The sequence below is a fragment of the Zingiber officinale genome, chromosome 9A (assembly GCF_018446385.1).
Source record: "Zingiber officinale cultivar Zhangliang chromosome 9A, Zo_v1.1, whole genome shotgun sequence".
NCBI lineage: Eukaryota > Viridiplantae > Streptophyta > Magnoliopsida > Zingiberales > Zingiberaceae > Zingiber > Zingiber officinale.
This window is the reverse complement of record NC_056002.1, coordinates 90,864,303-90,934,927: the sequence shown is the minus strand read 5'-3', so window position 1 is coordinate 90,934,927 and position 70,625 is coordinate 90,864,303. Positions and strand designations below refer to the sequence as shown.

Here is a 70,625-nt window from a genome sequence, read left to right as displayed (position 1 = left end):
TATAATCATCCAAAAAGGGGGTTTGATCTAGTGATCCGCAAACAAACTCATCCGATGTGGAGGAAGGCACTCAAAGCCAACGCGCAAGTTTGAATGCATCACTTACAAACCAGTAATGGAGACCGTGGAATTTAAATAATTCCTCTCCCACTTAGTTATTTAAAACGAGGAATTTTAACATGCACACACACATAGCACATATAAACAGCATAAAAGGTAATAAATATGAAAAATAATTTTTCAACTATTATGGCCTCATCCATAGTTGTCCTCCGTGTGCCACCAACCCTAGCCGCCATCAACGTGTCATGTCATCGCATCTATCTTGTTTCCTTTTCCACTGCACCTTTGGTCCTCAAATAGCACCACGCCTCGCAAGGATACGATCTACGACAAAAATAAAATTTTACATTTATCGATCCTATATTCCACAAGGGAATGTACATGTAATCTAGATCGAACAGAATGTAAAATCCTAAAACTAATACAGCTCTTGCTGTATTTAATAATTGCAATCATGCACACACATAAAATGCCCTCGACATGCCCGAGGGTCCAAATCACACACAAACACAATAGGGTCATAATAGTTGGAACTAGGATGCCTGCAACCATAGAGTTAATCTATTTGCACATTATACTATTATCCTGCCTAATTTATGTATGAAAAATGCATAATTTAACTGAAAACCCAACACACAGAGGCAGAAAACTAGCTCTGATACCAATTGTTGGTGCTACTCGAAATTTCGTTCTGTTTCCCCTGTACAAAATTTGTACAAGTACAGAACTTTTCCTAGCAACCCATGTGCTTTTCAGAAGTTAAACTTGGATTGTAAACAAAACTTAACATTATTAATCCAAGTTCAATCCATGTATTCATCAGAAGTTAAACCATATTACAGAAGTTGATTAAATATCTATTTCAAGGATTGGCTTCCAGGTTGTTGGCGAAGCACTCGGCCTTCTTGGGTATGGGATCATCCATCACTTCCTAGTCAAAGTCTTTCAAAGAAATTGAATATTTAAACTCCTTACAGTAAACCCTAGGTTAAACTACAGAGACCTCAATCAAAGCACAAGATCGCTAGCCTCTTGTGTTGGTATTTTAGGATCCATACAAAGGAAAAATAAACTAGTACACATCAGAAACAATTAACTAGTTATACCTTCCATTGTAGCTTAAAGACCTCTTGATCTTGTGTTGTATTCCTCTCCTCCTCTTGGGCGTCGTGTGGGCGACGATCTACCAAGACGCAAAAACCACCCAAGTCCTTCTTTCTTCCAAGACTTTCAGCCACCAAGGGATCAAAGCTAGGAACACCACCTCTTGTACTTCTTTCTTCCTTGCAACCCACTGGCCACAAGATGGTTGAAGCCTCTTGATGCCGCCGACCTTAGGTGAGAAAGCAAGGGGAGAATAAGAATATGATGGGGCCCGCCACAAGGAGAATAGAAGAGGAATAGAAATTGTGTAGATGATTATTTCCTCTAAGACACCATCTATCCTCTTTTATAATCCTTGGTAATGGCTAAAAAGGAAATATTTTAACAACAATTAAAATATCTCTTTTAAATTTCCTATTGTGGATGGCTACAAAAGGAAAATTTTAAAATTAAAAATTCCTCTTTTAAACATTGTAGATGGCTACAAAAAGAAAAGATTTTAAAATTAAAACCTCTCTTTTAAATCATGATTACAAAAAAGGAAAGCTTTAATAAAAATAAAATCTCTCTTTTAAACCATTGTAGATGGCTACAAAAGGAAAGATTTTTTAAATTTAATATTCTCTTTTAAAACCATGTGGATGGCTTCAAAAAATGAAAGTTTTTAAAAATTAAAATCTCTCTTTTAAAACATTGTAAATGACTACAAAAAGAAAGATTTAAAATAAATAAAAAAACTCACTTTTAAACCCATCTTGGTCGGCCCCTTGCTTGGGCACCAAGCAAGGATGTGGCCAGCCATAAGGATGACTTGGGTGGATGTGAGGCTTTATACATAGATGTTACAACAGGGACTTAGAGGAGGAATTGGTTTTGGCCTCTTGATGAGTTTGAGCTTCCTGTGTTCGACCCGAACACCCAACTCAAATTCATCAATAATAACTCATACCACTAAAGAGTTATTATTGAACTACCGCACCAATCCCATATTACATTATGGGCTCCTTCTTATCATTAGTACGTTAATCTCCGTGTGTTTAAGATATCGAATGCTCATTAATTAAATGAGTTACTGACAACTCACTTAATTAACATATAGCTCCAAGAGTAGTACCACTCAACTTCATTGTCATGTCGGAACTAAGTCCACCTGCAGGGTTGACATGACAATCCTTATGTGCTCCTCAAGGGGACATCATCATCCTAATAAATAGGGCACAGTTTCCTTCTATAATCAACAACACACCATATAAATAATATTATTTCCCAACTTATCGGACCTATTGATTTAACGAATAAATCTCACCCTTTGATAAATTAAAGAAATAAATACTAAGTACATGTGCTTGTTATTATATCGAGATTAAGAGTATGCACAACCATAACAACAGAGGTTCTGTTCTTATATGCAGTCAGTATAAAAGGAACAACCTCAAATGGTCTTGCTCTATACACACATAGTGTACTAGTGTAATTTTATAGTCAAGATAAACTAGTACCAAATTACACTACAACCATTCCAATGGTTTGTCCCAATCCATCTTGGTTGTGAGCTTCTATTTATAATCTATAAGGAACTGATAACATGATCTTCTGTGTGACACCACACACCATGTTATCTACAATATAAATTAAATGGACAACTGCATTTAACTAAATGCAAACATTTGATCAATGTGATTCACACTTCAAAATAAATGTTTATACAAAAAGCTAGACTTTTAGTATACAATATAACATTATCTTTTGAATTTTAATCTTTTCAATTCAAATTATCATCCAATTCAGAATTGAAATCAGAATAATTCAACACCTAAGTATCCATTCAAATTCAGCAGTCAAGCAAAAAGTATTAGCATCGGGATTTCAATGTCAATTGCAGATACACAAACTTTAATTAACACTCCAATCACAACAGAACAATTGCATAGAACAAGGGTTTACTGAAATGACAATTGAAACTAAGTAAAAATTGCAAGAAACTAAATGGCAAATTCAAAACAGAAATAACAATTACAAACTAAACTAATCAGATCATTAGTTCTGAGCAAAGATAATGTGAATCAAAGTACAATAAAAACTAACACGATCCACATCCCAAACCTTTGATCCAATCCACTTACTCTACCTTGACACAGAGATGCTCCTGGGTACCTCACATCAAGCATCCGACGAAGAATGTCCAAGCTCCTAGCTATTATCAGATGACGCTCATAGCTCCTGGGTACCTCCCTTCAAGCTCACAATCGGCTAGTAATCTCATCGCCCGAAGAACAGAGGCTGAATTCTAGAAATTGATTAACCCAATTGATTGATCGAATCGATCTAGGTATCGCTATGGAATGAAGATTAGAATGGCATCAGAAACTCCTAGGCACCTCCCTTCAAGCTTCGTTGATTGGTGAAGATCGCAGATCGAGAACCTCCCTCTATCTGGAACGCGGCAATGAACATAATCCAAACTCGCATACTTGGGTACCTCCCTCTGCCGCACTCTGACCTCGGATGATGAACGTTGGTAGCTCATAGATCACCGTCTGTGAAGAAGACTATCTCTTCAATTTGGAATGTGGATGGGAGCAACGAGGAAGAAGGTTGAATAGTAGCAAAATCACGAGCGAAGAGAAAACGCCCGAGCTCCCATTGCACTGTAGCTTCTCATGACTTTTAAATCAACTCCCAATCTGATCGGACGATCTAAAATTCTTCCATCTTGATCAACGATCCAAGCATCTCAAATTGGGATCAAAAACTCTGGATCTTCATCAACGGTTGTGATCTACTTCCACTTGGCTCGGATGGAGTAGATCTTCGATGTATAGCTCATATCTTCCTTGATCTTGGATAGATAGTCCAAATTGCTCCAAGGTTTGATTATCTTGTTTGAACTCTCATTCGAGCATAATTTTGGTTCAAATTAATCTAAGTACAAGATCCTTTGATGCCTACAAAATAACAATCAAATATTAGCATCAAATATCACATTAATAAGATAATTTATAATTAAGTCCAAGAATAAATACAATGCATGAAATATGACGTAAATATGAGTTTCAACTATGAATAAGACATCAAATCATGCATGTATGAATCAAAATAGTGTAATAAAATCATGGTTATCAAAGGGTATCAGAGAGAGTTTCAATTGTTACTATCTCTCCAAGGTTGGTGATTCCGGTGATCAGTTCTATCATGTAGCTGAGCAACCGTTTCCTTTTCTTCAAGTCAGAGGTTGTTGAATTGGTTCCAGAGTAGATCTCTTCTTGCTAGCTTCACCTTCTAAGTTCCTTCATGGCAATATTAGAAACTTCTCCTAGTGATCTTTGGTTGACTCGTAGGCTCCGATCTGTTTAACTTCTTGGGGCGGTAAAACACTGAACAGATGAAATTTTGCTTTATAGTTGGCAATGAAGTCCACTTGCAACTTCTTTGTCTAGTAGTGTTCTTCCTTTTTATCTCCATGCTAATCTATGGGTGATACAAAATCATATTTGATAGTTAATAAAATATTAAAGTCAGTTTTAAAAATTCCTCCATTTTTATTTTTCAGTTGGTGAAGTCCCCTTCGAACTTTCGTGGATGAATGTGTTGGTGCGGTTCCAACTAATGGTCTAACCTAAGTTTTGATGAATTACAAGTAAGTTAAGTTAGGTTTTGTCATGATTTAACCACTTGATTGAGTGTACAGGAAATCTATCTAGGTCAACGGGTCGATCGGATAGCTGGTACGAAATCCAGCTAGGTCGATGGGTCGACCGGATAGCTGGTATGAAATCCAACTAGGTCAACGGGCCGACCGGATAGCTGGTATGAAATCAGCTAGGTCAATGGGCCAATCAGATAGCTGGTATGAAATTTAGATAGGTCGATGGGCCGACCGGATAGTTGGTATGAAGTCCAGCTAGGTCAACGGGCCGACCAGATAGCTGGTACGAAGTCCAGACAGGTCAACGGGCTGATCGGATGTCTGGCAAACTGGTAAGTTAAGGTAAGTCACTGGAGGAGAATGACCAAGTGAGGACGCGTCCTGATTGAAGGGACAGTAGGTGTCGGTCCAATTTATGTCCATTTGGGATCCCTAAGCTAAGACCTTGACTAGTTCCTGGTCCTGAAATGATAGGAACTAATTACTATTTTGTATTATTATTAAATTACCCTAATGCTTATTTTACAAGATATTTTTTGACTAACATTATTTTGCAGGGCAAAAGAAGAAAATTACCTTCGGATAAATAGTGTCCAAAGGCGCCTTCAAGCAGTGAAGGCGCCTTCGTACTGTTCATAGAAGGCGCCTTCTATGGCTATGGAAGGCGCCTTCCATAGGATAAAATTTTGGCGTCGTAGTGGATAAGTCCCGGACTGTTCGGGATCACACTTGCCTCATTGGAGGCACCTTCCATGGCTATGGAAGGCGTCTTTCATGCTCTATTTAAGGTTGCTCGCCCAAAGCTTCTTCAACAACTCCTATACAAGCTACCGTGCATCCGATTAAACTTCTGGCTGCTCCAAGCTACTGCTATGACTCTGCTGCAAAGTTGTTGTGCCCGACGACTACTCTGAGGACTTCTGATCGTCGCTGGCAGACCGACATCAACACGAGCGCTCTCACTTCGATCTCTAAAGTGTCGGTAAATTTTTTTGTGTATAATTAAATACTGCAAAAGGACAAGTGCAGGGTGTTGCACTTGTTCTAACTTTACTTGTACTTCGATTCCCTCTCCTGGAGGTACTAGAAGAGATTTATAGTGAATTGCCCATCGATAGATCCACGGGACCTGGGTCTTGGAGTAGGAGTCGCTGAAGGCTTTGAACCACTTGTGTTCCTCTCGTGCCTGCTTTGCGTGTTTTTCTTTTTCGCTGCATTTGCACTCTGATTTTAAAATGACGAAAAGAGAATTTTTGAAAATCACGTGATTCACTCCCCCCCCCTCTCACATGCTACTCGATCCAACAGAATACTCGCTCTATCCATTTGTACTTTAGATGATGATTAGTCTTTCTAAAGTGTCCTTGCTCTGATACCAATTGTTGGTCCCAATTTGGCTGGCAAGAGGAGGTGAATTATCTGTAAGTTAAAATTTAAAGATTTTATTGCTTTTCAGCTTAGCAATGAACACACGTTAGTTAAACAAGTAATAAAAGTATAAAAAGGAAGTAAGAGACACAAGGAATTTACTTGGTTTGCAACCTGAATGGTTGCTAATCCAAGGAAGAATTGAACTCACTAATAATCTCCTTTCCTGGAGGCAGAGAAGCTCCTTACAACGTTGAAAGCATGAATAATTAAAAATGAAGATTACAAAAGTCAAAGAAAGTGTTATTTGAACTCCTAGGATCATGACTCTATTTATATACCACTGGTCGAAATAGCATTTTGATGACATGGCACTCCCAGGTGCATGGACCCGATCTAGACGCCTCCAACGATGCAAGTGATCTATCATCTTCACAATGACTTGGAGATAAAATTTTATCCCCACCTGAGCGGTTGGACTCGTCCGAGTGCTTGGACTGGTCCGAGCACTTGGAGTGTTGCTGACATTGACCCAAGACCTATCCACATTGCAACAAATTGAAGAGGTGCCCTGATCAGTACCAGGGTGGTCTGGGCGCCTGGACAAGTCAACTTCGCATTGACTTTGTAAGTCCTGGATAGCCGGCTAGAGGGGGTGAATAGCCTACAATCGGAATTAGAAAAATATCTCTTGCTCTTTGCTTAGCATGGATGCATAATTTAATTAAGCAAAATAAATTACATAAAATAAAAATAAACAACTCATAAAAAGAAAAGAGGTACAAGAATTACTTAGTTACAACCTAGGTAGTTGTTAATCCAAGGCATATGAAAGCGCACTAAAATTCTCCTTTGTTGAAGATGGAAAAGTCTCTTACACACTTTGAAAGCTCAGAAAAGACTAGGAAATTAATACAAGGGTTGTTGTTGAAGTTGTTGATCATTTCCTAGCTCTAGAGAACTTTTTATAGCCCCTAGAACAATGTTATCATTGCTTAGAGGCACCTCCAAAGAGGTCCAAGACGCCTCCAAGAAGATAAACTTTATCCTATGAAGATTAAGTTTTATCTTCTTCTAACGGCTATTGAAGGCTCCTTTAAGGGACTTGAAGGTGCCTTTCATCAGACTTTGAAGGTGCCTCTAGCAAACTTGGAGGTGCCTTCCACACACAGGTGCAAGGGCGTCTTCAAGCTCGTTAGAGGCGCCTTCCACAAGGCAAATCAACCTCTAGCTGGTCTTCTTCTCGTGGGTGATGCTCTAGTTATCCGGAGTTGAGCTCACCTGAACCCAACTTCGACCTTCTCCTCGAGCATACTTCCTTCCCAGCTTCTTATCCCTCAAACCGCCTCCATAGGTGTATTCTTCCGCAACATCTCGTCCCTTGGATGCACTGAGTCTGTCGTATCCCTTCCCGTGCTATCCTTCTTGTTAGTTGCGCCATCTGCTTGACTTCTTGTGTTCCTCAACTCTTGCACATTTATGAAAAGATATTTTTTTTATTTTAACATAAATAAATTATTTTATGCCAGAATTCTATTTTTAGGGAAATAAATTTTTAAACCTAGATTTTCATCTCTAAAAATTCCTTAAAATTTTCTAAATATATAAAATAGAAGGTATAACTGCAAAAAAAATTCAATATTCTATTTTCATGAAATTTTAATATTAAAAATCAATTTTTCAACAAGAAATTCATAAAAAATTTATTAATGATTAGAAAATTCTAAAAAAAAAATATTTCAACAGAAAACTTGTTGTTCTATCAGTATAAAAATTTTGAACCAAAAATTTGAACAAAAAAATTACTCAAAAAATAAATTTCTAACTTAAGAATTTCTATCCTAATAAATCAATTATTAAATTTAGGTTTTAATCTACGCATGTTTTTGGAATCCAATAAAAGTTCCTACCTATTGGATTTAGCAGGAATTTTGGGAGAACATAATTTATAGAAATTTTTATAATTTAACTCCTATGGTTCTTGATATACCAATTCAGCCATTCATAATTCTTAAATTTTAAATTTTAAAGAATATCGAATTTACACATGCATAGTCATTTTTTAATTTTTCTATTTGTGCTTTCAATTTTTTATTTTTAATTTTCAATTTATCAAAATCTTCTAGTTTGCATGCATTTTCTAAGATTAATTTTAACTTTGCATTTTTTTTCTAATTTAACCATATTTCTAGCAAGCATTTTAATAAACTAGTATGATTGTTCAGGAGGTAGGGAATATACTACTGGTCTCTTGCGGCCGACAAGAGTGGTGAATTGCCTTGTACAAAAAAATAAATACCTTCATCAACTTATAGCTTGATTAATAAGTACACTTGTATAAAAAGAAACTAATTAACAAACAGAAAGAAGAGACAAATCCAATCCTTTACTTGGTTTGCAATCAGGGGATTGCTAATCCAAGACGTTGAAAGCAAACTATCCAATCTCTTTTACGCGAAGAAGCCTCTTATGGCAGTTAAAGCACTTAGTTACAAAACTAAACAAAAGAAGAATTGTTTACAAGTGTACTAGGTTGTATTTATTGCCTTGATCGAGGCGTCTAGACTTGGATAGAACTTTATCCACGTCGCAACAAGTCGTGGCAACTTGCGTTTCAATAAATTTTCCGAGCACCTAGACAGTGTCAATATGGCTCCCCCCAAGTGAGGCACCTAGGGGATCCGGGCGCTCGAACCAAGTCCGTGCACCTATACTTGGTCCAAGCACCCCGGAGAGTCAACATTTTGTTGACTGTCCGGTTTCTCCCCGATCCAGCTCTGTTCGCTTGGGTGATTTCGGCCATCTAGAATAGGACTCATCCAAACACATTTTTCGGCCTTCTCGAGCAACCTTTCACTCCGGCTTCTCATCCCTCGGAACTGTCATGCGCTTCCTTCTCGTCCACCAGCGTACTCTTTCGCAACGCCTCATTCCTCAAACACACCAAGCCCGTCAACTCTCTTCTATGTCGTCCTTCTCGCTAGCTGCATCTTTCACTCGACCTCCTGTGCTCTTAAGTTCCTGCACACTTAGACACAAGTATCAAAACACAACAAGACCTAACTTGACTTGGTTGATCACATCAAAACTACCATGGGGTTCTTACATATACCTCACTTACCTCGTGATATGATGCTCCACCTTTGTCACTACTTTCTTCCGAAGACTCTCCCCCTTCGCGGATGCTCATTCCTGAGGTATTTTCTTCATCTTTCTGATGGTCTGCCATTAGTGTTAGTCTAGCATAGGCCTTGATCTCGGACTCGGAGGATGACGATTCATCCCAAGTAGCTTTTAAGTTCTCGTGCTTCATTTATCTTGGCCCTTTATCTTTTTCTTTCTCCTGCTTCTTTAGTTTAGAGCAGTCATCCTTGATGTGTCCTTCTTCTTGAAAATTGTAGTATCGTACCTTTCCTTTGCTTTGCACGTGTTTCCTAGTCTGTAGCTTGTTGAATTTGTTAGATTTAAGATATTTAATAAAGTTTCTTACCATTAAGGTTGTTTCATCTTCGTCAATAAATGCTTCGGAGTCTGGTTCATCCATTTTTGCCCTTAAGGAAATGTTCTGATTTGGATCTTTCCTTAGTTCTGCACATCTAGATTCATAAAGTTCTGAAGTAGAAAATAAACTTTCTAATGAAGTTTCTTCTAGATCCTTAAAAATATAGTAGGAGTCGATTATTGAGAACCATTCAAGCATTCTCAGAAAATCATTTAATGCATACCTTTATGAATTTCGGTTTGTTACCATTTCTCTGAGATTCGTGAGTCCGGTGATGAGCTCCTTCAATTTGGCATGCAATTGGGTCACAAACTCTCCTTCTTTTAGCTGAAGGTTGATGAGTTGGTTCTAAACCAGATCCCGTCTTGCGAGTTTTGCTTCCGAGATTCCTTGGTGAAACTCTAGGAATTTCTCCCAAAGTTCTTTTGTCGAGTCGTAGGTGCTAACTCTATTGACTTCCTGCGGTGGTAGGACGCTCAGGAGGTGAAATTATGCTCGTCCGTTCGCTACGAAATCAGCTTGTTTCTTTTTAGTCCATAGGTATTCTTCTTTTTTCAACTCCTTGCTGATCTTTAGGTGCTACAAAATCATACTTCATTATTAAAAGAATTTTGAAATCAGTTTTGAAAAATACCTCCATCCGACATTTCCAAAGTGTGAACTTCCCCTCAAACTTAGGCAGATAAATACTTGGTCCGACTATCATCTTGTTGCTTTAGTCGACGATTAGTCCTTCTAAGGTGGTTGGGCTCTAATACAACTTGTAGGTTAGGGGTGTCAATTCGGGTGGGTCGGGTCGGGTTGGGTGGGGTTGAGTTTTTTTTTTTAACCCAACCCGAACCTGACCCGAACCCGAGTTCAACCCAAAACACCTTAACCCGAACCCGAACCCGACCAACCCGATCAACCCGAACCCGACCCATATAACCCGAAAATCCGATTCAAAATGACTTTTTTGGGTTATTTTCCCTATAATTCTTCACTTTTATCTCAATACTCCATCATTATCATACAAACATGATATTAATATACATTAAAACATCTAAATTTTTAAAATAAAATTTGATTTAACCCCAAAAAAACCCACAAACCCCTATATTTAAGCCAACCCGGGTCAACCCGAACCCGACCCGACCCAACCCGAATTTTTTTTGCTCTCCAACCCTCCAACCCGAACCCGAAAATGCCCAACCCGAACCTGATTTTTTTCGGGTCGACTCGGGTTGGGTAGTCGGGTCGGGTTCATTTTTGACACCCCTATTGTAGGTCTTGGGCAGTCGGCTAAAAGGGGGTCAATAGCCTACAATCGAAGTTAGAAGAATATCTTTTTCTTTTTGATTAGCAAGGATGCATAATTTAATTAAGTCTACTATTATCCTGCCAAAAATATGTATGACATGTGCATAATTAAACTGAAAACCAAACACACAGAGGCAGACCCTAGCTCTGATATCACTTGTTGGTTGCTACTAGGAATATCGTACCGATTCCCCTGTACAAAAATTTTATACAAGTCCTGAACCTTTCCTAACAACCTATTGTGTACTTTAGAAATTAAATTCGGAATCGCAAACAGAACTTAATGTTGGTGCGGTTAGCACTAACAGTCTAACTACGGTTTTGATGAATGACAAATTGGATTAAGTTAGGTTTATCGTTATCTAACACTCTAACCGAGTGTGCAGGCAAAGTCCAGACAGGTCGACGGGCTGACCTGATGTCTGGCACGAAGTCCAAGCGGGTCAACGGGCTGACCGGACGCTCAGCACGAAGTCCAAATGGGTCGACGGGCTGACCGAACATTTGGCACGAAGTCCAAGCGGGTCGACGGACTGACCGGACGCTTGGCACGAAGTCCAGCTAGGTCGACGGGCTGACCGGATAGCTGGTGAGAAGTCCAGATGGGTCGAAGGGCTGACCGGATGTTTGGCAGGTGAGTAAAGGTAAGTCACTGGAAGGGAGTGACTGTGAGGACGCCTTCTCTGGAAGGGAACCTTAGGCGTCGATCCGGCTTAGATCCATTTCGAATATCTAAGTCGAGATCGTGACTAGATTCCAGTCTCGGAAAGACGGAATCTAAGTCATACTCTTTATGTTGAACTTATGAACTGTGCTAACACTTTATTTTGCAGGTTACACATTATATATTTGCCTCGGACTAACCTTGTCTTGCAGGAGAATGATTTTCTAGAGAAAGGAGGTCCGGGCGCCCGGAAGGGATCCGAGCGCCGGGAGGCAAATATTATCCAGTTCGCGGCTCTGACACGTGGAACTCGTTGGTTGGGTCTGGCACGTCACACCAGGGCGCTCGGAAGGGATCCGGGGTGCCCCGAGCCTCCTATATAAGGAGGGTCAAAGGCGGAGCTCAGAACAACAACTCTGAATTGACGATCTGCTATACTGTGCTCCCGCAACGCCGCGAGGCCACTCTGACAAAGCGCTCTCTTCAATTTAATTATTTTAAATTTATCGGTATTTTCATTTCTATCAATTCTTGTACTTAACTACTTTGTAATTATTATTTGAATTGATAGTAATTGCCCAATGAGAGTACTCAACGAGTACGGGCCTTCTCGACACAGGCTCCGAACCAAGTAAAAATCTTGGTGTCCTTGTTTTTTTTTATTTTTCATTGTTTTAATTTCTGTTGCGTACTCTACGAAAATTTTCAATCGATATTCACCCCCCCCCCCTCGATCAAACGTCTATGATCCAACAAGTGGTATCAGAGCAGGTACCGCTCTGATTTGGTGCAACCACCAATCAGACAAGGGGGTGATCTATTTTTTAGATTTTTTTCTTGCTTTCGGATTTTAGTTTTTCGTTTAATTCCAAACTGGTATTATTACCTTTTTGGAAATCTCCTTCCGTCGTAATTAAATCTAAATTGGTGCAACACCAATTTAGTTATTTTTATTTAATTCTTCCCGCACTACTAATCCAAGACAAGTCTTGGAACCTCTCTATTTGTTTTTTTTTTGTGCAGATTAAAATGTCGCAGATCGAGGGCTTCAGCATAGTGCGACCTCCCTTTTCAACGGGGATGATTTCCTGTACAGGAAGAAGCGGATGGAGGTTTATCTCAAGACAGATTTCGACCAGTGGCTGAGCGTCACAAAAGCTTACAAACCTCTAGTCGACACCTCCGGGAATTTTTTGGATCCTGAACAATGGACATCAGACATAAAGAAGAAGGCATCAACGGAGAACAAGTCTATCAACACTTTACAATGCGGATTAACAAGAGAAGAACTGAACCGGGTCGGACCGCATCAAAACGCTAAAGAGCCATGGGATAAACTGATTGAGCTGCACGAAGGAACCAGCGATGCTAAGGTAACAAAAAGGGATTTATTATTAAATAAAATTTTTAATATAAAAATGCAGGAAGGAAAAACAGCGAGTCAGCTGCACGGGAGGATTAAGATATCCTCAACGGGCTCCACGCAATAGGCCACTAGATGGACAACAGAGACCTAATCAGGTATGCGTTAAACGCATTTCCACGTAATAGCTTATGGGCATCCATATTGGATGCCTACAAAATTTCTAAGAATTTAACTAAGCTTAAATTAGATGAACTGTTTTGTGAATTGGAATTACATGAGCAGACTAACACTGGGGTCGAGAAAGGTATTGTCTTATATGCAGGTTCCTCCAAGAAGAACAAGGCTGAACCTGAAGAAGACTCTGATCAAAGCTCTGAAGATGAAGAACACCTGGTGAACCTGGTAAGGAAGATGTTCACCAGGAGGAAGAGAAGCTTCAGCAAGAAGGATCTACAAAAGATCAGTTCGCCAGCCAATTCAAGGAACGTGACATGCTTCAGATGCAACAAAAAGGGGCACTACAAGAACGAGTGCCCAAGACTGAAGATCGACAAACCGAAGCCGACCAAAAAGAAGGCCCTCAAAGCGACGTGGGACGACTCCTCCTCGGATGAATCAGAAGCAGAAGATCAGAAGCACCAGAGCCACCTCGCGTTGATGGCCCGCGAAGCAGAGTCGGAAGATGAATCGAAAGACAGGTCCGAACCCGAATCGAGCCATGAGTCCGTACTCATTTCCGAAGGTTCCGAAGAGGTATTCCTAACCTTAAACCGAAAGTTTTTTAAAATTATTTCTTGCTTAAATAATAAGTTAGTTAAATTAGAAATTGAAAACAAATTGCTCCTCGAGGAAAATCAAATCCTCAAGGAACAAGTTGCAAATAATAAACCTACTCAAGATCTAACACTTGAGGAGGAGAATTCATCATTAAAATTGGAAATTAATAATTTAAAAAATATGTTAGAAAAATTTACTACCAGATCAAAAAATTTAGAATTAACCCTAAATAATCAAAAAAGCATGTTATAATAAAACCAGACTCGGATATAAGTCGAACTCGAATAAAACTTTTAAATCATTAATAACCCAATACAAACCAACAAATAAAGTCTGGGTTCCGAAAGAGTGTTTAACCACGCAAATAGGACCTAACCAATATTATATCCCTAAAGATAAAATATATTACGTAAAATCAAATAAACCAAATCAAAAACCAGAACACAAACCTAAACAAAAAAATTTAAAATCTAAATATATTAGAACTCACCAAAATTTAAACAATCACCAAGTAAAATATAATTATAAAAGAAATAGACATAAACCTAGAACTAAAAATTAAATTAATGGTCATTAATTCAGGGGGAGACTCCAGAATAGCTGGCACCTCCAAAACTAACCTACCTGGCATGGTAACCCTAACTAACCTACCCGGCAGGATAATTAGGACTAGTTAAAAATGGTTCAAGTTTAACTTGAAAAATGGTACTGGTGAAGTTTTGGATGATAGTACGTTAGGGAAGCTTAGTCTATGCATGTCTAGGAAGATATGACTTCGACCTGGTGCATTTGGCTAAGTGGAACTGACCGAAGCTACCCTTTATGGATCATAACCAGTTAGACCAAGGTTTTGTACTAAGTCCAGTGGATAGGACTATTTGGAAAACCTCGAAGGCATGGTTACTCTAATGATGTCCAAGTGACTCACCATAGCCCAGAAGTTTATCCAGGGAATGCCTATTTGTTGAACTCAAAGCTAAACCTGAATCTAACACAAGTTAAAAACAAACCCTAAAATTGAATCTAATTCATCTCACAAAATTATAGGATTCCGTGATTGAAAACAAAGATCGGGTGCGATGACTAAGGACTTAACTTTAAATTAAATCAAATTAAATTAAATTAAATTAAATTAAAATTAAATTAAATCAAAATTAAATTAAATCAAAATTAAAATTAAATTAAATTTAAATTAAATTAAATTAAATCAAAATTAAATTAAAATTAAATTAAATCAAAATTAAATTAAATCAAAATTAATTTAAATTTAAATTTCAATTAAATCAAAATTAAATTAAACTTAATTTTTTTACTTAAATTTTTTTTTAAAAGATTAAACTTAAATATTTTTTTTTAAAATTTTTTTAAAAATTAAACTTAAATATTTTTTTAACTCAAAAATTTATTTTAAAAATTAAACTTAAATTTTTTTAATTTAAAAAATTAAACTCAATTTTTTTTTAACTTAAAATTTATTTTTTAAAAAAAATTAAACTTAATTTTTTTTTAACTTAAAATTTTTTTTAAAAAAATTAAACTTAAATATTTTTTTAACTTAAAATTTTTTTAAAATTAAACTTAAATATTTTTTTAACTTAAAAATTTATTTTAAAAATTAAACTTAAATTTTTTTTACTTAATTTTTTTTTTTAAAAAAAATTAAACTTAAATATTTTTTTAACTTAAAAATTTATTTTAAAAATTAAACTTAATTTTTTTTAACTTAAATTTAAAAATAAAAATAAATTAAAACTTAAATATTTTTTTTAACTTAAAATTTTTTAAAAATTAAACTTAAATTTTTTTAAACTTAAAAATTTTATTTTAACTTAAAAATTATTTTAAAAATTAAACTTAATTTCCTGTAACTTTAAAATTTATTTTAGAAATTAAACTTAAATTTTTTTCTTAAAAATTTATTTGAATTTCGTTTAACTTAAGAATTTATTTCAAAATTAAAATCTAATTTTTAACTTAAAAAGTTTTTTTTTAATTAAACTTATTTTTAAAAAAACGGAGTCAAAAACCAGGGGCGGGCGCCCTGGTATACTGACCCGGGCGCCCGGAAGGGACTCCGGGCGCCCCGCCCCACTTGACCCCGGGCGCTCGGAATGGATCCGGGCGCCCGGAACCCCCTCAGTAAAATTCTTGTTCTTTGTTTAATTTTTTTTTAAAAGTTGTTGCATGTTTGTTCTTTTAATTAGTATATTGTTGCCTCATAATTTTGGAAACGTTCTAAATCTGGTGCTGGGCCCTCCACTGCTAGCATTGACCCTAGGTTTCCCACTGACGAGCTTAGGATTAAGTTTGAGTCGACCATTTATATGGTTATTAGGACTAAATGTATAGATAGAGCGTTCTTTTTACGCTCTTGCGTTCCAGTTATAGAGGTCATAAACCATTATAACTTGCGAAACCTTGTTAATGTACTAGTCTAGTAAACGTAAATTTGTGTGCCGAATTTTATAACAACCTAGTGAAAGTAGACGACCTTACCTATACTACTAGGGCAGCTAGCACTGATATCACACTATCCCCTACTACCATCTGGGACTTTTTGGAGTTACGGCCATCTACCTGTCCCTTTCAGTGCTATCCTCCCAGGGATCTACCATTTGGAGATCCCTACTCGCATGTTACTCTTGATACGATTTATTCGTATTTTTTGGGGGGCGAGCGAGTACCCACTGTGACACAGTTTAGGTCAGTTATCCTTCGAGTCCAGGACTACGCCCTTTACAGGGTCTTAGTCTTTTGCATTCTACCACTGAGCACTCGCGACATCGCGGTGATGCGTCCATTCCACTCTTTTCTTCTCTACGCCCTGTGTCATAGGTTAGATATTGACATCAACCTACATATCTTTTCTACCATATTATCTACTCAGCCGGATACGTGACTAGTGGGTGAGTTCATATGCCTTACTGTCACATTCTGACAGCATATATGCCCTCTTTGGACATTGATGTCACCAGAGGTGACATCCGCTATATGACCGAGTTTGACGTTATAGGAGCTAGGAACTTTTCCCTAGCTGGTGTTCATATAGATGATGAGGGCGCCATGTCCTGGCAGAGGGGGGCACAACACCAGCCCGGCCCAGATGCCCAGCAGGAGGAGGTAGAGCAGGATGAGTTTTTTTTCGCACTGTTTCCTGATAAGGTCGCTCCTGCCCCAGCACCAGCTCGAGCCCCACGTTCCACTCCTCACACTCTAGCCGATCGAGTATCCAGACTAGAGAGAGCTATGTCGAGCCTCTAGCAGGAGTCCTCCAAGTTTCACCGGGACATACGGCAAGAGGTCTCCGACCTACGACGAGAGGTGCGACAGGAGGTCTCTGATCTACGATGAGATGTGCGGCAGGAGATTTCCGACCTACGACGAGACCTATGAGAGGATGACCAGACCCGACATACTGAGATGTTGGCACTACTTCGTTCTCTGGGTTCCGGACCACCTCCTTCATCATCTCAGTAGTTGTGTTTGTTATATAGTTCTGTTATGACTCTATTACAACTCTTGTAGTACATCTTGATCTATTGATTATCATTTCAGATTTGATTGGCTCTGCTTTAATTTAATAGATTAGGATCATTAAAATTTAAACTGTTTTAAAAAATGATTGTTTTAAATCCTAAGTTAAAATTATTTTATTTTTTCAAAACTTTCCTATTTATAGAATTTTAAAAAGATTTTTAGCCTTAGACTAGGTCAATCCCTTAGAAATCATGTTCCCCTAGGATTAGCATTTGAGCATCTCACCAACACCCTAGGTTCACCTTGCTTGTGATTAACAAACATAGAAAGGGGTGAGATGCATAGGTAGATTGCCTAGACTTAAGATGCTTATATCAGTGCATCGACATAAGTCTGGGCGTTAAATACAAAACAGACATTAATCAAGTTAAGATATTCAGTTTAGTCAAAAACTAACTGATTACAATGCACTTAACTTGACTAACCAAGTGAAAGCTGCTATCTTCTGATAATCAGTCAGTACCTAATTGGTTAGACAACTATTTTGAATGTCAGGTTTAGGGGGAGGATTTAATAACCTACTTTTAGCACCAAAATTATTTTCTCCACTCTAATAATAATGTCTTTTCTCAAATTTTTTTTAGTTTTGAGATTGAATTTTATAAACCAAGGTCTTGAAAATTGAAGCTTTTACAAACTCAATGTTACAAAATCTTAATCAGTTTTGAAAAGTAGATTTTTCAAACTTAGTGTTGGAATTTTTTTTTAAAAAAAAAAACTTATGTTTGAATTTTCCTAAACTCTAGTTTTAAATAACTAGCTTTTACACAACTAAGGGTTTACATTGGATCTTATAAATTAAGTTTTTTTAAAATTTGAATCTTTTGCAAACTTAGTTTTAATTAGTTTTTGAAAAGTAGATCTTTCAAACTTGATCTTGAAACTTTAAATTTTGAAAAACTCATGTTTGTAAAGCGTTCCAAGTTGAAACTTATTTTGAAATTTTAATTTCTTGAAATTTGGAACTTAAAAACTCATGTTTGAATATTAGCTTTCAAAAACTTTCTCTTTGAGTTTGCAAATTCATTTAATTTTACAAAAATTATCTTTAAAAAATTTTTTACTCAAAATATACTAAGTTATGTTGCTAAATTTGTTATGCTTCAAAACTTAGCTATTTTACAAAATTAGTAATTTTTTATAACTTAGCCATTTTTGAAAAGGTTCAGAGATAGTTTTAAAAAATCTTTAATCATTCAAACCCCCCCAAGTTAATCTGACTCATGCTTGTATTTTTTAAACTTCTTTTGTATTTATGATTACTGGATCCATGAATGTATTTGATGAATGCCAAAGGGGGAGGGTTAAGTGGTTAAGTTAGCTAACCCAAAATTGAAAATACAAACTAACTTAAAAACCCCTTAAATGCTTGTTTTACTTGCATATTCTTTCACTAACTTAACCAGGTTGTCATTTCATCAAAAAGGGGGAGATTGTTGGTGCGGTTAGCACTAACAGTCTAACTCAGGTTTTGATTAATGACAAATTGGGTTAAGTTAGGTTTATCGTTATCTAACACTCTAACCGAGTGTGCAGGCGAAGTCCAGACAGGTCGACGGGCTGACCGGATGTCTGGCACGAAGTCCAAGCGGGTCGACGGGCTGACCGGACGCTTGACACGAAGTCCAAATGGGTCGATGGGCTGACCGGACATTTGGCACGAAGTCCAAGCAGGTCGATGGGCTGACCGGACGCTTGACACGAAGTCCAGCTAGGTCGATGGGCTGACCGGATAGTTGGCGAGAAGTCCAGACGGGTCGAAGGGCTGACCGGACGTCTGGCAGGTGAGTAAAGGTAAGTCACTGGAAGGGAGTGACTGTGAGGACGCGTTCCCGGGTAGGGAACATTAGGCGTCGATCCGGCTTATATCCATTTCGGATATCTAAGTCGAGATCGTGACTAGATTTCGGTCTCAGAAAGATGGAATCTAAGTCATACTTTTTATGTTGAACTTATGAATTGTGCTAACAGTTTGTTTTGCAGGTTACACTTTATATATTTGCCTTGGACTAACCTTGTCTTGCAGGAGAAGGATTTTCTGGAGAAAGGAGGTCTGGGCGCCCGGAAGGGGTCCGGGCGCCCGGAGGCAAATATTATCCAGTTCGCGACTCTGACACGTGGAACTCGCTGGTTGGGTCTTCTACGTCACACCAAGGCACCCGGAAGGGATCCGGGGCGCCCCGAGCCTCCTATATAAGGAGGGTCAAAGGCGGAGCTCAAAACAACAACTCTGAATTGACGATCTGCTATACTGTGCTCCTGCAACGCCGCGAGGCCACTCCGACAAAGCGCTCTCTTCAATTTAATTATTTTCAGCTTGTCGATATTTTCATTTCTGTCAATTCTTGTACTTAACTACTTTGTAATTATTATTTGAATTGATAGTAATTGCCCAACGAGAGTACTCAACGAGTACGGGCCTTGGAGTAGGAGTCGACAAAGGCTCCGAACCAAGTAAAAATCTTGGTGTCCTTGTTTTTTTTTTAATTTTCGTTGTTTTAATTTCCGCTGCGTACTCTACGAAAAATTTCAATCGATATTCACCCCCCCTCTATCGAACGTCTACGATCCAACACTTAACATTATTGATTCCAAATTTAACTTATTTATTCTTATAAGTTTAGACTTGGATCGCAAACGATACTTAACATTATAGATCAAAATCCACTCATGTTACAAATTCAATTAAATATTTATTTCAGATATCAGCTCCCAGGTCAAACATGGCGAGGCACTTGGCCTTCTTAGGTATGGGAACATTCACCACTACCTCGATAAAGCCTCTCAACAAAATTCAATATTTAATTTTCTTATAGTAACCCTAGGTTTAACCAAAAAGAACAATCGAATCACAAGATCGAAAAAACAAAAGAAACACAACTTCGAATCACAAATCCGAAAATCTAGAATCACTAGCCTCTTGTATTTGGTATTTCAAAATCCATACAAAGAAAACTAGTATGATGTGGAATAGAATTACTAGTTAACCTTTCTTTGTAAGCAACAACCTCTTGATCTTCTATCGTATTCCTCTTCTTATCTCGGACGTTGTGTGGGCAACGATCTACCGAGATGAGAACCACCAAGACACCTTCCTTCTTGCAAGTTTCGGCTGCCAACCTTCAAGCTCCAAGGGATGATAGAACAAAGCCTCCTTTCTCTCCTTCTTGTCCTAGCAAGAATCGGTCACCACAAGAACTCCAAGAGAGGGATGCACTGACCACTAAAGAAGAAGTGAAAAGGAAGAGTATAGGACCGACCACACCAAGGAAGAGAAGAGAGAAACAATAGAAGATGTGTTGTGTGGTGAGGCACCTCTAGCCTCTCTTTTATATTCCTTGGTCTTGGCAAATAAAGAAATTTAATTATTATTAAAATTCCCTTATTTTCCTTGTCATTGGTTAATAAGGAAAATTTAATTAAAAATTCCTTTTAACCCTTCTCATGGTCGGCCCCTACAAGTGCTCTAAATAAGGCAAGTTTTAAATACAAAATTAAAACTTCCTTATTTGTTTCTGGATATTTTAAAAATAAAATTTTTCTTTAAAAATTCCCTTCATGGTTGGTTATAAAATGAAACTTTTATAAATTAAAATATCTCTATTAAAACATGTGGATGATTACAAAAAAGAAAGTTTTCTCAAAATTAAAATCTTCCTTTCAATCTACAAATAAGGAAAGATATCAAATCTTTTCTCTTAATCTTTTGTAGAAACTATAAAAGGAAAGATTTAATTTTAAAACTCTCTTTTAAAATCATGAGGATGGTTACATAAAAGAAAAGTTTTCTCAAAAATTAAATCATCCTTTTAACTACAAATAAGGAAATATATCAAATCTTTCTCTTAATCTTTTGTAGAAAACTATAAAAGGAAAGATTTAAATTTTAAACTCTCTTTTAAAACCATGGCTTCCACATAAGAAAAGATTTTAAAAAATAAAATCCTTTTATTTTATATATGGTCGGCCACACCAAGCTTGGGCTCCAAGTTATGGCCGACCACCCTACTTAGCTCAAGCCTTTGGCCTGGTTGGCCCAAGCTTGGGCTCCAAGCTTTCTTGGCCGGCCACCTAAGGGTGGGTAGAAAGTGGGTATTTGGTGGATATAATTCTCTATAAATAAGAGGCTACGATAGGGACCGAGAGGAGGAATTGGTTTTAGTCTCCCGATGAAATTAAGCTTCCCGTGTTCGCCCTGAACACCCAACTTAATTTCATCAATAATAATTCATACCACTAAAGAATTATAATTGAACTACCGCACCAATCCCAAATTATATTTTGGGCTCCTTCTTGTCATGAGTGTGTTAATCTCCCTGTGTTTAAGATGTCGAATGTCCACCAATTAAATGAGTTACTGACAACTCACTTTAATTAATATCTTAGTCCAAGAGTAGTACCACTCAACCTTATCGTCATGTCGGACTAAGTCCACCTACAGGGTTTACATGACAATCCTTATTAGCTCCTCTTGGGGGTATTATCAACCTAGATTACTAGGACACAGTTTCATTCTATAATCAACAACATACCATATAAATAATATCATTTCCCAACTTATCGAGCCTATTGATTTATCGAACTAAATCGCACCCTTTGATAAATTAAAGAAATAAATATTAAGTATATGTGCTTGTTATTATATCATAATTAAAAGCACACACTTCCATAATAACAAAGGTCTTATTTTTTTATTTAATCAGTATAAAAAGAACTTACCTTAAATGGTCCAGCTCAATACACTCTGAGTGTACTAGTGTAATTTTATAATCAAGATAAACTAATGTCAAATTACACTACGACTATTCCAATAGTTTGTTCCTATCCATCTTAGTCATGAGCAACTGTTTATAATTTATAAAGAACTGATAACATTATCTTCTGTGTGTGACACCACACACCATGTTATCTACAATATAAATTAATTGAACAACTACACTTAGCATAAATGTAGACATTTGACCAATGTGATTTTTTATTTCAAAATAAATGTTTACAAAAAGCTAGGCTTTTAGTATACACTCTAACACCTATGTTCCTGTACATTTAGACACAATGATCAAAACCCAATAAGGCCTAATTTGACTTGGTTAACCATATCAAAACTAACCTGGGATACTTACAGAATTTCTTAGAAACTAGAGAAGCAAAAAGTTCGAACGATCACGGGTAGTTTGAAGCAGGAAACAAGGAAAAAGAGGATGAAGAGAGGAATGTGAAAATGATAAAGTGGCATCAAAACATAAAACTTAAAAACCCTAGTGACAATCGCTTATAGTCATTCGATCAAGGAGATGATAGAGAGAGAGTCAATCCAGATCATTGAATTTAAACTACCAGTGGTCACATTAAATCTAAACAATCGCATGTCACATTAGCGCAGGCGTGCGACACGTGTTAAACAGACACAGGTGGCATTTATGAGGGATAGGAGGAAATACACAGGATTATGATAAAATGGCGTGCTCATCATGTTTATCATTAATGATGAGTAATGTGACATGTTTCCAAGGTATCAGAGTGAGGTTAGTTTGTGCTGAATGGCGATACAAAAAGGGAGCATCTGGTCAGAAAATAAAGGACACCAAAAATATCAACAAATAAGTGCAACATCAGCTGGAGCCGAGCATCACCACAAAGAATGAGCGTCCGACAGGATAAGGGAGCACCACCGACACAAGTGTCTACTCAGTCGGAGATGCAACCTCCTTCGACTAGACTTGAGAAGGAGACTTGTGATACGGTGGATGATATGGAGCTTCCTAGTTGGGTCAAAGTCAAGAGGATCGGTTGACATGGCAGTCAAAGTCAAAGAAGGGTTAACCTTTGAAGCCAACACAGTCGATCATCGCGATCGAGAGGTTATCCGACCGAACCATTGGGTCAGTCAGATGTTGAGTCTATCAAGTTATCCAACTAAACCATTGGGTCAGTTGGATACCGAGTCCCTAAATATTGATGAATAACTTAAGATGAGTCAGTACTCTCCAAAGTCCAGACTTATTTGCCACTTGAAGATAGCATGATTAACTAGCTAGATCAAGTAGTCCAACCGATCGAAACTATAGTCCAATCAGACAGAATGGACGCCCGGTCTGATTGAACCCTTTGGCTAAACAAATAGGTCGAGTGATGGACAAATTCTATACAACACTCTATAAGTTCGATTGACTGGTCCTTATGAGCGATTGTCGATCGGGTCACAAGAGGAACTCGGTCGGCTGGCCATATAAGTATATTGTGGTACCTCAATCCAACAATCTTATATTCCTTTTTAGAATTTTGTGTCACGAAAGACAGAGAATATTCAACTTGCAAGATGTACATTAGAAGCTTTCTCTCTACCAAATGCAAAGATTGCGGGTTTATTTTGGGAAAGGTCTCGGAGAATCTTTATAATCTGTCCTTTTTTAGACACGCTTTGAGATTCATGCACAGATAAACAGTAACACTATAAAAAAGGGTCTCCATTTACAAGCGGAGGTACGCGATGCTATGTAATTTTACACGCTTATAACTATTGTTCATCCATTCAACTCGATCACCAACTTGAGCGTCAGAGGGTTACGTCGAGACACTTCCTTGGCCTAGTCATTAATGCTTCTTTTAATACATAGGACCATCGGAGCCATTTTTAACTGAATTGAAATCTTCAAGCAGTCAATATCAGAGTCTGTCTTCCCAATCACTTTTTGTTTATTAATGTGGGGGTGTTTAATAAATAGATATTATAGAAAAAATAAAAAAATAAGAAATTAAATTTTGGATATATAGAATGAAATGAAGATAAGTGGGTTAATAAAAGGGAAATATTAATATTATGAGTATGTGATATATTTTTTTTAAGGAGGTAGTATATATTAATGTTCAAATCATTATTTAATTTATTTTAGTTTTCTAAAGAAAGTCATCTGATCAGAATTCACATTTTAGCTTAAACACACGATAACTAAAATACAACACTCCATTTGCAACACCAAGAACAAGTAATTGAACAAGGCCACGAGTTGAGATAAATTAAACACAAGAAACGGAAAGGGATTAATTCGAAATTAAATTCCCCTCCCGAAAGCCAAGCATCAGACTTGCCTTACATCCTCACCCATCTTCATCTTCTCTTCCTCTTTGTCCCCTTGATTTCTCTCCTCCTCCATAGCGGATTCCTGTCGAGCTTCATTTCCATCGATCTTGAAGTGTTATGGGGTGAGGCCTTCGCCAAGTGATTGTGAGAAGGGGATAACAATCAAGTTTCCACCAAGTATGATATAAACACAAAGGAGAAAGGTTAGCAAAGGATGGATGATTCATGGTTCCACTTCTTATAGGAAGAAAAATGGAGAAAAGTGAGAATACAAAGAGGATTACAACTCATATTTCGAATAAGTTATTGGCAACTATGGTTCAGCTAAAGAGAGTTTCCTAGGAGAGGGATTCAAATAGTATGGCTAAGGATAAGAAAAGTGCCTTTTCCTTTCGACTTATATTTTGTTGAATAAATGGTGGAGACCATGCTAGATGTGATTGATTCCACAAGACATTTGTCTAATTCTAACACATGTTGGTAGGACCTTTAACCATAAATTGTTGCACTAATCAAGGAAAATTATTTGAGTAGGTAGTTTGAAGAGTTGTTGTTGCGGTAAGTTCACTTGTTTTGTTAAGTTCAATAATGTGGAAAATTATTAGTCTTGATTGATGATTTTCTTTGATCTAATGTCAATTTTGTTAATGCATCAATAAATGATCACACCTTCGATCCAGAAATTAGAATGGATTAAGTAAAACAACAAACATATGTAATATATTTTTTTTTTTTGACTGAGAGATAGTCCTGTTTAAGATCGATCCGTCTGACATCTAATTATATATAAAAAACCAAAAAAAAACAAACAAAAAGAATGGTCACACTCCCATAGCTACAAACTGTATCATATCATAAACGATCCTTATTATAATCATCTAGACTCCCATAGTTTATACTATGCCTACTCCATAGTTGAGCTCCTTAGAGTTATCCATGGCATTACAAGTGTTGGATAAAGACCGATTAGAGAGGTGAATAACCTGTAATAAAAATTAGAATCTTCTCTTGTTTCTAGCTTAGCAATAATACACAAATTAAATGTAACAAAAGAAATGCATAAAATAAAGTAGAGGACTCAAAACTTTTACTTAGTTACAATTTGGGTGTTTGTTAATCTAAGACGATAGAAAGCTCACTAACAAACTCCTTTTTCGACAATGTCGGAAGTAGGAAAGCCTCTTATAATAGTTGGAATCTCAAAGAAAAGATTATTGAATTAAAAGAACATGTGTATTTGAACTCCTACCTCTAGGGCACTATTTATAGTATATTGGTCGAAATGATCGTTTTGCTGATGTGGCAATTCGAGGCACCTCCATTGATCTAGGGTGCCTCCACAGAATGAAGTTTGTCAACGTTCGACTGATCATGTTGAATGGAAGTGCCTCGGTTCATCGGACACGCCTTAGATTTAATGGAGGCCCTCAGTCCGACTACCGTGGATTTTGTTGCTTATCTCCATGGCAACGACTCTAATTTCATTTGAGATGCCTTGGATTGATTTGAGGTGCCTTGGCTACTATTCATCTGAGGCGCCTCCAATCTCATCTGAGATGTCTCGAGTACTATTCATAATGGTCAATCTCACTTCATTCCATTCACTTGGGTAATGCTCCAGTTGTCTGGAGTTAAGTTCACCTAAACTAACTCCGACCTTCTCCTTGAGCAAACTTCCTCCTGGCTTCTCGTCCATCGGATGCAGCGAGTGCATCCTTCTCACTCCACTAGTGTACTCTTCCGTAGCTTCTTATCTCTCGAATGCACTGAGCCTGTCGACTCCCTTCCCATGTTATCATTCTCGCTCGCTGTGTCTTTCACTTGACTTCTTGTATTTTTAAGTCACTGCACACTCAGACACAAAGCATCAAACACATAGGGTCTAACTTAACTTAATCGATCACATCAAAATAAACTCAAAGTACTTACAATCTCCCTCTTTTTGATATACATCAACCCGAATTAAGATTAGGGTAATCAAATAATAAATAATTTATGTTTAAAACAATTAAAAACATGAAATATTGCAATTAAATTCTCCCCCTAAACTTTATACCCATTAATTTTTCCCATTTGATTGCATAAAAAAATATGGATAATTAAAATGGAAAAATTAGAAAAAAATATGAAAATTATTGTAGGAGATGTACATTTAATATGAAAGTATGTAAAAAAAATTAAACAATTATTATGCATATATAATAATTTCTAGCAATTATACTTCAAATTCTCCAAAATAAATTTAAAAATTATTTATAATAGTTGAAAAATTATGAAATTTTGTTGTCAAAGTTTAAACATGATCAATCTGACCATAGGAAAAATTACCCAAGAAAACTATTTTTCTTTATAGAAATAAGCATTTTATAAAATAAATACTTAAAAATAAATTTTGATTTCAAACAATATTGCTAATTTTAATGAACAGTAATAATCTAAAGGTTATTAAAAATCAATCTCCAAAAATTTTCAATTTTAAAAATTTGATTTTTGTTAAAAATTTTATAAAAAATTATTTAAAAATTTAAAAATTCTAATGTTTTTTAATAGATAACATATTTATTTATCACATAAAACTTTAAAGTGAAATAAAATCTTATAGAATGTCTACAAAAAATAATTTTTCAAAAATCCAAGCAAATTAAATTGTAGCATTCAAATAACGACACTTTAATAGGTTAAACATGACTTCAGTATTCAATACAGATTTCTAACTACTGGATTTATCAAGAATTATCTTGTAATATTATTTCTTGAAATCTTTATAATTTGGCCCCTATAGTTTTTCAAATATCAATTTAGTCCTGCATAATACCTAAAATTACTTTCTAGGGTATATGAATTTGAACATGCAAAATCCCTTTCTAATTTTAATTTTTCCATTTGTTCTTTTAATTTTGCATTTTCAGTTTGAATTTTATCAAAATTTTCTAATAGACATGCATTTGCTAAGTTAATTCTTAGATCAATGTTATCCTTTTTAAATTTTACATAATTGGTTCTAAGTTTATATAATGATCTAGACAACAGTTTAATACCTTCATATAATTGGTCAGAAGGTAGAAGACGTACCTTACTTACCGTGTCAGAGTTATAGTTTGATGCTCCCACTTTATTATTGCTTTTCTCTGAATTGACTCCCCCTTCATCGATGTTCTTCTCTTAGTAGTCAGTCATTAGTGCTAGTTCATTGTATTCTTTGTTCTCGGACTCTTCATATGATGATTCTCTCCAAGTTTGTTTGAGGTTTCTTTGTTGACCTTCTTGCTCCTTTGCTCTTTTCTTTTTCTTTATCCTTCAATATGGGGCAGTTGTCCTTGATATGCTATTCTTCATTGCAATTGTAGCATTGCATTTTCCTTCTTTCTTATAGAAACTTTTTGGCTTGCGTCTTATTAAACTTATTAGTTTTTAAAAACTTATTGAACTTTCTTATCATGTATGCTTCTTCATCTTCGTCAAGTGATGACTCTGAATCCGGTTCGTTCTTCTTAACTTTGAGTGCTAAGTTCTAAGTCAACTTCTCCTCTTTACTTAAACCTACACATTTTGATTCATGTAATTCAAAATAGAGAATAATTCTTCTAAATTACTTACCTCAAGATCCTTTGAGATATAGTAGGAATCTACTATTGATGTTCAATCCACGATTCTTGGAAATGCATTTAATGCATATCAGAGAGAATCCCGATTTGACATCATTTCTTTCAGGTTAGTGAATTCAATTATTACTCCATAAGCTTTGCATGCAGTTGAGCTACTTTTCTCCCTTTTCTATCCAGAAGTCGGTTTGTTAATTTCGGAGCATGTCCCATCTTGTTAGTTTGGCCTCCGAAATGCCTTCGTAAAGCTCTAGGAATTTCTCTCAGAGTTCTTTAACAGAGTCATAGGTACTGATCTAGTTGACTTCTTGGGGTAGTAGTATGCTCAACAGGTGAAACTTTGCATTACTGTTGGCTATAAAATTAGTTTGTTACTTTTTGTTCCAAAGATGCTCCTCTATTTCTTTACTATCCTTGTTCCTAGGTACTTCAAAACCAAGTTTTATACAAATCATAATATCAAAATCGTTTTTATAGAATACCTCCATTTTCTTTTTCTATATCGTGAATTCATTCCCGAAGTTGATAGATGCTAGCTCCAGCCATTCTTCTTATTACTTTAATGGGTGGTTAGTCCTTCTAAAGCAGTTAGGTTCTAATACCATTTATTGAATCGAGTGGATCCGCTAGAGGGGTGAATAACATGTAAGAAAAATTACAACATTCTCTTGTTTCTAGCTTAGGAAGGACACACAAATTTAATGTAATAAAAGAAATACATAAAATAAAGTAGGAGACTTAGAATTTTTACTTGATTATAACCTGCGTAGTTACTAATCCGAGACTGTGGAAAACTTACTAACAAACTCCTAGTTTAACAATGTCAAGGTGGAGAAGCTCTTTACAATAGTTGGAAGCTCAAAGAAAAGATTACAGAATTGAAAGAACAAGTGTATTTGAACTTCGAGCTTTATGGTATTATTTATAGTGCGCTGGTTGAAATGATCATTTTGTTGACATGACAATTTAGGGCACCTCTATTGATCTAAGACGCCTCAATAGGATGAAGTTTGTCTATGTTCGGTTGATCTGCTGAATAAAGGTGTCTCGGTTCATCGGAAGTACCTTAGTTCTAATCGAGGCGTCTTAGTTCGGCTGATGTGGACTTCATTGCTTATCTCCACAACAACGACTCAAATCTCATTCAAGGCGCCTTGGATTGATCTGAGGCGTCTCAGCTACTGTTCATCCGAAGAGCCTCTAGTCTCATCTGAGGCACCTCGAGTAATATTCATTTGTATAGTCAATCTTAGCATTGATCATTCTTCGTTCTGCTCGCTTTGGTGATGCTTCGGTTGTCTGGAGTTAAGCTCACCCGAATATAAACTCTGACATTTTCTTCGAGTAAACTTCCTCTGGGCTTCTCATCCATCAGATGCACTACATACATCCTTTTTGCTTCACTGGTATACTCTTCTACAGCTCATCATCCTCAGATGCACCGAATCTGTCCACTCCCTTAGCTTCCCGTGCTATCATTCTCGCTCGTTGAGTCTTCCACTTGACTTCTTATATTCCTAAGTCCCTGTATGCTCAGATATAAAGTATCATATATATAGGATATAATTTAACTCAATTGATTATATCAAAATAAATTCGAGATACTTACAATAAATGATTAAGAGTCTTATATTGTTACACGAGAAGAGGGAAATTTTTAACTTTAAAACTATGGATCTATTTACTTCGGTGAAAATATGAAAAGAAGTAATACAAAACAGGTAAAGAAATTTTTATAATTTTTTTCACTTTGTTTTTCTTTCTTCCTAAATGATAATGGCCCCTGAATATTAATTTAGGGATAAAACTCAATCCAATTTCCATCACTAGAAGCGACATTTAGATGTTAAGGTCGATAATAATTATCAAAATTAATTAAAAATTTGAACTAGTGCTTAATAGAGGTTATGATTAATTAATGTTAAATTGATAAATTCAGTTAACTTTATTAATTAATCCTGGAATGATCGATATAATTAATTAAAGTTAAAGAAACAAGACAAAGGTTGATGACTAATTAAATCACCTATTTACAATATCGAATCACCCAAAAAAATTTAATATTAGTCTCCGGGATACTAGTAAAATGGTTAAATTATCCAATAAATAATTAATGAATTTAAGATTAGAACCTCAGTTAGTGCCCACTACAAACAAAAGAAATAGGGAAAATCTAAACGAAATATTTGTTTTTTTATCCATCAACCAGTGCTCTGACAATGACAACCGCAAACTTAAAGTGGCGAAACAGTGATTAGTGTTTTCTTAACCCTATAAAAAATAATTAATGGACTTTAATTATCCTCAACTAACAAATGGATAATATTAAACATGTCACCTACTCACTAATTAGGTCCTTGTCACCTGTAGATTTAAATTAATCGATGAGAAAGAGAAATATCTAAAATAATTTTAATTTAAATTATATATTTAAAAATAATAATTTTAACCTCTCGAGTCTCGATTTGGAGCGGTGAGACCCTTAAATTTAATCGGTCGGTTCTGTTTGATTTTTAAAATATTGATTTCGACGAATGTGAGAAAAGTGGTGAGCGTCAGGGTCAACGCTCGCTTCTTCTTCTTCCAATCGTAATGCCTTCTCTCTTTCCGTGGACTCCAAATGTGATGCTCCGCGGAACATCATATTATAAACCGTTCCGTTTCGCTGCCAGCGTCTCTGACGGTTCATATATTCGGGAATACGTTTATTTAAGATGATCCGCCGGTGAAGTGTTTCGTTTCCACCGTAGATTTCGACGTCGGCGAGTTATTTCGCGGAAAGGGAAAGCGAACAGCGATTCGCGCCTTGGCATCGTGGTCGAGCCTCAGCCATAGCCCTGATTCGGCATCGTTGAAGGAGCATTCGCCTTTGATGCTTCAATCAGCAAGGATGGGTTGGTGATTGATCGAGAGAAGGCAAGGCCATTGGGGGCGCTGACAGGAGGCAGAGATCGATCGTTTTGGTGGCGCAGGGGATGTATTGTAGCCCGTGATTTCCGACGATGGAGAGGTGGAAATGGTTTTGCTGGAGCCGAGGAATGGCTCCCCGTGCCAATAGTTTCGAGCCGGAACCCTACTCCCTCCCTTGCCCGATGCCTGATTGGCCACAAGGTGAGTTTTTTTTTTTCCCGTCATCTTTGAGATTGTGCTTAAACCTAATGCACCGATTTCATTAATCTTACTTTTGTGGTTCCTTCTTGATTTATGCGATATTTGATGTGCCCTTGAACACATTCAAACGAATGCTGTCTTTTTGGGGCTTGATCTTACGATCGATTTGAGGATTTTTGGAGAAATGGATCCAGTTTTGCTCCTTCAATCTGGTCAAGGACGCTCTTTTTGCACGCCCCTTGGCAAATTTTGCACTGCTTCCTTTGGTTGCACTTTGCAACAACAATGATTTCCCTTTTTTTTCCCCAACAAATGCATTCGCTTTCTATAGTATTTACTTCCTTGCTTTATTTTCCTGAGGAATTACCTTACTTCTCTCAGCTTCGATTGGTAGCTATAGTTTTTTTAACTGTAAACATCATCATCTTCTTCTTCTTCTTCAACATCATCGTAAAGCTTTGTTCTTTCATCCATGAAACTAACCTTCCTAAATGCATAGGATGCAGAAGTGAGTCTGTTTTATCTTGCTTGGACTTTGTGCACACTAGTTTTTTTTGTAGTTTTACTTAAAATTTTGTGCTCTAATGCGTAGTTTTTTAGGTGGAGAGTTTGCTAAAGGAACAATATGCATTGGGGAACTTGAAGTTGTGCAAATTACTCGGTTTGAGCGCATCTGGAGTTGTCTTTCCTCGAAAGAAAAGGGTAATGGAGCGATATTCTACAAGCCCTCATCTATACCAGAAGGATTTTTCAGCCTTGGTCATTTTTGCCATCGTTGTGATCAACCTCTGCACGGTTTTGTTCTTGTTGTGAGAGAAAATGCAGCAACTAAGCACTCAACTGGCCTACCAGCTCTCGTGGAGCCAGTAGACTATGCAATCATCTGGAGTTCAAACGACTTTAGCGATGACTACGATCGCGGTTGCAGTTACTTCTGGCTTCCAATACCACCCGAGGGGTATCGAGCATTGGGCATCTTTGTCACTAGTGGGCCCAACAAGCCCTCCGTTGAAGAAGTTAGATGTGTTCGAGTCGATCTTACTGATTCAAGTGAAGCTCATGAATTAATGATCGATTTGGAAGCAATTTTCCCACATCTCCCTTGCCAAGTTTGGAAGATGAGACCTTCTTCTCGGGGCTTGTTGGGGACAGGTGTTTCGGTAGGGACATTCTGTTGCAACACTGACTCAAGCTCTCGAGACAAATTGAGTGTTCATTGTTTGAAGAACTTGGATTCTTCTCTAAATGGGATGCCGAATTTAGAACAGATTCATGCTCTCATTCAGCATTATGGCCCAACCCTTATGTTTCATCCGAAAGAAGTTTATTTACCTTCTTCAGTTTCGTGGTTTTTTGAGAATGGTGCTACTCTTCATAAAAAGGATGCCAAAGCAGGAGAGAGCATAGATGTAAAAGGCTCAAACCTTCCATTAGGTGGCCAAAATGATGGTGAGTACTGGATAGATCTCCCCGACAACGACGACAATAAAGACAGTTTCATCAAGAAAGGAAACATAGAAACTGCTGAGCTTTATGTTCATGTGAAACCAGCCATGGGAGGCACTTTCACTGATATCTCAATGTGGATATTCTGCCCGTTCAACGGCCCTGCTACAATCAAAGTCGGAGCGGCAAACTTTTCGCTGAGCAAAGTCGGGCAGCATGTTGGAGATTGGGAGCATTACACTCTTCGCATAAGCAACTTCAATGGTGAACTTTGGAGTATATATTTCTCTCAGCATAGTGGAGGAGAATGGGTTGATGCATCTGGCTTGGAGTTCATAGGAGGCAATAAGGCAGTAGTTTACTCCTCAAAGAGTGGCCATGCGAGCTTCCCTCACCAAGGAAACTACCTCCAGGGCTCTGAAAAGCTCGGAATTGGCATTCGAAACGATGCGGCTCGCAGCAAGTTTTTTGTAGACTCCAGCACTAGGTATCAGATTGTTGCAGCAGAGTATCTTGGGGATGTGGAAGAACCATTCTGGTTGCAGTACATGCGAGAATGGGGACCAAGTATAAAGTACAATTCAAGGTCAGAAATCGATAGAATTCTGAGCTTTCTACCATTCAGTATCAGGAATGCAGTGAAGAATATATTCAACAGTCTTCCTATGGAGCTATATGGAGAGGAAGGACCCACTGGACCCAAGGAAAAGAACAATTGGGTAGGCGATGAAAGATGGTGAAGAACTGAACGATGATCTTTTCCTTCAGGAACACGAACACATCTAGGCTTCAGAAATGTCATTCTCGGTATGGAATCAGGTTAATTAACTACCACAGTGATCACAGTTTCCATTGAGCATTGCACTGCCGAAATTGTATAATGATTTGTGATCAGTGCAACGGCTCGAGCAAATCAGGATCTTAAGCTCAAGATTTTGTCATGCAGAGATTTTTCTTTTTTATTTTTTCCTTCTTTCTCCCATGCTGGTTATGTTTTTGCTTTTGGAAATCATTCATGTAGATAAATGATCGAAGCAGTCGACATTGCAGTTTGTTGTGTATTATGAAAACTTGATCTAATTGTAATATGCAATGAGTTTGAGAAGGTTATAGTTTCTTTTTTCTATTAAAATTTAATATTTTAGTGAGAATTAGAGTGAGATCATATATTTTTTTCTATGTTATCATCAATCAATCACCAAACATGCACCTTAATTAGCGCTGTTGAAAGCCCTTAAAATTAAATAATTTAATCCTTCAGAGAGTAGAATATTCACTACACAACAATCTACCAATCCAGCCATTCAATCCTGTGTGTCTTCCAATTTTCTGGCACTGCTCATCAGTTGACTTTCCCACCTAAAATTAAAAATTAACAAAAAAAAAGTAACGAAAATCTTGAAAGAATAAAAAAAAGCCAAGGAAACAGAGTCGAAGCCACTTCTTAGTTTGCTTTCCATTGCTTTATCCTTCATCATGCACCACTCACCTTCATAAGAAAGTAGAGAAACGGGCAATTGAGTCCGAACTTTCTGTTCTCTCGAGAAAAAAAAACAATTTTTATGTTACAATACGAGTAAAAATTCAATTTTGGTGTATTTTTTAAAGGAAAGATCGCATTTTGCCGTTCGATCCCATTGTCGTCTCAGCAGGTGGACTTCCCATTGCTTCCTTCCTTCGCTAGTTCTTTTCACCTTCTCACCAGCCGCTGATGCTTTCATTAATGGCGGATCGGGCGGTTACACTTGTCGACGTCATTTGATTGCCGTTTTTGTCTCTTGCTCAATCCTCAGCGAACTGTTCGGTTCCTGTTCAATGCTCGAAGCAGAAACTGATGCAGAGAAGTTGAAACAGATACACTCATCTCATCTCCCTTTACAATTCTAATTCTGTTTCCCAATTCTCTTCTTTGTTTGTTTCTGTTTCCAATTCCTATCCTTCGAATTCTTCATTCTTTTCTCACCCAAAAAAAAATCCTTTTCCTTTTCTTCTTGTTGATACTCCGACTCTGGCTCTATGAATAGTTAAGTTTCAGCATGTTGATGGAGAAAGATGATCTCACGACCAGTATCTCAGGTTTTTGCAAGAGTTCTTTTAAATTTTTCTCTTAATTTCTCACGCTTTGACTTTGTTTTGAATTCTGCGATTTTTTTCTTTATTATCATTGCAGCATCACAGCCATGGAGCTTTATGTGTTTGTTCTTGTGAAAGGCTACTTCCATAGTTCATGCAGTTCTGAGATCATTATAGGAAGCAATTCAGAATCCAGGAAAGATAGCTATTCAGATATTAGTTAATCGGAAATTAAATACGAGTCGAAAAGATTATCGACAGTACCTTTTGCTTTTGCATCCCAAACCACCAAAGTGTAGTAGAAGATTAAGGCAGATGCAAAGAACATTCCTTTCCAGCCATGAATTGAGCTTCCATGAGTGCATGTTCAGTATCAACAACCACCAAGTTTGGAGGATAATTCCAAGCATGAACAATGGGGATGAGTTTTTAGTTGAGTGTTCACCGGTTGTTCGATTGGGAAATGTAGTCCAGAGGCCTTCTTCAATCATGCATAATTCAATAGAAGAGATGGTGAAGAGAATTAGTCTTAAGGAAACCTCATTGTTTAGATTAACAAGTATCAAAGAAAAGAGAATGATCAAGATCGACAAGGCTTTAGATTCCAAAAACTCGACGACAGCATTTATTCACTGTGTTTGGGAGAGTGATCTTCCCTATTTCGAGTTTGTTTCGGATGATCTTAGAGGTGAAGCTTTTGTGGCAAGTCCTGTTGAAGTTGAAACCGCGGCAAACAAGTCCTTGGATTATGTTTATATCTTCCAATTGCCGAAAACAAGTGGAAATTTATCGAACAAAAGTGTAAACTTTAGTGATGCTGCACATGTTGTTGGGAAGATGACAGTGTCAAGTTCTCTAATTGTGAGCTTGGACAGATCCAAGTTCATGGAAACCGAGTTTGTTTTGTTTGACACGAAAGGAGAACGATCGAAAGAAAAAGATACACCTTCATTCCAATCCAAAAATCTCACTGAGATACTGCCACCAAGAAGTTCACTGAAGCACAATCCTAAACACAAGTTTGGAGAATCCAATTCTGATCAGTTTGAGTTCCTACCGCAAACAATCAACGAATTGGAGCCCCTTACGAATGGCCTTTTATCGAATTTTGAGTCAGCCGCAATACTTCTCCGAGATTACGGATACAAAAGCTCAAAAGTTGAACCTTATGGTGGTTGGGGCCTCAAGTTCCTTGAGCAAGCATCATCAGTACAAAGTCACAAAGAAAGACACAAGGAGTTGAATGTTCTACTTCCCGCGGGACTACACGGCGGACCGGTAATTAAACACAGTGGTCCGTTGAGCCTCATCGATCGATGGAAGTCCGGTAGACACTGTGACTGTGGTGGTTGGGATGTTGGGTGCCCTTTGACAGTGCTGAAAAATGACTCGGTCTGTTCAAAAGCCGATATGGAAGAGGACTCCAAGCCATTTGAACTTTTCATAGAGGTACATATAAACTTTTTTTGTTTTGCATGATTGATGTGGATCATATATAATGATTAAATATTCATGTAATTAATTTTCAGAATGGAAAGAAGAGTGATCCAACTCTCAAACTGTTGAACATGAGCAAAGGGATTTATGTTGTGAACTTTGTGCCAACTCTATCAGCTTTCCAGGCTTTTGCCATAGCAGTTGCTTTCATCCATTCTCAAACACCAGATTTGTGTCCAAAGCTGTAAACTGAACGAGTACGGTTGAACGATATTGCTACTTTTTTTTGCACATCAGCGACTGATGCAGTGTCGGCGGGCGATAGGTTTGAATCGCAAACCGTTTGATGTATGTCAAGTAACTTTGTTGGAATAGTTTGATGGTGATTAGATCATTTTGGATTGTTTAGATTAGAAACTTTTGACGACTTGAAGCTTGAGTCACAGACTTTTTTGTAGCATTACTCAAAATTAGTTCAATCCAACAATCCAATTTCATGTACATAAAAAGAGTTTCATTCAAAGGCAATCAATCTTATTCCATGAAATGTAAGGTAAAACTCAAACCAATTCGATCAAATTAAAATAAAATACTTCATTGAATTCTACTCAATTAATCATATTTGATTTGTGTTCCTTTAGGATCCGATTACTTTGATAGATCAAAGATAAAAAAGAAAAGAACAAAAAGTATTAGAAAAAAATGATAGAAATTGAAAGCTTCCTTTCCCCTTTCCTTTCCTTTCTTTTCCTTTCCTTTCTCATCTCTTAGATCTTCTAGCTAAGTAATTGGCCAACTCAGAATCAGTATCTCAATCTGCTTTTTTAATTTCTTATAAAATTAATAAATTAAAGGGGAAAAGATCTTCTTTTCTAGAGAAAAAAGGGGCAAAACCTCAAAGAATATTTCATAGATTAAAATTGCAAAATCATGGCAAATCAATTGAGAAGTGACACATGTTTTCCTCCACATGCATCACGAATTTTCCAAAAAAAAAAAATACAAGAATAAATAAATAAAATGGAGAACCAAAGGAATCCACTTGATGCACAGTGCTTTAAAGTGCTTACTCTTCTCCTGTCTCAAATCAAGTAAAATTTTCATTTCACTTCAGAATTTAGTTTATTTTTTTAAAAAAAACCAATATATTTAATCGCATACCATTTCACTCCTTAATTATTATCTCTGTTAATTCATCACCTTTTCGTTGTGAAGGATATTTTAGAAAAAAGGAGTAAATTCTGGGTCGAAATGATTATTTGTTAGAAAGTAATGGTCCACTGAGAAAGAGCAGAGCAAAGTCGTGTGGAAACGGAATTTCCCAACTAAAAAATAACAACTGTTCTTGAGAATCTCACCCAGTTGGAAGCCAAAATGCAATGTTTCTTTTTCTCTTTCTTTAAAAAAAAGATTTTTTTAATGGAAACAAAAATAAATAAAAATTGTAAGTTGGATCTGACTCATATTTTTGTGGAGTTAGTCGGTTTCTGACACAGTAGACTATGCTAAATGTTAGTGTTGGTATTGGTGTTGGTGTTGGGTATCTTTCTTGATGTTTTTGATGTATTGTAGACTATGCAATGTGTTTTGTTGGGCAACATATATTCATCCAATTAGTTTAGATTCAAGGTAATAAGGGTCCCTATGTTCGTTGGATCGAACTAATCTTTCTTGATCGATCGGATGTTGATCTTTCGCGAAAGATGACTAACTCGTTTGAATCTATAACTTAGGTCATAGACTTGCTCGTATATTGATTATACATAATTTAAGTTTTCAACCATATAATTACTTAATATTATTCATTAATCATTATTTTAAGTTTCAAAGAGCTTAAATATCGAGTTTTTATTTAGAAATCATGTCTCAATATTTTGTTAAATGGCTTAGAAAACTTGAAAAAGGAAGGGTATTCTTAGAAACAGCATGAAAAACTCAGTTCGAGATAAATTTGGTTAAACTCCAAATACTAGAGGGGCTTATTTTGGAATTGGGAGTGAGTTCTGTGTGTGTGTGTGTTACCAATTTCAATATGGAGATATTTTTATTATCACCAACAAAATTTTCAATATGGAGATATTTTGGAATTGGGAGCTAAATTTGGTAAAACTCCAAATATGAGGAAATTTTCTGATAACCAAAACTAAGAGGTGGTAATTGAAAAAGAATTTCTCTTCCGACTATTTTAATCGCTATAAGCAGGAGCCGTGTTAAAGTTGGCGCCGGCGTTCCCCGATTCGTGTTCCCTCTTCGACGGCGGCGGCGACGGCGACGGCGGTGGCTCCGTGCGCTCCTGCTTCCTCTTTTCTACCCTCCATCTCAATTCCTGGCCTTTCCATCTTCGAATCGTCGCTTGTAGGTGTGCACATCCAGAGGGCAGCTCGAGCCGGCGTTTGATTCGGCTTGTTTTGGTGTCGGCTTTTCTTGCGCCTTTGGAGCGATTCGGTCGTGGCCCAGGAATCTTTTCTCATGTTGCTGGCTTTATGGATAAGAATATCGAAAGGTCAGCTCGGGCCCTGGATTTCTTCGTTCCTTGTTCTCCTTTATGGGAATCGATCTTAGTTTGGGAGGTGTTGGGGGCTCTCTCTGGCTGCCCTACGCTTGATATTTCCACTTTAATCGCGATTTATCATTTTCGATCAGTTTTTGTTTAACCGATAAGACGAAGGGGGAAAAAAAATCCTATCTTGATGTCTAGGATTGGTACGAAACAACTTAGCAATTTATGACTTCTTATTTTGCCTTTCCGGGTCTTGCTTAGATTCGCAGTCATAATATATATTTCCCCTTGTGTTATTTGTTTGGTGAACACTGCTTTGGAAGATAACTCCCGAAAGGATCTTTCTTCTGAATTGTAGTTGAAGTCTAGCCTAGGTAAGGATATATAACTGTTTTCCCCCCTTGGATTGGTTTTCTGTACATAGCAAACACAGATTAGTGATCATGCTATTGATATGTCCATGACGATGAAATATAATAGCTTTTCTCTCTCAAGTGCCTTCTGGATTGGCATACTAAAAGACGGATAGGGGTTCAGACAAACCCACTTTTCGTGCAGAATCCTACTGTTAGTTCTCCTATGCTGGTGTATCAAACCAATCTAATTCTGTGATTGATGCTGCTTGCTGAAAGTGTTCTTCCTTGAGAAAATTGACGGTCTTTGTTCTTACACCATGGCTAGTGACTTTTTTTTCTCCATGTCGAAGTTGTTTTAGGCTAGGCTACAGTGGCAGCTAGATATCTGGTGCTGGTTTTCGTTTTAATTATGTTGGTGTTGTCTTGTCCACGTTTTATGTTGACTTTCGAGAAATATTGTTAATCTGATTTATCTACTTATAGAAATCTTTCATTATTGTCAGTGATTCTATATTTTTGTTGGTGATTAATATAAAAATACACCACGGCGTCTGAAACTACTTCTAGTTATCTATAGTTACAGAGTCTATCATGACACTTTTTGATAAGAGAATTAGTATTGCTGTGTTACCAAGTAACTAATTAAAGTGATACTTGTGCATGTATTTGTCTGGTGCATCGAACTCACCAAATTTTACATGTTTGAAGTTTACATCTTTAACTTTGTCATCAACTTGGGCATCTAATAGTTTTCATGATTAGTTAACTTGAGATGATCTGTGTTTTAAATGTGAACTAGTAGAATTTATCGGTTTCCTATTTTTCCGACATTATGTTGCTTAGTTTTAGCATTTACTTGTAACTGTTATCAACAACTTTGCAATAAAGTTGGGAAATTCTTACCCTAGCTGTACTTTGGCCAACTGATTAAGATGATCTTTGAACTACGGTAGACAACTTCCACAAGTAATTTTCTTTTATGGTCAACATGTCTGTCTGCAGTTTAATTTAACATATATTTTATCAATTCATAAATTATAATTTTTTACCTCAGGTCTATGACATACATTTCTTTTTTAGTTTTACTAGAAACTGCATAATCTGGTTATGTGCTTAATTACCCTTTTTTCTAGTATTTCTTATTGCCAGCAAGACTGACATTTGTTTTAGGCTAGGCTACAGTGGCAGCTAGATATCTGGTGCTGGTTTTCGTTTTAATTATGTTGGTGTTGTCTTGCCCACGTTTTATGTTGACTTTCGAGAAATATTGTTAATCTGATTTATCTACTTATAGAAATCTTTCATTATTGTCAGTGATTCTATATTTTTGTTGGTGATTAATATAAAAATACACCACGGCGTCTGAAACTACTTCTAGTTATCTATAGTTACAGAGTCTATCATGACACTTTTTGATAAGAGAATTAGTATGGCTGTGTTACCAAGTAACTAATTAAAGTGATACTTGTGCATGTATTTGTCTGGTGCATCGAACTCACCAAATTTTACATGTTTGAAGTTTACATCTTTAACTTTGTCATCAACTTGGGCATCTAATAGTTTTCATGATTAGTAAACTTGAGATGATCTGTGTTTTAAATGTGAACTAGTAGAGTTTATCTGTTTCCTATTTTTCCGACATTATGTTGCTTAGTTTTAGCATTTACTTGTAACTGTTATCAACGACTTTGCAATAAAGTTGGGAAATTCTTACCCTAGCTGCACTTTGGCCAACTGATTAAGATGATCTTTGAACTACGGTAGACAACTTCCACAAGTAATTTTCTTTTATGGCCAACATGTCTGTCTGCAGTTTAATTTAACATATATTTTATCAATTCATAAATTATAATTTTTTACCTCAGGTCTATGACATACATTTCTTTTTTAGTTTTACTAGAAACTGCATAATCTGGTTATGTTCTTAATTACCCTTTTTTCTAGTATTTCTTATTGCCAGCAAGAGTGACATTTTGTGATTTCTAATCTGATTCTAAATGTAAGGCGAAGGTGAGAAAGGGCAGGCAGGCAAGTGTATCACATTTGACATTGTGGCATGAATTATCCTCAACATGTTCTTTGGCCTAGCAATGACGAGGCAAATAGGCAGAGCCTGAGGAGTAGAGAGGAACAAAGAGAGAGAGTGGAAGAGGGTGGGAGGAAAAAGGTTGAAGAAGATGAATTAACTAAAAAAGCTAAAATAAATTTTTTATTTAGAAAATGCCAACTGAGTGTTGCAGAATGCTTTGCACTCACCTTCCTCAAGAAATTTGATGGGCTAATTTGAATGATACAGTTAAGTTCACCAGCACAACAAGAGAATCTTGTTGACGCCGGACAGAATAGCGATTATCATGTGAGCTGACAAGAAGGGGGTTGAGAAGAAGGCAAGAAGAGATAACCATTGTCCTCCAAATTTTCCAAAAAAATAGGAAATATTATTTAATAACCGAGAATTGAATCCTCAAACAGCTAAATATATGTTTATATAGACTCTAGACACTAGGATTCAAATAAAGAAAAGAAATTCTAATAAATAGACTCCAATTTCTATCTTGTAAAGAAAGGAAAGAAATTCTCAAAGAAACAAAAAATTCTTAATAGACTCACAATCCTAAAATTTTAAAATGGACTCAAATCCAAAAAATATAAAAGATAAAAATTACCAAAAATACCTTAAATACAAAAAAAAAGTGAAAATTACCAAAAATAATAATAAAAATCTACGGATCCTCCTTAAAATCAATTTCGTACACATCAATTCCATCAGCAGATTGTATTTCAACCAAGTTGATTGCTTCATCAACTTCAATCTTCCGATCTAGGTAGAACCGTTTATCCAATGACCACCATATCTTTATTCTGGAACCAACTAACTCTGATTTACTTGATTGATCTATTAGTGACGTACACTTTCTACCTGAGTAATGCTTCTTTTGCTCCTTTTGGTTGTACTAGTTCTAGATCGATTATCTTTCTTTTTATTGTCTTATGCTAAAGTTAATTTCTCTTCTAGTTCAGTTTCGGTTTGTGCTCCAACCTGAATAACAACAACACCACCCAAATGCTTTGCTATTCTCTCAACAACAAAAAGATTGTTTTCAGCACTTTTCCCTTCTTCAAAGGTAACCACACCCTTCCTTCCGACCTTGCTCATTGCCTCGTCTATCATGTTTCTTATTTCATAATATTTACCAGCACTAACTGCAGCAACATCTGCAAGTTCACTGTCTTCAACATCCTTAGACATCTCCTTATGTTCACCAACTAATGCTTTGGCAGTTTTTTCAATACCACGGGCAATCTGAACAAGATTAGTACCAGCTGCAACTACCTTAATACCTTTTACAATCATGCCTTGAGCAAGAACAACATATACAGTAGTTCCATCCCCAGCCAAATCATTGGTTTGACACCAGCTGTTCTCAACAGGGTCCTCTAGTTCAACCTCTTTTGCTACTGTAGCCCCATCATTCACAATCTTAGGTGACCTATACTTGCTTTCCAAGACAACATTTCTTCTGCAATTCTGATCTGTAACTATTGCTTCTGTGTCTTGAGTTTGTTTAAAACTCCCCAAATTTATTTCTCTTGCCAGGTGACCCCGGAAGGCAGTCTAGATCTTGATTGCAGCAATCTCTTCTCTTGTCTTGCCTTTTATGTCTTCCTCAGATGTTCTACAATTAGTTGCTTGATATAATTTGATAAAAGGTTCAAAATTACCTTGCTGGATGGAATATGAATCCGGAACGAATGAAGGATCATTATCAATCACTTCGTCCGCTCCATAATTGTCATAAACGGGATCATTAGTCACCTCAGTCTCGTCTCCAATTTGAGATCGAGATTCCCCAACAATTATAGCATCTTTCACAACTTGTAGTGTGCCAGGTTCATCAACTTCTTCTTAGTCAAATTCCTCACGAACGATTAAAGTATCAGGGCCTCGTCAACTTCTTCTTCCAAATCATCTTCACATTTGTCGAGGTCATCTTGAGCGTCGAAGTTATTGTCCTCCATGGCTAAACCTAATTGTTCCTCGAACGAAGTTTAAGTGTAACCAAAAGGAAGAAAGTGATCTTTCATATTTTTCTTCATATTCTCACAATCCTTGATCTTGGTTTTGCCTTGTCTGTCTTGTAAGCTCCACAAGTGCTCTCATTACGCTGATGCTCAACCCTTGAGTCAATCAGGTTTACCTTCATTCGATCTAGAATTTTCTTATAGTCAAAGAACCGCTCCACTTTATTGAGTCAATCAACAATATTCTCTATCTGTGATGTACAAGAAAAATTGGGTAGATCAACTCAAAATCCGAGGTCTCCATGTCGATCCTCTCGACCTACCTCACGATTTTCATGATTTCGCATTGCTGCCTCTATACGTTGGGTTAAATCTGCGACTTACCTTTGTAAATCGTCAATTTCATCCAAGGTGCTACGACCACGATGTGAGGCTTCCTCAGCCAAAACCTGCCTGGCACAATGAACCTGCCTAGCATGACGACGATCATGACCATGACGACCTTCTATTGAATCTAACGCTCGAACCTACCATCTCTAATACTAACTGACGCTGGGTAGGATAACGATTATCCTACAGGCTGACAAGAAGGGGAAGGGTTTGAGGAGAAAGAAAGAAGAGATGATCGTTATCCTCTAGATTTTTTCTAAAAAAAGGAAATATTATTTAATAATCGATGATTGAATCCTCAAATAGCTAAACAAATGTTTATATAGACTCTAGACTAGGGTTGTAAACGAATCAAATTGAATATTAAGAAAAATCTAAGGCTCGAATTCGGCTCGAATTAGTTATATTCGAGTTCGAGCTCGATTCGGAGCTCGAAAAGTTTAAAATTTTTTGTTCGAATTCGGCTCGAATCAAAGCTCGGGTTCGAGTTCGGCTCAAAAGATTTGAACATGTTCGTGAGCTATTCGAACTATTGCTTGAAAATAAGTACTCAAAAGGCTCGAAATTATATTTATCTAATAAAAAGGGCAGCCCGGTGCACGAAGCTCCCGCCATGCGGGGTCCCGGGGAAAGATCCATTGTACGCAGCCTTACCTTGTTTTTTGCAAGAGACTATTTTTTGCAAGAGGTTGTTTCTGGATTCGAGCCCGTGACCTTTTGGTCACATGGCAACAACTTTACCGTTGCACCAAGACTCCCCTTCTATATTTATCTAATATATAATTATATTAATAAAATATTAATGCTTGTGAGCGGCTCGCGAACTATCGAACTAAATAATTTGGGCTTGAGTTATGCTCGAAAAAAAGTTCAAATATGTTCAAGTTCGCCTCGAATTCGATAAGTTCGAATATGAATCAAATATTTATCGAGCCAGCTCGAAAAGATCACGAACTGGCTTGATTCGTTTATGCCCCTACTCTAGAGACTAAGATTCAAATAAAGGAAAGAAATTCTAAAAAAAAGTAAAGAAATTCTAAAAGAAAGGAAAAATTATATAAATTCATAATCCTAAAATTTCTAAATGGACTCAAATTCAAAAAATATATATATAAAAAGATAAAAATGACCAAAAATACCTAAAACACAAAAAAATACCTTAAATATTAAAAAAGTAAAAATTATCAAAAAAAAATAATAAAAATATGTGGATCCTCATGCATTGCTTGTACTTTTTTAAAATTGAGTCTCTTTTTAGTTTTTTCGTCTATTATTTATGCAATTAACGCTATGTTATAAGATCCCTTTTGCTCTTGGTGTTCTTTGTTGATAGTATGCCCAGATTTATAACAGGAGGTTTTCAATATGCTTGCCTATTGCATTAACAGCATGAGCATCATTAATCGGAACTACATAAAGCTTATTCTCCACACTCTCAATAAGGCTATATAACATCAACAAGCTGGTAGTTCTAATAGGCTTCAATAGGTTTATCTATTACATTCTGACATAATCTTTTCCGGTTCTAGTGAGTATTTTGTTTATTACTTTTATTCTACCTGACAGAAGTTTACTCTACTTTTCTGTTGACATAGCCGTGTTGTTACATGTTCAAGAAAAATTGCTGATGTATATCCTTTTTTGTCTATAATAAGTGCTCGTCACATGGAAGTAAGCTTTACAGCTGATACTGAATATTTCTTATTGTTTTTTTACAGACAATGCATAAATGGAAAGAAATGGAAACTCGGTTAGCATTACCAGCGGTAAAGGTAACTGTAGAGCAGCAACTCTGTAAGTCTGGAAATTCTGGTGTTATCTCATCATCTCTACCTGAGTTACCAGTCATTGTTGAAGAACGGTTCCCTGAATTACCAGATTCCCAACTGATTCCAATGGATGAAATGAGGAATCTCTTAGTTTCTCCTTACAGTCCTTATGTTTCCAACACTGGAAATGCTCAAAACTTGCACTCATCACCTTCAGGATTTTCTTCAGTTTTTCATCATCCTCCAATAGTTCCCCATGAGAGACATGGAAATACAAATAATACTGCTATTAATGCTGGAAACTCATTGTCAACCTACTCATGCAAAGGAGCTTTTCAAGCATCGATTGATAACTTCTCCAAAGATTCAGCTGAAGTGGCCTGGAGTCTAGATTCAGTTCAGGGAATTCTTAACTCAGATGATGACATTCCTGGGAGCAATCCTATCCAAAGTAGCTCGGTTATGATAACTGATGACCTTAATAAGAAAAAAGAATGGTGGACCAATATTGAGAATGAAGATTGGAAAGAGATTCTTAATGACACAACTATTGTTGAATCTCAATCAAAGGTTCTTGCTTTATCTATAAGCTAAAAAATTGCTGATCATATCATCATAGCATGTTAAGAAAATATTACTCTGTTCATTTCATGATATTTAGCATTGACATATTGTTGAAAATGATTTATCATCCCATAATGTAACAATTTTTATTTTCTGGTTAAAAAATTGTACGAGAGTTCCCTGCCCAATAAGCTATAAAAATTGGCATTAATTTAAGTCATCTGTGAATGGATATTGATACCAACTCGTATGACACTGTGCAAGTTCATTTTCACTTGTTGTCATTGTATATATAGTTGTTTACATATTGTATTATTACTTAAGAATAATTTCTAATTGAATCGGGTTCAAGTGTGAACAAATTAATTTTGATCAATGTAAAACAACATATGGAAGGATAATATGCATCTACATGAGATAGAGAGATCATATGACATCATTCCAAAAATAAAAGAGGACCCAATGATCGGATTTTCTTGATAGCAATCATATGGTGGTGAGAAGGTGCAACAAGCAATGGAAGGAGATCTGATGATGAGAAGAAGAGGAAGAGAAGAATATCTAGTAGATAACTCACCCTTCTTGATTGCAGTCAGAGTTCGTTTCATATGGTACAAGCTGAATCAAAGGCAAATATTACCTGTATGGGCCATACATGATTGGTATTGCGTAGCAGGAGTAAAAAAAGTAATGTTTGCTTGTATTGATCAATTTCGGCCCACTAGATGAACGATAAGTTTCTTCCATCCCAATTGACAGATAATGGTGATCTGAAACTATGCTAAATATTACACATGGACTTAAGTCACCGACTAACGTAGTTGGATAAACATCTCTGATTGTTTCATTTATACACGAACTTCCATAGAATTTTACACTAAAGTTCTGTTACTTAAGGTAGCAACTGATCTATCTCTAGGTTGTGTACCCGGCTGCACAAACTTCCCCGAATGTATCTATTCTCCATTCACAAATTTATCAGTCTATTCCATGTCATTCTGGAGATCTTATAGCTGTCACTAGTCCATTGTCCACTACTACAGTTGCGGCCAAGCCACGTATGAGGTGGACTCCAGAGCTACATGAATGCTTCGTAAATGCTGTCGATCAACTTGGTGGTGGTGAAAGTATCTCCATCCATTGTCCTAGTTCTTTTTTTATCGTTTTAATTTTAATTTCAATTTCAATTTTTTATCTTCATCATTTTATACTGTGCATTCAGAAGCTACTCCTAAAGGAGTACTGAAACTCATGAAAGTGGAAGGTTTGACAATATACCATGTGAAGAGTCATCTACAGGTTCACGTTTGAGTCCTATTTTGAATAATTATCTACTGCATGGTATTTTTTCTTCCTTGATTAATAGTTTTCCTCCTTTTCTATTTTATTTCAGAAATACAGAACAGCCCGCTATAGGCCAGATTCATCTGAAGGTTGGTCAAAGCTGTTTGTTTTCTGTGCCTTTTTGACCATTTCTTCTGATAACATTTATTCATTTTCTTGGATGGGCAATTTAACAGTTACTAGATGTAACTGAGTTTGGTTTACTTAGAATATGTTTTCCTTGATGCAACAGGGATGTCTGAAAAAAAAGCAACTCAGAGTGAGGAAATCCCTCCTCTAGATCCGAAGAAGTAAGTTAACTTTTGACTCAAACGATATGCTGCCTTCTATTCAGCATTTTAAGTAACTCATTCCGTGTGTTTGTTATTTTTATTTTTTATTTTTTATTTTTTATTTTTTATTTTTTATTTTTTATTTTTTATTTTTTATTTTTATTTGAGAAACAGCTTATTCTGTGTTGAGTACTGTCTAAAGAGAAAATGGGTGTTAATTTAAAAGATATAAATAATGATCCATTTAATCGAGAATTCACCATTTTTGGTTGCTTTTATTGTCTAAAGGATCTAGAGATATGGTTGCTAACTCTGAACTTGTTGAATGTAAATGCATATAGTTTTTCTTGTCTTCAACTTCACTGATATTTATAAATAGAGAGAACGTTACTGATTTCCAACCAATAATATCCAAGTAATGGGTTCTTGTTCAATGCCATATTTTATTTATACATCTCGTCCATTATGCTTATGTTAAATTATTTGACATTCATTTTGGTTTTGAGCACATTTTATTAGCAATATTAAATGAAACTTCCTTTCTTCTTGCCACTTTATTGTAATCTTAATAACAAATCAAAGAATAAGTAGGTACATCGTATCCCTGCTTTTCTAGTCGTTAAGGCAACTAGCAGTCTTGTTGAAATGATTCACCTTGTGACACATCTTAAGCAGTCTTGTTGAAATGATTCACCTTGTGACACATCTTATTTCAGAGGTATTGATCTAACTGAGGCATTGCGGCTCCAGATGGAAGTTCAGAAACGCCTTCATGAACAACTTGAGGTATCCTTTATAGTTGAGTTATGAGCATGCTCTTCTATGTTCTATTTCTTTTTTGTATCTTTGACATGATTTATGGAATTTTATTTGGTATTTTTCTCAACAAACAATTGTTAATTTGAATGTTGCATGAATGTTGATTTTACATCCCACTTCAAAAAGCCAGCAGCATCATCCTCAAGCGTTAAACTGTATTTGTCCCAATTATTTTTCTCAGCTCACAGCTGTATCGTCGGTAATATTTTTTGTTAGTTCTGTACCAGCAACAGCTAATTCTCTCTCATTATTTTCAACAGATTCAGAGAAATCTACAACTCAGAATTGAGGAGCAAGGGAAGTACTTGCAGGTGATGTTTGAGCAGCAATGCAAGTCAACCATGAACAAATTCAACACTCCTTCCACTGCAGAAGAGCCATCAAGTGTATCTTCTGATCCGATTGACATGGCTGCGAAGACTGATACCTCCATCAATTCAAAGGGAGCAGAAAGTTCCAAGCAAACAGCTACCAAAAGGAAGATGCCAGAGCTTGATCCTTCAAATCCAAGTAATGCAGATGCTATCATCGGGTGTAGATTTTTCAGTCTCACCTTGAGATGGTGGCAGGTTTTGGGAAAACCATTTCAAGAAGTTGTATAAGTATTCAATGTCGCATTGTGCAGGATGAAGGCAAGTCTTTTTGTTCAAGACAATTATGCCATAAAAAATGTTGACTGGAGATATTTATTCCTTCAATAAAAGTGTTAATGCAGGAATTTTTATATCTGTTGATGTATTTTATTTAATAAAAACTCAAAATGAAAAATATATTTCAGTTTTAATTTTATATTTTTTTGTTATTGGGCAAATTTGGTAAAAGATGGTTATGCTCACCCTGCATCCTCTTCAATATGTCTTAGGATTATCATGAGGGAGGGAGATAAATCATGATGATGAGAGGTAGGATAGATGGGAAGGTAAGTTATGTTAGATGCAAGGATTTATGCCTCATTAGTCTCAAGATTTGACCTTTTGTTCATTAGATAAATCTATCATTTATTTATCATCTCAGATAAATTTTATATTTTTATCTTCATGGAATATTTAATTGGTTAGAGGATGATAAATTTTTTATAATAAAATAAAAGATTAATTTTCCATGACTTAATATTTTCAAGAAAAAAAATTCTTTTCATCATTTAATGATCCGCTATAAGCTAATCCGATGATTTAGGTCAACAGACATTGTGGTACAGTGCGTGCTGATTAGGTAGATTAAAGGAACACATATTGTCTAAAAATAGTAACGAATAATCTCCGCTCGCTCACGTGTCTTCCCCATCAGTAGCCGACGCCGATGGATCTCGTGGCTCACGAATCTGAAAGCGTCCGCCTCGCGTTCAGAAGTCGCCCCCGCATGAACGGAAGCACTTTTCTCTCTGATTTGGTGTTCATTTTGTGATAGCTCAGAAGAACCCTAGCAATTGGGCAGGAGAGGAATCTGATCAAGAGCACCTTATCATTTGGCCGAGATGCTGTTCCAGGTGGGAGGCCAGGGCACGCGGCCGACCTTCTTCGAGATGGCGGCGGCGCAGCAGCTTCCAGTCAGCCTCCGTGCTGCGCTCACTTACTCCCTCGGGGTACCACGCTTCTCTTTACTGCCTCCCTTTTCCTTCCCTTCCGTTGCGGTCTAAGCTTTCCGGTTATGTTCCAAAAGGCTTCTTTGCTTTTCTTAATTTCTGTTTGTGTTGCTTTATGTTGAATTTTCTGGCCATGAATCACTGGGATTGTGGTATTAATGGAAATATCATATTTCCCCTTGCCAGCATCAGTCTAAGGGTGTATGGTTGAATGCATCACATAAATAAAAAATTTTCCTTGGAAATGGGTTCTTTGCTGTTTTACTTTTGAGTTTAGATTTATTATTTGCCAGTTATTTCGATGGTTGGTTTCACTATTGTGACGCCCTAGTTTAATCCCGAGTTGTGGACTAATAACAAAGAAGCTTTATTTAGATGGGCGAACTATTATTAGTGTGGTCTTAAACATTTTGGATTAGTTGTTGATTCTAATAAGTAAATGCATCAGCTCTCTTTAAATGGGTCATGACAATTGGTATCTAAGTGGATCTAATCCTAGGCAAGGTAACGCCTCTCACCCTAGGCAAAGTTGGAAGGGCTGTTTGCATGATGGTGTAACTACTAGGGATTATTTTCAGCGAAATTATGACATCCCAATGTAACCCATTGCTAACCTGTTGAGCTGTGGGTTAACAAAGAAGTTTTTATAAGCTTAGATGAATGAACTATTTGGGCTTAACCATTTTGGATTAGTGGTTGGGCCTTACAAGTAAATGTGTTAGTCTCTCATTTAAGTGGGTCCTGACAACTATAATCATAAATGGGGGAGATTTATTTCCCAGTTATGTCATCTGGTTGAATACATATGTGACCTTTAACGGGGACTTCAGTCCTGTATGAATAAGTGCCTTGACTTGTTGGACAAGGAAACGGATCATGATTTCAGTGGGATTCAGATGGTAGAAGCTGTATATTTTTTGATCCATTCTGGCTTTGAGTTTGTTTCTAATAGTTAGCTTCTTATTAACTTCATATATATTCCAATTAGTAGAGTTTGCTTACTTCTCATTTCTCACTTCTCACTGCTTGATTTGCTCAACAAATTATCATTTTATTTTTTGTTTTTTATATTAGTACCACAAAATAGACTAATTGCAGTTGGTGTTGTTCGTATGTTTTATCTCATGCACTATGGCTAGAGGCATGGGCAATGCAAAGAGATATGTGCCTATATTTCTCGACCTTTGCTATTGAGGCATTTACAAGAAATCTCTTTGTCGGGCTAATGTTTGCTCATCTAACCTATTCTCTGCATTTGTTGTACTTAATGAGTTAAGTTTGTTAGTGCAGATAGGTGTTTAATTGTGTTCCTTATGCAGGTGTTCGCTTTAAGAAGACCATTTCTTCACAAGGTGCTAGATTATGATGATGAATTCTTTGCCTTGTTGATGTTGGTACTTGAGGCTCATAGTTTACGAACAACAGGTTCTCCATTTATTTTTTCACCACTGCATAGTTGTTATATATTTTTTTAAAATTTTTGTTTCATGGATTGAATTGATAAAATTTGTGCCTCTATGTAATAAATTGCTGCTTACTTTTCGACAAATTGGTCTATTATAGAAATGATTCCATTGTGTTAGCAGTCACTGCTTAAGTTTTGACAGAACACTGTCAAAATACTAGAAATATATTTAAGATGTAAGCATAAATATTTAAAATGCTAGATAAATATATTACACATTATTATCTTTAACTATAAATCTGTTTATCTGTTCTATTAGATTCATAAATTATCTTTCATTGAGATTCACATATTTGTGAACTTGTTCTTTTACTTTATTAATAGGTAATTAATTGAGTAAATTGGATTTACTGGATTTAAGCTTCAGTAGTGTTGCCATATAGGTCACTCACCAGAGCTCTATGGAAGAAAGAAGATGGTGTTAATTCCATGTAACTTAAATAATGCAAGGAGAATGATTAGTGACATCCACTTCTCGGCTATAGCATCTTACCTAGAATTAGTTTAGAGATATTCAGCATACTATACCTTTAGTTTATTTCTTGTAGATGAAATGTATGAGGTCATAAGATGCATGTGCAATCTTTTTTCTCATTTCTCAATGGCAAATTTCATTGCATACTACTCCATTGTTTCTGCTATTCCTTTTAAATTGAAGATTCCAATTGCCTGATGCATCTATTTATTGGCAAAAGATGTATTGAACTAATCCTTTTATCACCCATGTAATAAGTAGTCTCACTGTCCATAGTCATTGTGTATTAATGGTTCAGTACTGTTTTTTTTAATCGAGGTTTGAAGAAATTACATTTTGTGAGTTACTACTTTTATCTATTTATCATGACATTGCTGTTTTCTACATATTTCTCTCCAGATGCTTCTTTTTCAGAATCCTTGTATGGTCTTAGAAGGAGATCTGTGAAGATAAGATCCAATAAGAACACTTTAAACAAGGAGTCAAGTGATAAGCTTCCTCGTTCTGGATTAGAGAAGCGCCAAAAACTTCTATCTGTTGCAATTCTGGTCTGCTAGTGTTCATTGATAAATTGGTTTTGATTTTTTTTTTGTTCAATAAATTGAGGATGGTGATGCTAGTTCATGGATTAATGAGTTGGTTATAAACTCGGCTATTCTTGTACACTTTAAGTTCAGATTGTCATTTTATTTGATAATGTGAGTAATCTCTCTGGCATAACAGAAAAATTATAAAGCTTCCATTTTTATCCCTTAATTTTCTGCTTCCATCTTTGAAATGTATCATCATTTGTTTTCTCAATTTGTATGTAGCTGTAGACTTACAAATGTAAAACAAAAGACTATTTACCAATGATAATCTTGTATTAGGAAACTGATTATATAAACCTTGCTCTTAGTAATTAGTTTCTTTACAATTAATCTTGTCAGGAACCATTAATCTTCTTGGGAGAGTTCCATATAAGAACTTCCTCCTGTATCCAAACTTGAATGTTTCGTTGTTAGAACTTCTATATAAGTGTAGTTGTATTTAGATGGGCCATTGCAATAGTTATTAAGTGTTTGTGATGCTAACTTTTGTTGGATTGAAGGTGCTCTAAGCATTGTGAAAATAACAAAATCATAACTGTCAATATTTCCTTTATTTGGTCTAGGTCATTTTGCCATATCTCAAATCAAAGCTGCAGGCCATTTACAATAAAGAGAGGGAAGCAAGGCTTCAAGCTAGTCTTTGGGGCAGTGATGATGCAAGATTGGATGATGTAGGTTTTCTTTTAGATCAAGGAGAGATTTCTCATGGAAGGATCCAGCAGCCAAGTGAAGCAGGCTCAATTATGCTGGATATGAAAAAGAAAATTAAGGCCATTATAGGTGCTTGCTATCCATGGATTCATGCAACAAATGAAGGTATTTTCTTTATGACAGAAATGAGCCTTCTTTGCCTACAAGGATCAATATTCCAGGAGCCATTTCATGAGTTGCTCGTTGTTTGTAGTGCATATTGTATGTCAGATTATTTTGTTCAGTACTCTTGAAGAATGACACTTGCAAATGGTTTTGTGGCACATGATCGCACTCTTCATTTTTTTTGTGTGTTCCCATCTATCATGTACTTTCAGACTAGTGCCTCAGTATTATACTCGTTGTCAACAAATATCCTTGACTGACTTTCTATTAGCTGATTGTTGATTTGTTTTTTTTTTTTTGAAAGATTGTTTATACTGTCAATCAAAATATATGCAGATTATCAATTAGTTTGGAATATATATATTTTTTTAATAATATGCAACGATTGCATAGAGTTCAAATAGAGAGAGGTTCTATGTTGTCAGTTCCAAATTGTTGGGGCTTACACAATTTGATGATATGATGAACAAGAAGATACAACAAATCCTTGTGAATGACTTGCTTACTTGTTTTGAAATAATATGTATGAGTAATCATTGCAACTTGCAAGATCTTATAAATCCTCACTTTAAAGTATAAAGCTATTTTGGTTGCAGAATTCTGATACCAGAATTTGGAGATTTTTTACCTTTATATATTACGTGTCGATGTTGAATTTTGAACAACCTAGTTAAAAGGAGTTAATAAGAGCTCAATGATGTATCTTGTAATAGAAATTTGATGTTGAATTTTGAACAACCTAGTGAAAAGGAGTTAATAATAGCTCAATGATGTATCTTGTCATAGAAATTTTTTCCCACTAGTTTTTTTACTACTTTGGGTAACATCTACTGGTAGATGGAGTGAGGAATTTAAGGACTCCCTTTTCACTAAGTGGGTATTAGGTTATGAGCAGTTAGAAATATGTTATGTTATGATTACAAAACCCTGTTGTGGTTAGCGAGCAAGGTAAGTTATATCTATCTTCTGAGATATCTGCGGTTTTAGTTTTCTACCACTTTTGGGTACTTTGCCATCCCAGGGAAGGCACTAAAGCAAGATTATCTCTTTCTTTTCATGTCAAGTTCTGATTTATATTTTCTACTTTTATATCTTTTGGCATGCATGCTCAGTTGTTTTCAGGTGCTATTTCCCTATCTGTTGAATTGGTTTTCTGATTGTTAACTATTATGTTTTTCTATCAGTAACCCCTGTTACGAAATTATAAAATTACAATTTTGGGGGTTAATTTGTTATAAGCTGACAGAGTAGATAATTAAAGACTGCCATTTTACTGTATTGTTGGGTTTATGAATAGTGAATGTATTAGGTTATAGTTGTGAAAATCTTTCCTTTTTTTCTGTTTAACCCAAGGTGGCATTGTATCTTGTCAAATGTACATTATTTTTCTTTGTATTCCCACTGGCTACTTTTTCATTTAAGGGAAAGAGCTATCAAGACAAGATTTTCTTTCTTTTCTTGTTGAATTATGATTTTTATCCAACTATTTTTACATGCACACCATTCGTTCTTTGTTATTTTCAGGTGCTGGTTTCTTTTGCTCGGTTGAATTGGCTATCCTCTGATAGCTCAGTTTTATCTAACATCATGTTATTGCATTCTAGAATTAAGTATTTAATGATACCTCATTGAATGTGAAACAGACCTGGAGTTAGTGACCAATTCTCTTTGCTCATGAATGAAGTCATTTTTTTTTTCATAAACTAAACTGGTTTTTTCAGGATTCCATTGAGAGGAGAATCAGGTACTAATTTTTTTTCACTCTTATCAGGTCTTTCTTTTGCTTATCAACTTTTGTATCTTCTGGATGCTACTGGGTACTACAGTCCAGGATTACATGCTCTTGGTGTTCATGTATGCCGTGCCACAGGCCAAGAACTGGTATATTAGGTGGCAGTATGATTATTAATTTTAAATTCATTGAGCAACTCTAAACTCTTCTTCAAATGGTATTCTTTCTAATCATATATTTTTACCTAATTCAATGTCTGTCTAGATGGATTCATCTTCTAGAATATCAAAAATCAGAAGTCGTGAACGAGAGAGACTTCGTGGTCCTCCATGGTTGAAGGCTGTTCAGAGAGTGATGCTAACTTGCATCTACACTACACTGGATTATGCTCAGACTGGACTAATAGCTGCTGTATTCTTCTTTAAAGTGAGTAAACGACTACCTGCTATGTGCTTTTTATTCCTCAGCATAAGTTTAGTCTAAGGTTGCATCAATGTTATTGCTTATTGCTATCATTTAAGCTTGTTGCCAATGATTTTTTTTATAATACTTTTTCAGGATACCCTTTTTTCTTCAATAATTCTACGCTAATGAAAGCATGGTGATCCATGTCTTACTTTCAATTTACATATCACCTCATTTTCCATTGGTTGTAGATGATGGAATGGTGGTATCAATCTGCAGAAGAAAGAATGTCAGCTCCGACAGTTTACCCGCCACCCCCACCTCCACCTCCTCCAAAGGTTTGTTTGTTTTATCTTAAATGTTGAGTATTTCTTTAGAAACCACAAGAATTCAAGAATTTTCCTACCAAATGTTAAAAAAATTTGCTTGATCAGATTGAGTTTTTCTTTTTCTTTTTCATTTTCCTTTTCCTTTCGTCCTTTGTATCTACCTGTATTATATCTTTATGGCCCATTAATTATGTCAACTATAATAGTGGGATGCAGTAGGTTGGTTGCTGATGGCTTGATGTTCCATCAATATGTTAATACTAAAGAGAATGATGTTTTGCAACTCAACTACTATGCAGTTCAGTTTTATATGATATTGAAGAGAATAATTTATATTGAAAATTGAAGGATTTATTAGACAACCTTCTCGTTCCTTTTTGAGTGCCTATGATTACTGAACTGCAGGTTGCTAAAGGTGGGATTTCACTGCCACAAGACAGATCGCTGTGCCCTCTATGCTCGCAGAAACGAGCAAATCCATCAGTCATCGCAGTTTCTGGTTTTGTCTTCTGCTATTCTTGCATATTCAAATATGTTTCTCAGGTGAGACCTGCAGCTATTAGCACTTGCATCCTGCATTATGGAATTGTCTTATCCCAAACTCCCGCTTGTGAAGACGTATTCACATCTTTTGAATGATGATCTCTTCCTTGTAACAGTACAAGAGATGCCCGATCACGTTGATGCCAGCCTCAGTCGAACACATTCGGAGGCTCTTCCATGATTTGTGATCAAGACAAAGCATGCCTAGAGCAATTCACACGAAAAACCAAAAGCAGTAACAGGCTAACTTATTCTGAAGTTATGCAAATTACAACATTGATCTGACCTTCCAGAATTAATCTTTCAACCATGATTTGGTCTTCCGTATCTATTCAGTGGCCTTTTTAATACTTAAATGACCAAATTTATCACCTGCATGGGTTGAAGTGATTCACATTTATCTGCAGTACCGACAGAGCAGCATGGACTGTAAATTCCCTATAACAGTGAAAAAAATTGTGTAATTTATTTGAATTCTTTTGCACAAGGGAAGGATTTTCTGTAAATTATTGATGATCTAACATCTCCACAAGATGAGAAGGTTTGGTATTAGTCAAAAATAAACTGTCTGCTCTTTTTAAACTTCAGCTTCAATTATAGTTTGACAGTTTGATGGCGAGGTAAAGATTCATGTAAATGGTCTCAAATACTGAAAAAATCAAAATGGGAACATTAGCTTCTGTTCTGTTTATAGTATTCAAGCTTGGATAGATATATATTGGGGTTAATTTAACTTTTGTTCCAAGAAATGTGGAATAATGAGTTCTCCCATTTGTAGCTAAATTCACATTTCAAAAAATTTATGTGGAATATTTAATATTAGACAATTTAACATCATTGAATTTTTTTTTTTTAGAGCATTGGTTAATTTTAAAATTTAAGAGATTTTTATTTTAGATTTAGTTATCACCGTAATCTAACAATGTAAGGCCTTACAGTGTTACACACGAGCAAAATGATACGATTTTGCAACAAAAAAAAAAAAGGTAAAAATATAATTTATTAAGTTTTAGGGTCAAAGAAGTTAAAATGGTTAAGTGAATGTTTCCGGGAAAAAAGTTCGGAAGGTTTGGTGGGATTGGAGCGATCAGGCTGGGCCGGGCTTATTCTCTCCATATAACGGTAGGCGAACCAGGATCCCAAACCCTCTTTCGCTGCCTCTCTTCTCCCGATTGGTGGCAGAGGAAGATGGCTGAGACGGCGGCGCTGAGCACTGGGGCTGAGAGTGGAGACGCCGTACCCCATCCGCTGCAGAGGAAGTGGACGTTCTGGTTCGATAACCTCTCCAAGTCCAAGCAAGGCGCCGCCTGGGGTGCCTCCCTTCGCCAGGTCTATACCTTCGACACCGTCGAGGAGTTCTGGTGGTGCGCTCTCTCTCTCTCTCTCTCTCTCTCTCTGTGGCGCGTGCGCTTAATCTATTATCTTTGACCCCCGATCTATAAAATTGGATTTATGTTCGATGGAGATTCGTCATTTGAATTTGCGACCCTCTACAACTGCTTCATTGATTATTTTTTGTTAGAATTTGGCTAATATTTGTGTTTACTGAGCCCTAATTCTGTTTTATTGATTTATCTAGTCGTAGATATTAGTTCATCTCGCGATCAGCCTTACCTGGTTAGGCGTAGCTCAAATAGATAATCAAATGAGAGAAATAGGTTTGGACGATATGAGTATGATTCTATAGTTTGAAGAGAAATGAGTTATAATAGAAGGTGAACTGAATATTAGTTATTCCAATAAAAACAATTGATTTAAATAATAAATTAATAATAGTGATATTGTCTTGCTTTGAGTTTAATGAAGGATGAGATGGATGCAACCGATCCGAAATAGATGAGACAAACACATTGAGAAAATTCTGTACAGTTGTAATTTGGGCTCTTTTCTAATACTTGAAGCTGTTGAGACCACATCCACTTAATTAAACTTTAGTGCTACGAGTGGTCTTATGGCAGTCTTTTGATTTTCTTATCTATGCATATCTTAGTGAGAACTAATCAGATTCAGTTTGGGAATCTTTGTGAATCATTTTCTGTACTTCTAAATAGCTGAAACTATTATCCTCTTAAATTTTTGTATCATTATGTATGCCTGAGTTTTATGTTTAAATGGATGTTGTTACATAATCTGGGATGCATATCTGTAGGGCATTGGCTAGAAAGGTACAAGACAATAGAACTAAGAATACTAGTATGGTGCAATATTGTATATATAAAGAAACTTAAATCTTCAACCATTGCATAAGAAACAACATATTTAGAATCATTAATATCGCTGGTAATTAAAAAATTGGACTTTCTTAGTCTTAAAAATAAATTGATTACTTATGGAATGGTATTTGCTTCAGCCGATGTGCATTTTTGGTAAACAAACCAACTCAAAACTTATCTGATCTTGTTGTAATTTAATTCTAATCCATAGGATAGGAGTTGAAGCTCATGACGTTGTAAGATTTTTGAGTTCCTTAGTCTCTTACACTATATTACTTAGGAACATTTGGAGGATACATAATTTATGATTTCTTGATGTTCTTAAGTGGTTAAATAAATGTCATTCGCCCTTGTGTTTTAAAATGACTATTTCCTTTTTTTAATTCATAATTTCAATATTCTTGCTAAATGGTCGACTTATTTGGTTCTTCTGTTTTGGCAGCCTGCATGATCAAATATTTCAACCCAGCAAATTGCCTGCTAATGCTGATTTCCACTGTTTCAAGACCGGGATAGAACCCAAATGGGAAGACCCTGAATGTACAAATGGTGGAAAATGGTCTATTACATGTAAACAAAGGGCTGCTCTTGACGACATGTGGTTGGAAACGGTGTGCTGATTATTCTTTTGAAAGAAAACTGTTATAGTTTTTGGATATTAACTCCAAGTTTTAAGTATACACGAATGGCATGGTTTGGAGCATAAAAAATTACAACTCACTAATTCATGGTTTGGAAAATTGATTATGCAGTTAATGGCTTTGATTGGGGAGCAGTTTGATGAAAGTGAGGAAATCTGTGGGGTTGTTGCTAGTGTGCGCCCCAGGCAGGATAAACTTGCATTATGGACTAAGGCAGCAAACAATGAAGCTGTTCAGGTACTCAGTCATATGGTAGATTTATCAAAAACAAATGTCATACAACTTCAGAGTTCTCACCTGTAGATTCTCAATTTAAATATAAGTTTAGGATATATTCTATTGATTATATGCTTTTCTAGCTATTTTGTTACTAAGATACGTAATGCGGTATACTTATGCTTTCTGATGGTTGTTTCTGATTACCAAGCAATTTACCTTTGTTGTTCACCAGGAACTATCACTGGTGTTATTGGCTTCTACTTTTTGTTCTAAGCTTTGATTTTTCATGTCTACAATGCATTCATGGTACAACCTGAGTTGAGCTAGTTTGCTCAGATATTCATTCTGTCCTGCTTACTCGATTTTAGACTTCTAGGCTCTGTTTAATTCGAGCGTGACTTATGTAGCTACTAGAACAATTTAGTCAAGCCTTATCGATTTTCTTTTTTGTTTTTAAATCCAAACTTAGTGACATAATAATGTATTTTTAAATCCAAACTAACTCTGAAGTAATTTTATGCAGATGACTATTGGGAGGAAGTGGAAAGAAATCTTGGACATCAATGAGAAGATATCCTACACCTTCCATGTACATACCCTCACAACTTCTAACGCTCATATGTCGTCCGTTATCTTTACATTTTGCAATTGACCAGGATCAATTTTTAGAACAAATTTCTCGAATTTACTAGTACCTCGAGCAGATTACAAAATGAACTTTGCGGCATCCACCCATTCTTATTATTCATTCATTTCATTTTCTGTTTTGCTTTAGGATGACTCCAAAAGGGACAAGTCAAGCAGAGGTGGTCGATACAATCTTTAATAAGACGTCAAGTGGCGACGAACTGTCACTAGTTAATTATTTGAAAGTTTTGTAGCTAAATACCTGGAAATTGTCTATCAAGATTGCATAATGACTATTACTGTTAATTTGATACTTTTCTATGCGTTTGTCAACGTTCTTGCATTTGATAACAAGCTTAGGTCAGGCTCATGAGAGTTCAGTCATGCAAATCCTGTGAGTGTTAAATAGAAGTCAGGCATTGAGAGATATCCTGTGACTGTAATTTCAAAATCAAGTTGCAAATCGAGAGAAATCACGAAATGAAATTCCTTTTAATTTCATTTATAACTGACTGAATCACGTGAACCTGCATGGTACCTGGGAAGCGCCCCACGCGTGAACCCGCCCGCCATAATTAGCATTTCCTTTTAATTTTTACACTACAAGTATATATTACGTGCCTGCCTATCACAAGACGCCACATAATTACTCTTCAGTAATTAAATTAACCATCTCAGTCCTTCTATTTAAATGCCCGCAGACACTAAAATCCCCTCTCGATCAGGGTAGTCGATTTAAGGCAGTTATCAATGGATCGTTCCGCCCTTGTCTTTCTCCTTCTACTCGCCGCCTTCGCTGTCGCCGGAGCTGCCCCGACGACTGAGTTCGTGCGCGACGCCTGCAGGCGCACGCGCTACCCGGACCTCTGCGAGCAGTGCCTGGCGGCCTACGCCCAGGCGGTGCACCACAGCAAGCTCGCCCTCGCCCGCGCGGCCCTATCCGTCAGCGCCGACCGCGCCGGCGCCGCCTCCTCCTTCGTCGGCCGCATTTCGGCCTCGACCACCGGGTCCCGGAAGAGTCTCGAGGCCGGCGCGGTGCGCGACTGCGTCGAGACCCTGCGCGACGGCGTGGACCGCCTCCGGAGCTCAGCGAAGGAGATGGCCGCCATGGCCCGCGGCGCCGGCTCCCAGAGGAGCCGGTTCGTCTGGCACCTCAGTAACGTGCAGACTTGGGTCAGCGCCTCGCTCACCGACGAGACCACCTGCCTGGACGGCCTCGCGCAGTTCGCGGGCCCCGCCTTGCGCGCCGCTGTCCGGAAGAAGGTGGTGGAGGTGGCGCAGGTCACCAGTAACGCCCTCGCACTCGTCAACCAGCTCAGTCCCAGGAACTGAACTCTCGGGCCATCCTCTGTTTTGACCCATATATTTTGTCGTTCCCATGCTTTGTGCGTATGTAAATATATGTATAATAAACGGAGGAGTCTGTGCGTTGATGTGTTAGCTTTTCTCAAGGAATTAAGCAGGTATAAGTTGGGGTTTTGACAAGATGATGAAAACCCGAGTGGGTACTGGGTATGTAATGTACTATCAACTTTTGTATATATGTTTCACTCTTCTCTTATCATAAAAATAAAAGGGAGGACAGAGCATTTTAGTGCATTATAATCAATTTTAAGAGAGAAATAAATTTCCTTTGTGGTAGCATATCAACCTACATTGCGAATTTCTCTTTAATTAATGCTTGAATTTTGAGTTGTAGTCGGATAATTTTTCATTTGAAAAAGACGTCTTGGACGAATGAACTAGAGTGTGATGTTTCATCTGGAGAGAGATAGACAGAGAGAGCACGTTTAAGAGTTTGAAAAATGGTGATCTATATCGTCAAGTCACATAAGTTGTGAGGGATCCCTATACGTTACAAATGCAAATCGACAAGACAGGTTTAAAATCATGTCGCTAACTATCTGCATCAAGCAAAATGGAAGATTAAGCTTATTAACACAAGACCATGCATGCCTGCAAAGCAAAGCAAAGACAATTGATCATGGTAAAGATGAAAAGGAAAGCCAATATAACTAATACTTAATTCTTGCTTCATATCTACTCCACTTAAACCTTCTGTTTCAGCCACCTGTCCATAGTCAGATCAGATCGTTTGGTTCAACAGGATAAAACTTACATGAAGAAAAGCTTAAAGCTTAATTAAAGCACTCAAACTCGATCGTCACTAAATTAAGCACGCATGCATGCTTAAGTTTAACAATTCGTGGTACCTATCAAAATAGAAGTAGTGTGACAGAGTTTGGTTGGAGCTAGGTAGGGCATTGCTACCGGGCTAATTAAGGGAGCCACCAGTTGACAAGGCCGCCGGACTTCACGCAGCGTTGGCCACATGGTCCTGCCTGCATACAGCACATGGCCTTGCATGATTCCTGCCGCTGCCAGCCACTGCGGCAGTAATTAAAGTCATCGACATCTCTTTTATGATGTCCTAATAACTTTTATTTTTGTGCTTGGATGAATAAAAAATCGGTTAAATTAAATTAATTAATTTAATTAAAATTAAAAGTTATTAATTTAAAATTTTAGTTTTATTTAAAAAATATTAATTATTTCAATTAAATTTGATTAAACTATATTCGGTTATATTCGAATTGAAATTAAAATTGAAATTGAAATTGAAAACTGAAAATTTTTAACTTCATAATTCGTCTACGAGTTAATAAAAATTTTGATTATTTTTATTTTCGATCTATTTAATTGATATTTTACCAAAATTATCGGACTCGGTTAGTAAACAAATTATTTGTACTATTTCGATTAATTAAATGGTTCGATGATTGCTCACCCCTAATTAACAGTAGTAGTGTCAGGGATCTGTTGTCAGCCTGAGAGGACAAGTCACGGGGACTCTTGGCATCCTTGTCTCTCAAATTGCCAGCCATGGCCCTACACGTCTACACTAAGCTATGCCAAGGACAGTCTATACAATTATATAGAATTTTTCTTTTACTCACGTCCCTCATCGTGCGTCTTTAAAGAAAAATAAATCATGAATTCATTTACAACCTACTGTCTGAATAGATTAGACGTTTTTTCTATATCATCTAAAAAATATTAATTTTTTATTTTATTATAATAAATTTATCACCTTCTAATTAATAAACTCCATACACCTTTAATTCTAATATCTAACTTAAAAATTAGTTATTTATAGATATTTCAATTAAATATTACATAGGATCAATAAACATTCAACTCATGCAATCTTCAAATATTACGGGTAATAATGATTAAGAAAATTTAAAACACACTTCAATAAAGAATTAGATTGGCTATCCCAATTAATCATTCCTATATTCAAGTTAAAGTTTATTTAAGATAATATTTGGGAATGAGGAGATGGAGAAAAGGAGAAAACCTAATGTATGATTTATAAATTGGAGATCTCTTTCACTTTCTTTAGGGTTTTTATAATGGTCTCTAGAGCATCTCTATATAGACGCTGCATATTTTTTTCATCATTGTTCTCGTGTGAACCAGCAAGGAGACCAGATCCGGCAGCTATTAGTTATCTTTCCATTCATGAAACGCCACGTGCTTGAATGAAAGCATCTATGAGACCAGTTCTGACAACCTATTAACTGTCTCTCCATTCGTCCAATGTCACGAGCCCTAGAATATTTGCAGAGGAATGATTTTAATGATCATGAGTGATACGGAATGTTGCGAGTGAACACAAGGATGATGTGGTGGTCAAAGTCAAAGTGAGGTAAAGGCCAAAGTTAATGGAAGATGTCATCAAACATGTCACTCTTAATAGGACTTCGCTCCTCACCCAGTTCTAAGGCCTTCAAAATGAGAACACCAGCCCAAGAGCTGGTTAGACTAGAGGGACATAGTGACCCATTCTTGTGCTAAGGCATCTACTATAAATCTGACCGACCAATAGCTGACTGGGTTTAAAGGATGGCTAGCCTACCACAAAGCTGGTCGGCTATACTTCAGGCCAGATTCATAAGCCCCAGCTTTCCATTCTCGTAGTATAAGTCTTTCAACATATGGCCAGTCATTGCTTAAGCCGGTCAGGCTTAGGAAGCTTGCCGCTCTATTCATTGTCAAGATACACAGAGCAAATCTGACTACCCTAACATGTCAGTCGAGTATACGAGATACAATTCCCCATTGCTATAATATGATTCTCGGAATATAGCTGGTTAACCCAACAGTTGGTCAAACCTATGGGTCTTTCACTTCTCCTAGACCAGCCCTCCTTCATATATCCGGTTGATCATAATGTTAGGTTTATATAGCTCGACATTCTTATATACGCAAGACAGTGTTGGATCGAAAGCGCTAGAGGAAGGGGGGGTGAATAGCGCTCGTGGCTTTCACTCTTTTCGAATTCGTAAAACTATCGAGTTATAAAGCAGCGGAATAAAATAAAGAACACACACAAAAGCACACCAAGATTTACTTGGTTCGAAGCATAGGGCGACTCCTACTCCAAGGTCCACGCTCGTTGAGCATTTACGGTGGGCAACAACTATATTTCATAAAATCTATTACAAGCTAAGTACAAATTAACTATAAATGAACTTTATACTGACAACAACAAAATGGAAATTGATGTTTTGGGTCGTCGGGATGTTGTTGCAGCACTTTGGGATCGTCTCGTAGGCAGCTTGCAGCGTAAGGATTGCTTGGAATTCGTTATTTGAAGCTGCTGGTCGAAGCCCCCTTTTAAACAATGCTGGAGGCGCCTCCAAGCCTGTCTGAGGCGCCTCCAGGCCGCCGAGTCGCACGCGTGGATAAGCTATGATCTGGTCGCACCTTATCCCACTGAAGGCGCCTCCAAGCTGCTCCAAGGCGCCTCCAACGCCTGGTCCAAGGCGCCTCCAGTGGCTTCTGAGGCGCCTCCAGCGTCTCTGGACAGATGGCTTCGGCTAGCACCCGAGACGCCTCCAAGCCCCCTAGAGGCGCCTCGGACACTGTTCATCCGAGGTCTAAGTTGCTCCTTTGTTCTTGCAAATTGTGTTAGTCTCAAACACAAACTCTGCAAAATAATGTTAGCACAGAAACAATATGATAGATTTACCTGATAGTCATCGGACTGTCCGGGTCTGACTTCAAATTTTCAACCGGAAACCCTAGGTCGACCCGACGCCTACTGTTCCCTCTACGGGAAACGCGTCCTCACCTACTCCACTCATGAGATTTACCTGATGCCAGTGCGATCCTCCAGATCGACTGGACTTTTGCTCAGCGTTCGAGGCTTCCGGACTTTCTGCTGGACTTCCGCTTCCCGGCTGTTCCAGTCTTTCACCTGGTTCACGACACCAGGACTTTCCACCTAGGGTTACCCCCCTTAGGACTTTTGCCTGAAGCTCTCGACCCATCAAGACTTTCCACATAGGGTTACCACCCCCTATGACCTAGGGTTACCACCCCCTAGGGTTTTCCCCCTGCCTAACCGCAGCTAGGTCTTTCCTGAAACACTCAATTAAGTGCATTAGATCACAAAACAACTTAACTTTGAATTCCTTTGCAATTATCAAAACAACGGTCGATCGTCGATGCTTCCCGTACAAACAATCTCCCCCTTTTTGATTATGACAACTGAAATTCAAAGCTAAGTACAATAGATATATGAAGTTTAAGTAAGCAAGCTTAATAGATTTGAAATGCACTCATGGTTAAGCTAAAACTTAAACTTTGTCAGACTCCCCCTTAATAAAGGCATTAAAATTTTCTTTATAAATTTTTGCTTTCTGAATCTGAATTCCTTTACTCTCCCCCTTTGCCATTTATCAAAAAGAATTAACAGTTTGAAAGGATCTTGATTTTTCACAAAAATTTTAGGACAAGAGAAAAAAAACTAAGTAACGAAACTTTAAGACACTTTTTAAAAGCGATATTTGTAAATCAAATCACTAAGTGAAATAGTTTGAGTTCGAAGTTAATTTTAAGCAAAAGCAATTTTAGTTTTAAGCAATTTAGTCAAGATTTTGAAACTTTAGGCTTTTAACAAGGGACAAAGTATTTTGGTAACACTTGGTTTTTTATAATCAATCTTCTTTAGTTAAGTGAAATCAAGGTCTAAAGAGCAATTTTTTTTCTTTTAAAGGAACTGAAAAGTTGACTTTGAAGAATACTTAGTAAAATTTTCAAAACACTTAGCTTTTAAAATGGCCAGAATTTTGAAAACTTAGTTTAAAAAGTACAGCATAAAATGACTTTTGACAGTTTAAGGTTTTGAAAACTTAGCTAATTTTAAAGTTTAAATTTGAAAGAATTTTTCTTTTAGACAAATAATTAATTCAAAGCTTTTGAGGGCAAGGGAGGAGCTTAAATCCTTAATGTCCAAGCATGAGTTAAGTTAGATTGATTGTAAATTAGCTAATTTCTCTTTAAGTAAGGTATCAGAGCCTTAATGTTCATGCCTGACTGACCTCAAAAGGTTTAAAAATCAAGCACGTAGGTTTGCAGCCACATGTCTAACCATTTAGCTACTAGCTGATTACCTAGAGGGCAACAACTTTCACTTGGTTAGTCAAGTCAAGTCAATAGTGTTGGAGGATCGGTGGCCGGCTTGAAGGGGGGTTGGATAGCTAGGCCACCCCCAAGTCGATTTCTTCTCTACAAAAGGTTAGTGCACAGCAGAATATGCTAAAGCTAAAGCAATGAAAAACAATCAAGAATACAAACGCTAACACGTTCGATGTAACGTGGTTCGGAGATGATGCTCCTACTCCACGACGTGTCCTTGAGGTGGACGAGCCCTTGATCCTTCGGTGGATCAGTCCACGGCAATCTCCGGCTAAAGCTTCTCCTTCTCAGTGGAGCAAACCTCTCACAAAATTCTCTTCCTCTTTACAAGATGAAACTTAGGGTTGGAGAAGAAGAGAGTTTGACTTGGGAGCTTTGGGCACAGAATAGGAGGTAATCTATAAGCATCAGTAGTCTCCTTAATGCCCCAAAGCTCCCCTTAAATAAGAGGAGAGAGTTGATCACAAATCAACTCAAACCCCGACACTAGTCGACTGGTCCAAGCACTAGTCGACTGGTGTGCCGTTGGAACAAGCCAACGGCTCTCTGCAGAAAGTCAAATCCTGCCAACGGTTATGTACCAGTCGACTGGTCTCAGGACCAGTCGACTGGTCCCCATAGCCGACAAGCACAGAATGCTTCTGTGCATTCTGTAAAGTTGGATCAGTCGACTGGTCCCAGTACATTCACTCCTCTCATCCTTTCTGGAGTCGCCTTTGAAGTCCTCTTCCTCGGCCTTCGTCCCTCAGATGCACCCGAGCCCGCGGCTCCTCTCCGTGCCATCCTTCACGCTGCCTTGAAGTCCACTTCCCTCGGCTCCACTCCATTGCTCCTCGTCCGGCGGTCCCTCGGATGTCTTCCACACCATCCTTCACCGACTCAAGGATCCGAGCCCTTGGATGAGTTTCCCATACTTGGCCGCACCAAGTTCTCATGTGTTCCACCAAGTCCTGCAAGACTCAAACACATATCAAATACATATGAAAGCCTAACTTAAACTCTTTGACACACACATCAAAACCTAGGTCGATTGCACCAACAATCTCCCTCTTTTTGATGTGTGGCAATATGTTTAAGTTAGGCATAAATAACAACTTTGAAAATTTTGAAGCAATATGTAAACATGAAGCATAAAACCCAAGCTCCCCCTTAACACATGCTCTTAACCTTAATTTTCAAAGATTTTCACACAAGTAAACCAAGTAGGTTAGTTACTAACTTAACCTTCCCTTTTCTCCCCCTTTGACACCATCAAAAATATTGTACCAGACACGTACACATGCTATGGTATCAATTCCAACCAATTTTGGACCAGAAACTTGATTTCAGAAACCCTCAGAGTGTTGGAAGGCTGGTACCAGTCGACTGGTACCTGTCACAGTCGACTGGTACATGCTGAACTCGAATTTTAGCCTTCTGAGGCCAACTTCAGAAATGCATAAAAAATTCCAGAAAATTCAAATAATCATGAAATTTTGAACACATATTTCTTGAAATGTACTTTATCTAGGAAAAATATGTTTTCATGAAAAGTCAACCTATTTTTGAAATTTTGACCAAGCCTCAAGAATTCCAAAAGTATGTAAGTTTGTATCAATTTAAAACCCAGTTTTACACTCATATGTTTCAATATAGTTATACCATAGTAAATAAAACATAGAGTTGTTTTCAAAACATTTAAAATATCAAACTATGATCTATGGGCAAGATGTCCATTAATTAAACATTTGCTTTCCCCATAGTTGGTCTATGATCACTAAAAATTAATACATTACATAACTCATCAAAATGCCATAAGCATATGTGAATTATTTGTATCATCCTAATATCTCACATTTATGGTTAGAAAAGAAGACAAGTCATTGTGAGATAAAGATAACTTCTACTTAGCCCTCTTAATCATGAATTTCTAGCAATGCTAAGTGCTCCCCCTTAAGATCTTAAGTCAACCATATAGGTAAAATTTGAATTATGACTTCCATAGTTGACTTGACCTAAAATCCTCTAACCCTTGAGAATTGATTTTGGCACCCAATAGAAATTCTTTCTAATTGGGTTAACCAAATATTCCTTGGGGATCCATTTTCTATCTATGGTTTTTTGTTTTTGATTGCCCCCTAGCAAGTAAACAATGATAGGTCTTTTCATTATTTGGTTCATTATATCCTATCTCATTTTTCTTAAAACTTGCCCTTTGGCTCCCAATGATCATATTTAGGGTTTTAGAGCCAATTTCAAATTTTCTAAGGGCATTTGTAAGGTATTCTATCTTTTCCCTTAATTCCCTATTTTCTTCTTCTAAACATAATACATTTGAACTTGAAGAAGAAGCATGCATATCATCATCCCTAATAGACATGGATTCTAATTTTTCTTTAAGCATGCAAATGTCATTTTTCAAGGTTTTATTTTTCCTTTTTGCCTTGAACAAATCATCATTTGTACTTTTAATGATCTTAATTAAAACATGAGGAGGAAGATTGTATACCTCACTTACCGAGACGTCCGAATCCGATGTTTGACCTCCCCCTTCACTTGGGCTTCCTTCTTCATCTTCACTTGAGCTCATTCCCTCTTCATTTTCGGATGAGGTGGAGGCTACATCATCAATTCCCATTAGAGCAAAATTGACTACATGGTGCTCCTCTTCCTCCGATGATGATGATGGATCATCCCATGTTGCTTTTAGGTTATGAGCCTTCTGTTAGTGCAACCTTAGGTCAAGGTTGACCTGGTTGACCAGACTCGAGTTGACTTGACTCGAGTTGTGTTTTGATGTTTGACGAGTTATGTTTGACAATGTTTGACGTGAACAGAAAAGTTGTATCTTGATGTTTTACAAGGATACAAGCTTGGGAGATTGTGGGTGCAACCCGTGGTCAAGGTTGACCTGGTTGACCCGAGGTGAGTTGACCTGACTCGGAAAAGTCCAAGCAGGAAGCTTGGCACGGGAAAAGTCCAAGCAGGGAGCTTGGCATGGGAAAAGTCCAAGCAGGGAGTTTGACATGGTGAAAAGTCCAAGCAGGGAGCTTGGCACGGGAAAAGTCCAAGTATGGAGACTTGGCACGGAGAAGTCCAAGTATGGAAGCTTGGCACATGGGAAGTCGGAGAGGGCTCGGTAGCTCGTTCTCCGAACTGTGGTCAGAGAGGGCTCGGGAGCTCGTTCTCTGGACCGGATGGAAGTCGGAGAGGGCTCGGTAGCTCGTTCTTTGAACCGGATGTGGAAAGTCCTGGTGAGTGAAGCCAGGCAGACGGATAAGTCCTGGTAAATGAAGCCAGGCAGTGGGAAAGTCCTGGTGAGTGAAGCCAGGCAGTGGGAAAGTCCTGGTGAGTGAAGCCAGGCAGTTGTGAAAACCCTAGTGAGTGAAGCTAGGTGAAAGTCCTGGTGAGTGAAGCCAGGCAGTGGGAAAGTCCTGGTGAGTGAAGCCAGGTAGTGGGAAAGTCCTGGTGAGTGAAGTCAGGCAGTTGGAAAGTCCTGGTGAGTGAAGCCGGGCAGATTGGAAATCCTGGTGATTGAAGCCAGGTGAAAATCCTAGTGAGTGAAGCTAGGTGAAAGTCCTGGTGAGTGAAGCCGGGCAAGGGAAAATCCAGATGGATCAAGGGTGATCGGACATCTGGTGTTGAGAAGGTCAAGTAGGTCAAGGGAGTGACCGGATACTTGACACGAAGAGAAAAGTCTAAGTGGGTCAAAGGGATTGACCGGACACTTGGTGGGGAGTCTTAGCAGGTCAAGGGAGTGACCGGATGCTAAGCATGATGTACCAAGAGGTCAAGGTTGACCGGATATTGGTTTGGACTTGGTTTGGGCAAAAACCAAGACCAGGATCGGTCTGGTGACCGATCCACTGATACTGTGGTTTCCTGATCGGTCTGGAGACCGATCAGAAAGCGATCAGTGTGCCTCTGTGAGCTTACTGATCGGTCTGGGGACCGATCAGCAGGAAGCCTGATCGGTCCCCGGGACCGATCAGGGTACGCACAGAGAGTTGGGCAACTCTCTGTGAAAGCATTCTGATCGGTCTAGGGACCGATCAGCATAGAGCCTGATCGGTCTCCATGACCGATCAGAAGAACCCTGGACCGATCAGGGTGGAGCCTGATCGGTCCAGGACTAGCCGTTGTGACTCAACGGCTAGGTTATTTCGGGCTTCTGTGTTCTGGCCTTTTTGCTTGCAGGTTCGCAGGTTGGCTCAGGATATCAGAGGTTATAAAAGGAGATCGAGGGCTGCTACAGTTATCTTCTTCTTCTTCTCTGAAGCTTCTGCTTCTTCTTAATCTTCTTCTTGCTTCTGCAAGTTATTGCTTCTGCTGTTCTAGAGCTTTGTTAAGCTCGCTTCCGAAGCTTCGCGTGAGCTTCCTCGACTTCTTCGACTGGTTTCAGCTGCT

At 37.2% G+C, this 70,625-nt stretch overlaps 7 protein-coding genes across 10 annotated transcripts; 6 read left to right on the top strand and 1 right to left on the bottom strand.

The window, feature by feature from the left end:
• The first annotated feature begins 30,731 nt into the window (after positions 1-30,731).
• LOC122021126 lies at positions 30,732-33,671 on the top strand. The gene is made up of 2 exons (XM_042579213.1): positions 30,732-31,120; positions 31,721-33,671. The coding sequence occupies exons 1-2, from the start codon at positions 31,012-31,014 to the stop codon at positions 33,304-33,306; spliced, it is 1,695 nt and encodes a 564-aa protein (XP_042435147.1). The 5' UTR covers positions 30,732-31,011; the 3' UTR covers positions 33,307-33,671.
• Positions 33,672-34,954: 1,283 nt separating this feature from the next.
• Positions 34,955-36,596, top strand: LOC122018630. The gene is made up of 2 exons (XM_042576000.1): positions 34,955-36,088; positions 36,169-36,596. Exons 1-2 carry the CDS (start codon positions 34,955-34,957, stop codon positions 36,322-36,324), a joined length of 1,290 nt encoding a protein of 429 aa, XP_042431934.1. The 3' UTR covers positions 36,325-36,596.
• A 1,676-nt stretch (positions 36,597-38,272) lies between these two features.
• On the top strand, positions 38,273-48,839 carry LOC122019929 (protein PHOSPHATE STARVATION RESPONSE 2-like). 4 transcript variants are annotated; one of them, XM_042577575.1, is made up of 9 exons: positions 38,543-38,579; positions 41,954-42,057; positions 45,064-45,684; positions 46,598-46,805; positions 46,901-46,977; positions 47,072-47,111; positions 47,255-47,312; positions 48,011-48,080; positions 48,374-48,839. In XM_042577575.1, the coding sequence occupies exons 3-9, from the start codon at positions 45,067-45,069 to the stop codon at positions 48,713-48,715; spliced, it is 1,413 nt and encodes a 470-aa protein (XP_042433509.1). In that variant the 5' UTR covers positions 38,543-38,579; positions 41,954-42,057; positions 45,064-45,066; the 3' UTR covers positions 48,716-48,839. The 4 variants fall into 4 exon arrangements, with proteins under 4 accessions (XP_042433507.1, XP_042433509.1, XP_042433508.1 ...); XM_042577573.1 differs by lacking the exon at positions 41,954-42,057 and having other exon boundaries at positions 38,273-38,579; XM_042577574.1 differs by lacking the exons at positions 38,543-38,579; positions 41,954-42,057 and adding an exon at positions 38,598-38,779.
• Positions 41,922-43,451, bottom strand: LOC122019321 (ruBisCO large subunit-binding protein subunit beta, chloroplastic-like). Its single transcript, XM_042576800.1, has 3 exons — positions 43,340-43,451; positions 42,708-42,835; positions 41,922-42,548 (listed from the first exon to the last, which is right to left on the bottom strand). The coding sequence occupies exons 1-3, from the start codon at positions 43,449-43,451 to the stop codon at positions 41,922-41,924; spliced, it is 867 nt and encodes a 288-aa protein (XP_042432734.1).
• Positions 48,840-49,375: 536 nt separating the features above from the next.
• Positions 49,376-56,644, top strand: LOC122020394 (peroxisome biogenesis protein 12-like). The gene is made up of 9 exons (XM_042578313.1): positions 49,376-49,695; positions 51,015-51,120; positions 52,035-52,183; positions 52,789-53,041; positions 54,813-54,922; positions 55,038-55,199; positions 55,430-55,516; positions 55,913-56,050; positions 56,167-56,644. The coding sequence occupies exons 1-9, from the start codon at positions 49,588-49,590 to the stop codon at positions 56,236-56,238; spliced, it is 1,185 nt and encodes a 394-aa protein (XP_042434247.1). The 5' UTR covers positions 49,376-49,587; the 3' UTR covers positions 56,239-56,644.
• Positions 56,645-57,189: 545 nt separating this feature from the next.
• On the top strand, positions 57,190-60,069 carry LOC122021024 (eukaryotic translation initiation factor-like). The gene is made up of 5 exons (XM_042579090.1): positions 57,190-57,414; positions 58,706-58,874; positions 59,016-59,141; positions 59,647-59,712; positions 59,899-60,069. The coding sequence occupies exons 1-5, from the start codon at positions 57,239-57,241 to the stop codon at positions 59,947-59,949; spliced, it is 588 nt and encodes a 195-aa protein (XP_042435024.1). The 5' UTR covers positions 57,190-57,238; the 3' UTR covers positions 59,950-60,069.
• Positions 60,070-60,444: 375 nt separating this feature from the next.
• Positions 60,445-61,359, top strand: LOC122021025 (21 kDa protein-like). Its single transcript, XM_042579091.1, has one exon. The coding sequence runs from the start codon at positions 60,501-60,503 to the stop codon at positions 61,080-61,082; it is 582 nt and encodes a 193-aa protein (XP_042435025.1). The 5' UTR covers positions 60,445-60,500; the 3' UTR covers positions 61,083-61,359.
• Positions 61,360-70,625: the final 9,266 nt, after the last annotated feature.

Bases quoted from the DNA above. Each gene is read 5' to 3' on its own strand.
- LOC122021126 (XM_042579213.1), top strand. From the start codon at position 31,012: ATGGAGAGGTGGAAATGGTTTTGCTGGAGCCGAGGAATGGCTCCCCGT. The intron at 31,121-31,720 runs GTGAGTTTTTTT...GTAGTTTTTTAG, and splicing joins GATGCCTGATTGGCCACAAG to GTGGAGAGTTTGCTAAAGGA.
- LOC122018630 (XM_042576000.1), top strand. From the start codon at position 34,955: ATGCAAAGAACATTCCTTTCCAGCCATGAATTGAGCTTCCATGAGTGC. The intron at 36,089-36,168 runs GTACATATAAAC...ATTAATTTTCAG, and splicing joins CATTTGAACTTTTCATAGAG to AATGGAAAGAAGAGTGATCC.
- LOC122019321 (XM_042576800.1), bottom strand. From the start codon at position 43,451: ATGGTCATGATCGTCGTCATGCTAGGCAGGTTCATTGTGCCAGGCAGG. The intron at 42,836-43,339 runs GTAAGTCGCAGA...TTGACTAAGAAG, and splicing joins GAAATTGACGATTTACAAAG to AAGTTGATGAACCTGGCACA. The intron at 42,549-42,707 runs GTGATTGATAAT...ATCAAGATCTAG, and splicing joins ACAATTATGGAGCGGACGAA to ACTGCCTTCCGGGGTCACCT.
- LOC122019929 (XM_042577573.1), top strand. From the start codon at position 45,067: ATGCATAAATGGAAAGAAATGGAAACTCGGTTAGCATTACCAGCGGTA. The intron at 45,685-46,597 runs GTTCTTGCTTTA...ATCTATCTCTAG, and splicing joins TTGTTGAATCTCAATCAAAG to GTTGTGTACCCGGCTGCACA. The intron at 47,112-47,254 runs GTTGGTCAAAGC...TTGATGCAACAG, and splicing joins TAGGCCAGATTCATCTGAAG to GGATGTCTGAAAAAAAAGCA.
- LOC122020394 (XM_042578313.1), top strand. From the start codon at position 49,588: ATGCTGTTCCAGGTGGGAGGCCAGGGCACGCGGCCGACCTTCTTCGAG. The intron at 49,696-51,014 runs GTACCACGCTTC...TTCCTTATGCAG, and splicing joins CGCTCACTTACTCCCTCGGG to GTGTTCGCTTTAAGAAGACC. The intron at 55,200-55,429 runs GTGAGTAAACGA...CATTGGTTGTAG, and splicing joins CTGCTGTATTCTTCTTTAAA to ATGATGGAATGGTGGTATCA.
- LOC122021024 (XM_042579090.1), top strand. From the start codon at position 57,239: ATGGCTGAGACGGCGGCGCTGAGCACTGGGGCTGAGAGTGGAGACGCC. The intron at 57,415-58,705 runs GTGCGCTCTCTC...CTGTTTTGGCAG, and splicing joins ACCGTCGAGGAGTTCTGGTG to CCTGCATGATCAAATATTTC. The intron at 58,875-59,015 runs GTGTGCTGATTA...TTGATTATGCAG, and splicing joins ACGACATGTGGTTGGAAACG to TTAATGGCTTTGATTGGGGA.
- LOC122021025 (XM_042579091.1), top strand. From the start codon at position 60,501: ATGGATCGTTCCGCCCTTGTCTTTCTCCTTCTACTCGCCGCCTTCGCT.